We start from the raw sequence: 71655 nt of genomic DNA on the forward strand, positions 1-71655 counted from the left end.
TTACTAGACTCTTTCTCTTTCTTCAAATACACTAAAGACAAAGATTTCAGGTTCCAGTGAGAATTGAACTCTTGACCCCTGGTTTACTAGACCAGTGCTCTAACCACTGAGCTATGGAACCCTGTTTATCCTGTGTTTCTCTGGAATTGAACTCAGGACCTCTGGTTTCCTAGACTCTTTCTCTTTCTACAAAATCTCTTTATAATATTTCTGGTATTTCCTTTCTCTCTTTCTTCATAAACACTAAAGACAAAGATTTCAGGCCCCAGTGAGAATTGAACTCACGAACCCTGGTTTACAAGACCAGTGCTCTAACCACTGAGCTATGGAGCCCTGTACTTTGAAAGATCTCTGTCTCTCTTCCAGATGTCTCTTTTCTCTCTGCCTGGTATCTCCTTTCTCTCTTTCTGGTATCTCCTTTCTCTCTTTCTTCAAATACGCTAAAGGGTTCAGGTTCCAGTGAGAATTTTACTCAGAATTGAACTAAGGACCCCTTGTTTACTAGACTCTTTCTCTTTCTTCAAATACACTAAAGACAAAGATTTCAGGTTCCAGTGAGAATTGAACTCACGACCCCTGGTTTACTAGACCAGTGCTCTAACCACTGAGCTATGGAACCCTGTTCTTCTGAAAGTCTCCATCTCTCTTCCCAATGTCTCTTTTATCTCTGTCTGGTATCTCCTTTGTCTCTTTCTGGTATCTCCTTTCACTCTTTCTTCAAATATGCTAAAGAGTTCAGGTTCCAGTGAGAATTGAACTCACGACCCCTGGTTTACTAGACCAGTGCTCTAACCACTGAGCTATGGAACCCTGTTTTTCTACTGTCTCTCTCTGGAATTTAACTGAGCTATGGAACCCTGTTTATACTGTGTCTCTCTGGAATTGAACTAAGGACGCCTGGTTTACTAGACTCTTTCTTAAAAATCTCCTTAAAGTCGTTCTGGTATTTCCTTTCTCTCTTTCTTCAAATACACTAAATACAAAGATTTCAGGTTCCAGTGAGAATTGAACTCACAACCCCTGGTTTCTCCACTGAGCTATGGAACCCTGTTATTCCTGAAGTCTCTTTTCCTAATGTCTCTTTTCTCTCTGCCTGGTATCTCCTTTCTCTCTTTCTGGTACCTCCTTTCTCTCTTTCTTCAAATACGCTAAAGGGTTCAGGCTCCAGTGAGAATTGAACTCAGGACCCCTGGTTAACTAGACTCTTTCTGGTATCTATTTTCTGTCTTTGGTATCTACTGTCTCTCTTTCTGGTATCTCCTTTCTCTCCTTCTTCAAATACGCTAAAGACAAAGATTTCAGGTTCCAGTGAGAATTGAACTCACGACCCCTGGTTTACTAGACCAGTGCTCTAACCACTGAGCTATAGAACACTGTTCTTCTGAAAGTCTCCATCTCTCTTCCCAATGTCTCTTTTATCTCTGTCTGGTATCTCCTTTGTCTCTTTCTGGTATCTCCTTTCACTCTTTCTTCAAATATGCTAAAGAGTTCAGGCTCCAGTGAGAATTTAACTCAGGACCCTGGTTTAATAGACTCTTTCTGGTATCTATTTTCTCTCTTTCTGGTATCTATTTTCTCTCTTTGGTATCTACTGTCTCTCTTTCTGGTATCTCCTTTCTCTCCTTCTTCAAATACACTAAAGACAAAGGTTTCAGGTTTCAGGTTCCAGTGAGAATTGAACTCACGACCCCTGGTTTACTAGACCAGTGCTCTAACCACTGAGCTATGGAACCCTGTTTTTTCTACTGTCTCTCTCTGGAATTGAACTGAGCTATGGAACCCTGTTTATACTGTGTCTCTCTGGAATTGAACTAAGGACGCCTGGTTTACTAGACTCTTTCTTCAAAATCTCCTTAAAGTCGTTCTGGTATTTCCTTTCTCTCTTTCTTCAAATACACTAAAGACAAAGATTTCAGGTTCCAGTGAGAATTGAACTCACGACCCCTGGTTTACTAGACCAGTGCTCTAACCACTGAGCTACGAAACCCTGTTATTCCTGAAGTCTCTGTCTCTTTTCCCAATGTCTATTTTCTCTCTGCCTGGTATCTCCTTTCTCTCTTTCTGGTATCTCCTTTCTCTCTTTCTTCAAATACGCTAAAGGGTTCAGGCTCCAGTGAGAATCTAACTCAGGACCCCTGGTTTACTAGACTCTTTCTGGTATCTATTTTCAAAAATCTCTGTCTCTCAATGTCTCTTTTCTCTCTGTCTGGTATCTCCTTTCTCTCTTTCTGGTATCTCCTTTCTATTTGTCTTCAAATACGCTAAAGATTTCAGGCTCCAGTGAGAATTGAACTCAGGACCCCTGGTTTACTAGACTCTTTCTGGTATCTATTTTCTGTCTTTGGTATCTACTGTCTCTCTTTCTGGTATCTCCTTTCTCTCCTTCTTCAAATACGATAAAGACAAAGATTTCAGGTTCCAGTCAGAATTGAACTCACAACCCCTGGTTTACTAGACCAGTGCTCTAACCACTGAGCTATGGAACCCTGCTTTTCTACTGTCTCTCTCTGGAATTGAACTGTGCTATGGAACCCTGTTTATACCGTGTCTCTCTGGAATTGAACTCAGCTATGGAACCCTGTTCTTCCTGAAGTCTCTCTTCCCAATGTCTCTTTTCTCTCTGCCTGGTATCTCCTTTCTCTCTTTCTGGTATCTCCTTTCTCTCTTTCTTCAAATACGCTAAAGGGTTCAGGCTCCAGTGAGAATTTTACTCAGAATTGAACTAAGGACCCCTTGTTTACTAGACTCTTTCTCTTTCTTCAAATACACTAAAGACAAAGATTTCAGGTTCCAGTGAGAATTGAACTCTCGACCCCTGGATTACTAGACCAGTGCTCTAACCACTGAGCTATGGAACCCTGTTCTTCTGAAAGTCTCCGTATCTCTTCCCAATGTCTCTTTTATCTCTGTCTGGTATCTCCTTTGTCTCTTTCTGGTATCTCCTTTCACTCTTTCTTCAAATATGCTAAAGGGTTCAGGCTCCAGTGAGAATTGAACTCAGGACCCTGGTTTACTAGACTCTTTCTGGTATCTATTTTCTCTCTTTCTGGTATCTATTTTCTATCTTTGGTATCTACTGTCTCTCTTTCTGGTATCTCCTTTCTCTCCTTCTTCAAATACGCTAAAGACAAAGATTTCAGGTTCCAGTGAGAATTGAACTCACGACCCCTGGTTTACTAGACCAGTGCTCTAACCACTGAGCTATGGAACCCTGTTCTTCTGAAAGTCTCTGTCTCTCTTCCCAATGTCTCTTTTCTCTCTGCCTGGTATCTCCTTTCTCTCCTTCTGGTATCTCCTTTCTCTCTTTCTCCAAATACGCTAAAGGGTTCAGGCTCCAGTGAGAATTTAACTCAGAAACCCTGGTTTACAAGACCAGTGCTCTAACCACTGAGCTATGGAGCCCTGTAGTTTCAAAAATCTGTCTCTCAATGTCTCTTTTCTCTCTGTCTTGTATCTCCTTTCTCTCTTTCTGGTATCTCCTTTCTATTTTTCTTCAATTACGCTAAAGATTTCAGGCTCCAGTGAGAATTGAACTCAGGACCCTGGCTTACTAGACTCTTTCTGGTATCTATTTTATCTCTTTGGTATCTCCTTTCTCCCTTTCTGGTATTTCCTTTCTCTCTTTCTTCAAATACACTAAAGACAAAGATTTCAGGCCCCAGTGAGAATTGAACTCACGACCCCTGGTTTACAAGACCAGTGCTCTAACTACTGAGCTATGGAGCCCTGTACTTTCAAAAATCTCTGTCTCTCAATGTCTCTTTTCTCTCTGTCTTCAAATACACTAAAGGGTTCAGGCTCCAGTGAGAATTGAACTCAGGACCCTGGCTTACTAGACTCTTTCTGGTATCTATTTTATCTCTTTGGTATCTCCTTTCTCCCTTTCTGGTATTTCCTTTCTCTCTTTCTTCAAATACACTAAAGACAAAGATTTCAGGCCCCAGTGAGAATTGAACTCACGACCCCTGGTTTACAAGACCAGTGCTCTAACTACTGAGCTATGGAGCCTTGTACTTTCAAAAATCTCTGTATCTCAATGTCTCTTTTCTCTCTGTCTGGTATCTCCTTTCTCTCTTTCTGGTATCTCCTTTCTATTTATCTTCAAATACGCTAAAGATTTCAGGCTCCAGTTAGAATTGAACTCAGGACCCTGGTTTACTAGACTCTTTCTGGTATCTATTTTCTCTCTTTGGTATCTCCTTTCTATCTTTCTGGTATCTCCTTTCTCTCCTTCTTCAAATACGCTAAAGACAAAGATTTCAGGTTCCAGTGAGAATTGAACTCACGACCCTGGTTTACTAGACTCTTTCTGGTATCTATTTACTCTCTTTGGTATCTCCTTTCTATCTTTCTGGTATCTCCTTTCTCTCCTTCAAATACGCTAAAGACAAAGATTTCAGGTTCCAGTGAGAATTGAACTCACGACCCCTGGTTTACTAGACCAGTGCTCTAACCACTGAGCTATGGAACCCTGTTCTTCCAATGTCTCTTTTCTCTCTGCCTGGTATCTCCTTTCTCTCCTTCTGGTATCTCCTTTCTCTCTTTCTCCAAATACGCTAAAGGGTTCAGGCTCCAGTGAGAATTTAACTCAGAAACCCTGGTTTCCTAGACTCTTTATGGTATCTATTTTCTCTCTTTGGTATCTCCTTTCTCCCTTTCCGGTATTTCCTTTCTCTCTTTCTTCAAATACACTAAAGACAAATCTTTCAGGCCCCAGTGAGAATTGAACTCACGACCCCTGGTTTACAAGACCAGTGCACTGAGCTATGGAGCCCTGTAGTTTCAAAAATCTGTCTCTCAATGTCTCTTTTCTCTCTGTCTTGTATCTCCTTTCTCTCTTTCTGGTATCTTCTTTCTCTCCTTCTTCAAATACGCTAAAGACAAAGATTTCAGGTTCCAGTGAGATTTGAACTCACGACCCCTGGTTTACTAGACCAGTGCTCTAACCACTGAGCTATGGAACCCTGTTCTTCTGAAAGTATCTGTCTCTCTTCCCAATGTCTATTTTATCTCTGTCTGGTATCTCCGTTGTCTCTGTCTGGTATCTCATTTCACTCTTTCTTCAAATACACTAAAGGGTTCAGGCTCCAGTGAGAATTGAACTCAGGACCCTGGCTTACTAGACTCTTTCTCGTATCTATTTTATCTATTTGGTATCTCCTTTCTCCCTTTCTGGTATTTCCTTTCTCTCTTTCTTCAAATACACTAAAGACAAAGATTTCAGGCCCCAGTGAGAATTGAACTCACGACCCCTGGTTTACAAGACCAGTGCTCTAACCACTGAGGTATGGAGCCCTGTACTTTCAAAAATCTCTGTTTCTCAATGTCTCTTTTCTCTCTGTCTGGTATCTCCTTTCTCTCTTTCTGGTATCTGCTTTCTATTTATCTTCAAATACGCTAAAGATTTCAGGCTACAGTTAGAATTGAACTCAGGACCTTGGTTTAATAGACTCTTTCTGGTATCTATTTTATCTCTTTCTGGTATCTATTTTCTCTCTTTGGTATCTCCTTTCTATCTTTCTGGTATCTCCTTTCTCTCCTTCTTCAAATACGCTAAAGACAAAGATTTCAGGTTCCAGTGAGAATTGAACTCACGACCCTGGTTTACTAGACTCTTTCTGGTATCTATTTACTCTCTTTGGTATCTCCTTTCTATCTTTCTGGTATCTCCTCTCTCTCCTTCAAATACGCTAAAGACAAAGATTTCAGGTTCCAGTGAGAATTGAACTCACGACCCCTGGTTTACTAGACCAGTGCTCTAACCACTGAGCTATGGAACCATGTTCTTCTGAAAGTATCTGTCTCTCTTCCCAATGTCTATTTTATCTCTGTCTGGTATCTCCGTTGTCTCTGTCTGGTATCTCATTTCACTCTTTCTTCAAATACACTAAAGGGTTCAGGCTCCAGTGAGAATTGAACTCAGGACCCTGGCTTACTAGACTCTTTCTGGTATCTATTTTCTCTCTTTGGTATCTCCTTTCTATCTTTCTGGTATCTCCTTTCTCTCCTTCAAATACGCTAAAGACAAAGATTTCAGGTTCCAGTGAGAATTGAACTCACGACCCCTGGTTTACTAGACCAGTGCTCTAACCACTGAGCTATGGAACCCTGTTCTTCCAATGTCTCTTTTCTCTCTGCCTGGTATCTCCTTTCTCTCCTTCTGGTATCTCCTTTCTCTCTTTCTCCAAATACGCTAAAGGGTTCAGGCTCCAGTGAGAATTTAACTCAGAAACCCTGGTTTCCTAGACTCTTTATGGTATCTATTTTCTCTCTTTGGTATCTCCTTTCTCCCTTTCCGGTATTTCCTTTCTCTCTTTCTTCAAATACACTAAAGACAAATCTTTCAGGCCCCAGTGAGAATTGAACTCACGACCCCTGGTTTACAAGACCAGTGCACTGAGCTATGGAGCCCTGTAGTTTCAAAAATCTGTCTCTCAATGTCTCTTTTCTCTCTGTCTTGTATCTCCTTTCTCTCTTTCTGGTATCTTCTTTCTCTCCTTCTTCAAATACGCTAAAGACAAAGATTTCAGGTTCCAGTGAGAATTGAACTCACGACCCCTGGTTTACTAGACCAGTGCTCTAACCACTGAGCTATGGAACCCTGTTCTTCTGAAAGTATCTGTCTCTCTTCCCAATGTCTATTTTATCTCTGTCTGGTATCTCCGTTGTCTCTGTCTGGTATCTCATTTCACTCTTTCTTCAAATACACTAAAGGGTTCAGGCTCCAGTGAGAATTGAACTCAGGACCCTGGCTTACTAGACTCTTTCTGGTATCTATTTTCTCTCTTTGGTATCTCCTTTCTTTCTTTCTGGTATCTCCTTTCTCTCCTTCAAATACGCTAAAGACAAAGATTTCAGGTTCCAGTGAGAATTGAACTCACAACCCCTGGTTTACTAGACCAGTGGTCTAACCACTGAGCTATGGAACCCTGTTCTTCCTGAAGTCTCTGTATCTCTTCCCAATGTCTCTTTTCTCTCTGCCTGGTATCTCCTTTCTCTCCTTCTGGTATCTCCTTTCTATTTATCTTCAAATACACTAAAGATTTCAGGCTCCAGTTAGAATTGAACTCAGGACCCTGGTTTACTAGACTCTTTCTGGTATCTATTTACTCTCTTTGGTATCTCCTTTCTATCTTTCTGGTATCTCCTTTCTCTCCTTCTTCAAATACGCTAAAGACAAAGATTTCAGGTTCCAGTGAGAATTGAACTCACAACCCCTGGTTTACTAGACTCTAACCCTGTTCTTCTGAAAGTCTCTGTCTCTCTTCCCAATGTCTATTTTATCTCTGTCTGGTATCTCCGTTGTCTCTGTCTGGTATCTCATTTCACTCTTTCTTCAAATATACTAAAGGGTTCAGGCTCCAGTGAGAATTGAACTCAGGACCCTGGCTTACTAGACTCTTTCTGGTATCTATTTTCTCTCTTTGGTATCTCCTTTCTTTTTTTCTGGTATCTCCTTTCTCTCCTTCTTCAAATACGCTAAAGACAAAGATTTCAGGCTCCAGTGAGAATTTTACTCAGAAATCCTGGTTTCCTAGACTCTTTATGGTATATATTTACTCTATTTGGTATCTCCTTTCTATCTTTCTGGTATCTCCTTTCTCTCCTTCAAATACGCTAAAGACAAAGATTTCAGGTTCCAGTGAGAATTGAACTCACGACCCCTGGTTTACTAGACCAGTGCTCTAACCACTGAGCTATGGAACCCTGTTCTTCCTGATGTCTCTGTCTCTCTTCCCAATGTCTCTTTTCTCTCTGCCTGGTATCTCCTTTCTCTCCTTCTGGTATCTCCTTTCTCTCTTTCTCCAAATATGCTAAAGGGTTCAGGCTCCAGTGAGAATTGAACTCAGGACCCCTGGTTTACTAGACTGTTTCTGGTATCTATTTTCTGTCTTTGGTATCTACTGTCTCTCTTTCTGGTATCTCCTTTCTCTCCTTCTTCAAATACGCTAAAGACAAAGATTTCAGGTTCCAGTGAGAATTGAACTCACGACCCCTGGTTTACTAGACCAGTGCTCTAACCACTGAGCTATGGAACCCTGTTCTTCTGAAAGTATCTGTCTCTCTTCCCAATGTCTATTTTATCTCTGTCTGGTATCTCCGTTGTCTCTGTCTGGTATCTCATTTCACTCTTTCTTCAAATACACTAAAGGGTTCAGGCTCCAGTGAGAATTGAACTCAGGACCCTGGCTTACTAGACTCTTTCTCGTATCTATTTTATCTATTTGGTATCTCCTTTCTCCCTTTCTGGTATTTCCTTTCTCTCTTTCTTCAAATACACTAAAGACAAAGATTTCAGGCCCCAGTGAGAATTGAACTCACGACCCCTGGTTTACAAGACCAGTGCTCTAACCACTGAGGTATGGAGCCCTGTACTTTCAAAAATCTCTGTTTCTCAATGTCTCTTTTCTCTCTGTCTGGTATCTCCTTTCTCTCTTTCTGGTATCTGCTTAATATTTATCTTCAAATACGCTAAAGATTTCAGGCTACAGTTAGAATTGAACTCAGGACCTTGGTTTAATAGACTCTTTCTGGTATCTATTTTATCTCTTTCTGGTATCTATTTTCTCTCTTTGGTATCTCCTTTCTATCTTTCTGGTATCTCCTTTCTCTCCTTCTTCAAATACGCTAAAGACAAAGATTTCAGGTTCCAGTGAGAATTGAACTCACGACCCTGGTTTACTAGACTCTTTCTGGTATCTATTTACTCTCTTTGGTATCTCCTTTCTATCTTTCTGGTATCTCCTCTCTCTCCTTCAAATACGCTAAAGACAAAGATTTCAGGTTCCAGTGAGAATTGAACTCACGACCCCTGGTTTACTAGACCAGTGCTCTAACCACTGAGCTATGGAACCCTGTTCTTCTGAAAGTATCTGTCTCTCTTCCCAATGTCTATTTTATCTCTGTCTGGTATCTCCGTTGTCTCTGTCTGGTATCTCATTTCACTCTTTCTTCAAATACACTAAAGGGTTCAGGCTCCAGTGAGAATTGAACTCAGGACCCTGGCTTACTAGACTCTTTCTGGTATCTATTTTCTCTCTTTGGTATATCCTTTCTTTCTGGTATCTCCTTTCTCTCCTTCTTCAAATACGCTAAAGACAAAGATTTCAGGTTCCAGTGAGAATTGAACTCACGACCCCTGGTTTACTAGACCAGTGCTCTAACCACTGAGCTTTGGAACCCTGTTCTTCCAATGTCTCTTTTCTCTCTGCCTGGTATCTCCTTTCTCTCCTTCTGGTATCTCCTTTCTCTCTTTCTCCAAATACGCTAAAGGGTTCAGGCTCCAGTGAGAATTTAACTCAGAAACCCTGGTTTCCTAGACTCTTTATGGTATCTATTTTCTCTCTTTGGTATCTCCTTTCTCCCTTTCCGGTATTTCCTTTCTCTCTTTCTTCAAATACACTAAAGACAAATCTTTCAGGCCCCAGTGAGAATTGAACTCACGACCCCTGGTTTACAAGACCAGTGCACTGAGCTATGGAGCCCTGTAGTTTCAAAAATCTGTCTCTCAATGTCTCTTTTCTCTCTGTCTTGTATCTCCTTTCTCTCTTTCTGGTATCTTCTTTCTCTCCTTCTTCAAATACGCTAAAGACAAAGATTTCAGGTTCCAGTGAGAATTGAACTCACGACCCCTGGTTTACTAGACCAGTGCTCTAACCACTGAGCTATGGAACCCTGTTCTTCTGAAAGTATCTGTCTCTCTTCCCAATGTCTATTTTATCTCTGTCTGGTATCTCCGTTGTCTCTGTCTGGTATCTCATTTCACTCTTTCTTCAAATACACTAAAGGGTTCAGGCTCCAGTGAGAATTGAACTCAGGACCCTGGCTTACTAGACTCTTTCTGGTATCTATTTTCTCTCTTTGGTATCTCCTTTCTTTCTTTCTTTCTGGTATCTCCTTTCTCTCCTTCAAATACGCTAAAGACAAAGATTTCAGGTTCCAGTGAGAATTGAACTCACAACCCCTGGTTTACTAGACCAGTGGTCTAACCACTGAGCTATGGAACCCTGTTCTTCCTGAAGTCTCTGTATCTCTTCCCAATGTCTCTTTTCTCTCTGCCTGGTATCTCCTTTCTCTCCTTCTGGTATCTCCTTTCTATTTATCTTCAAATACACTAAAGATTTCAGGCTCCAGTTAGAATTGAACTCAGGACCCTGGTTTACTAGACTCTTTCTGGTATCTATTTACTCTCTTTGGTATCTCCTTTCTATCTTTCTGGTATCTCCTTTCTCTCCTTCTTCAAATACGCTAAAGACAAAGATTTCAGGTTCCAGTGAGAATTGAACTCACAACCCCTGGTTTACTAGACTCTAACCCTGTTCTTCTGAAAGTCTCTGTCTCTCTTCCCAATGTCTATTTTATCTCTGTCTGGTATCTCCGTTGTCTCTGTCTGGTATCTCATTTCACTCTTTCTTCAAATATACTAAAGGGTTCAGGCTCCAGTGAGAATTGAACTCAGGACCCTGGCTTACTAGACTCTTTCTGGTATCTATTTTCTCTCTTTGGTATCTCCTTTCTTTTTTTCTGGTATCTCCTTTCTCTCCTTCTTCAAATACGCTAAAGACAAAGATTTCAGGCTCCAGTGAGAATTTTACTCAGAAATCCTGGTTTCCTAGACTCTTTATGGTATCTATTTACTCTATTTGGTATCTCCTTTCTATCTTTCTGGTATCTCCTTTCTCTCCTTCAAATACGCTAAAGACAAAGATTTCAGGTTCCAGTGAGAATTGAACTCACGACCCCTGGTTTACTAGACCAGTGCTCTAACCACTGAGCTATGGAACCCTGTTCTTCCTGATGTCTCTGTCTCTCTTCCCAATGTCTCTTTTCTCTCTGCCTGGTATCTCCTTTCTCTCCTTCTGGTATCTCCTTTCTCTCTTTCTCCAAATATGCTAAAGGGTTCAGGCTCCAGTGAGAATTGAACTCAGGACCCCTGGTTTACTAGACTGTTTCTGGTATCTATTTTCTGTCTTTGGTATCTACTGTCTCTCTTTCTGGTATCTCCTTTCTCTCCTTCTTCAAATACGCTAAAGACAAAGATTTCAGGTTCCAGTGAGAATTGAACTCACGACCCCTGGTTTACTAGACCAGTGCTCTAACCACTGAGCTATGGAACCCTGTTCTTCTGAAAGTATCTGTCTCTCTTCCCAATGTCTATTTTATCTCTGTCTGGTATCTCCGTTGTCTCTGTCTGGTATCTCATTTCACTCTTTCTTCAAATACACTAAAGGGTTCAGGCTCCAGTGAGAATTGAACTCAGGACCCTGGCTTACTAGACTCTTTCTCGTATCTATTTTATCTATTTGGTATCTCCTTTCTCCCTTTCTGGTATTTCCTTTCTCTCTTTCTTCAAATACACTAAAGACAAAGATTTCAGGCCCCAGTGAGAATTGAACTCACGACCCCTGGTTTACAAGACCAGTGCTCTAACCACTGAGGTATGGAGCCCTGTACTTTCAAAAATCTCTGTTTCTCAATGTCTCTTTTCTCTCTGTCTGGTATCTCCTTTCTCTCTTTCTGGTATCTGCTTAATATTTATCTTCAAATACGCTAAAGATTTCAGGCTACAGTTAGAATTGAACTCAGGACCTTGGTTTAATAGACTCTTTCTGGTATCTATTTTATCTCTTTCTGGTATCTATTTTCTCTCTTTGGTATCTCCTTTCTATCTTTCTGGTATCTCCTTTCTCTCCTTCTTCAAATACGCTAAAGACAAAGATTTCAGGTTCCAGTGAGAATTGAACTCACGACCCTGGTTTACTAGACTCTTTCTGGTATCTATTTACTCTCTTTGGTATCTCCTTTCTATCTTTCTGGTATCTCCTCTCTCTCCTTCAAATACGCTAAAGACAAAGATTTCAGGTTCCAGTGAGAATTGAACTCACGACCCCTGGTTTACTAGACCAGTGCTCTAACCACTGAGCTATGGAACCCTGTTCTTCTGAAAGTATCTGTCTCTCTTCCCAATGTCTATTTTATCTCTGTCTGGTATCTCCGTTGTCTCTGTCTGGTATCTCATTTCACTCTTTCTTCAAATACACTAAAGGGTTCAGGCTCCAGTGAGAATTGAACTCAGGACCCTGGCTTACTAGACTCTTTCTGGTATCTATTTTCTCTCTTTGGTATATCCTTTCTTTCTGGTATCTCCTTTCTCTCCTTCTTCAAATACGCTAAAGACAAAGATTTCAGGTTCCAGTGAGAATTGAACTCACGACCCCTGGTTTACTAGACCAGTGCTCTAACCACTGAGCTTTGGAACCCTGTTCTTCCAATGTCTCTTTTCTCTCTGCCTGGTATCTCCTTTCTCTCCTTCTGGTATCTCCTTTCTCTCTTTCTCCAAATACGCTAAAGGGTTCAGGCTCCAGTGAGAATTTAACTCAGAAACCCTGGTTTCCTAGACTCTTTATGGTATCTATTTTCTCTCTTTGGTATCTCCTTTCTCCCTTTCCGGTATTTCCTTTCTCTCTTTCTTCAAATACACTAAAGACAAATCTTTCAGGCCCCAGTGAGAATTGAACTCACGACCCCTGGTTTACAAGACCAGTGCACTGAGCTATGGAGCCCTGTAGTTTCAAAAATCTGTCTCTCAATGTCTCTTTTCTCTCTGTCTTGTATCTCCTTTCTCTCTTTCTGGTATCTTCTTTCTCTCCTTCTTCAAATACGCTAAAGACAAAGATTTCAGGTTCCAGTGAGAATTGAACTCACGACCCCTGGTTTACTAGACCAGTGCTCTAACCACTGAGCTATGGAACCCTGTTCTTCTGAAAGTATCTGTCTCTCTTCCCAATGTCTATTTTATCTCTGTCTGGTATCTCCGTTGTCTCTGTCTGGTATCTCATTTCACTCTTTCTTCAAATACACTAAAGGGTTCAGGCTCCAGTGAGAATTGAACTCAGGACCCTGGCTTACTAGACTCTTTCTGGTATCTATTTTCTCTCTTTGGTATCTCCTTTCTTTCTTTCTTTCTGGTATCTCCTTTCTCTCCTTCAAATACGCTAAAGACAAAGATTTCAGGTTCCAGTGAGAATTGAACTCACAACCCCTGGTTTACTAGACCAGTGGTCTAACCACTGAGCTATGGAACCCTGTTCTTCCTGAAGTCTCTGTATCTCTTCCCAATGTCTCTTTTCTCTCTGCCTGGTATCTCCTTTCTCTCCTTCTGGTATCTCCTTTCTATTTATCTTCAAATACACTAAAGATTTCAGGCTCCAGTTAGAATTGAACTCAGGACCCTGGTTTACTAGACTCTTTCTGGTATCTATTTACTCTCTTTGGTATCTCCTTTCTATCTTTCTGGTATCTCCTTTCTCTCCTTCTTCAAATACGCTAAAGACAAAGATTTCAGGTTCCAGTGAGAATTGAACTCACAACCCCTGGTTTACTAGACTCTAACCCTGTTCTTCTGAAAGTCTCTGTCTCTCTTCCCAATGTCTATTTTATCTCTGTCTGGTATCTCCGTTGTCTCTGTCTGGTATCTCATTTCACTCTTTCTTCAAATATACTAAAGGGTTCAGGCTCCAGTGAGAATTGAACTCAGGACCCTGGCTTACTAGACTCTTTCTGGTATCTATTTTCTCTCTTTGGTATCTCCTTTCTTTTTTTCTGGTATCTCCTTTCTCTCCTTCTTCAAATACGCTAAAGACAAAGATTTCAGGCTCCAGTGAGAATTTTACTCAGAAATCCTGGTTTCCTAGACTCTTTATGGTATCTATTTACTCTATTTGGTATCTCCTTTCTATCTTTCTGGTATCTCCTTTCTCTCCTTCAAATACGCTAAAGACAAAGATTTCAGGTTCCAGTGAGAATTGAACTCACGACCCCTGGTTTACTAGACCAGTGCTCTAACCACTGAGCTATGGAACCCTGTTCTTCCTGATGTCTCTGTCTCTCTTCCCAATGTCTCTTTTCTCTCTGCCTGGTATCTCCTTTCTCTCCTTCTGGTATCTCCTTTCTCTCTTTCTCCAAATACGCTAAAGGGTTCAGGCTCCAGTGAGAATTGAACTCAGGACCCCTGGTTTACTAGACTGTTTCTGGTATCTATTTTCTGTCTTTGGTATCTACTGTCTCTCTTTCTGGTATCTCCTTTCTCTCCTTCTTCAAATACGCTAAAGACAAAGATTTCAGGTTCCAGTGAGAATTGAACTCACGACCCCTGGTTTACTAGACCAGTGCTCTAACCACTGAGCTATGGAACCCTGTTCTTCTGAAAGTATCTGTCTCTCTTCCCAATGTCTATTTTATCTCTGTCTGGTATCTCCGTTGTCTCTGTCTGGTATCTCATTTCACTCTTTCTTCAAATACACTAAAGGGTTCAGGCTCCAGTGAGAATTGAACTCAGGACCCTGGCTTACTAGACTCTTTCTGGTATCTATTTTATCTATTTGGTATCTCCTTTCTCCCTTTCTGGTATTTCCTTTCTCTCTTTCTTCAAATACACTAAAGACAAAGATTTCAGGCCCCAGTGAGAATTGAACTCACGAGCCCTGGTTTACAAGACCAGTGCTCTAACCACTGAGCTATGGAGCCCTGTACTTTCAAAAATCTCTGTTTCTCAATGTCTCTTTTCTCTCTGTCTGGTATCTCCTTTCTCTCTTTCTGGTATCTGCTTTCTATTTATCTTCAAATACGCTAAAGATTTCAGGCTACAGTTAGAATTGAACTCAGGACCTTGGTTTAATAGACTCTTTCTGGTATCTATTTTATCTCTTTCTGGTATCTATTTTCTCTCTTTGGTATCTCCTTTCTATCTTTCTGGTATCTCCTTTCTCTCCTTCTTCAAATACGCTAAAGACAATGATTTCAGGTTCCAGTGAGAATTGAACTCACGACCCCTGGTTTACTAGACCAGTGCTCTAACCACTGAGCTATGGAACCCTGTTCTTCCTGAAGTCTCTGTCTCTCTTCTCAATGTCTCTTTTCTCTCTGCCTGGTATCTCCTTTCTCTCCTTCTGGTATCTCCTTTCTCTCTTTCTTCAAATACACTAAAGGGTTCAGGCTCCAGTGAGAATTGAACTCAGGACCCTGGCTTACTAGACTCTTTCTGGTATCTATTTTATCTCTTTGGTATCTCCTTTCTCCCTTTCTGGTATTTCCTTTCTCTCTTTCTTCAAATACACTAAAGACAAAGATTTCAGGCCCCAGTGAGAATTGAACTCACGACCCCTGGTTTACAAGACCAGTGCTCTAACCACTGAGCTATGGAGCCCTGTAGTTTCAAAAATCTCTGTCTCTCAATGTCTCTTTTCTCTCTGTCTTGTATCTCCTTTCTCTCTTTCTGGTATCTGCTTTCTATTTATCTTCAAATACGCTAAAGATTTCAGGCTACAGTTAGAATTGAACTCAGGACCTTGGTTTAATAGACTCTTTCTGGTATCTATTTTATCTCTTTCTGGTATCTATTTTCTCTCTTTGGTATCTCCTTTCTATCTTTCTGGTATCTCCTTTCTCTCCTTCTTCAAATACGCTAAAGACAAAGATTTCAGGTTCCAGTGAGAATTGAACTCACGACCCCTGGTTTACTAGACCAGTGCTCTAACCACTGAGCTATGGAACCCTGTTCTTCCTGAAGTCTCTGTCTCTCTTCTCAATGTCTCTTTTCTCTCTGCCTGGTATCTCCTTTCTCTCCTTCTGGTATCTCCTTTCTCTCTTTCTCCAAATACGCTAAAGGGTTCAGGCTCCAGTGAGAATTTAACTCAGAAACCCTGGTTTCCTAGACTCTTTATGGTATCTATTTTCTCTCTTTGGTATCTCCTTTCTCTCTTTCTGGTATCTCCTTTATCTCCTTCTTTAAATACGCTAAAGACAAAGATTTCCGGTTCCAGTGAGAATTGAACTCACAACCTCTGGTTTACTAGACCAGTGCTCTAACCACTGAGCTATGGAACCCTGTTCTTCTGAAAGTCTCTGTCTCTCTTCCCAATGTCTATTTTATCTCTGTCTGGTATCTCCGTTGTCTCTTTCTGGTATCTCATTTCACTCTTTCTTCAAATACACTAAAGGGTTCAGGCTCCAGTGAGAATTGAACTCAGGACCCTGGCTTACTAGACTCTTTCTGGTATCTATTTTATCTCTTTGGTATCTCCTTTCTCTCTTTCCGGTATTTCCTTTCTCTCTTTCTTCAAATACACGAAAGACAAATATTTCAGGCCCCAGTGAGAATTGAACTAACGACCCCTGGTTTACAAGACCAGTGCTCTAACCACTGAGCTATGGAGCCCTGTAGTTTCAAAAATCTCTGTCTCTCAATGTCTCTTTTCTCTCTGTCTTGTATCTCCTTTCTCTCTTTGGTATCTCCTTTCTTTCTTTCTGGTATCTCCTTTCTCTCCTTCTTCAAATACGCTAAAGACAACGTTTTCAGGTTCCAGTGAGAATTGAACTCACGACCCCTGGTTTACTAGACCAGTGCTCTAACCACTGAGCTATGGAACCCTGTTCTTCCTGAAGTCTCCTGGTTTACTAGACCAGTGCTCTAACCGCGTGTGGCTTTATGACAGGTCATGAGTGCAAGAATGTGACAATTTGACCATGTGACCGCGGCAACGCGGGAGAGCGGCAGTGTGGAAATAGGCTGTCTCTAAGACAAACTCTAACCTTAACCAGCTCCTTAACAGCGCCTAAACTTAACCGTTCTAACCTTAACCAACTCCGAAACAATGCCTAACCTTAACCTTAACCTTAACCATGCCTAACCTTAACCATAGAAAGAATGTTGCCATTCTCTTTGACAAACTCTAACCTTAACCAGCTCCTTAACAGCGCCTAAACTTAACCGTTCTAACCTTAACCAACTCCGAAACAATGCCTAACCTTAACCTTAACCTTAACCATGCCTAACCTTAACCGGCGAAAGAATACACGTTAAAAAAAAAATCACGTTAAAAAAAAAAAATCATGGGATTCGAACTCGTCGTCAACAACAAACCGCAGGACCGCGGACCGCTGCTATGCCAGGTGAGCTGAAGCGCCGAATGAAAACCATGGCGGATTCCTGCGGCGGTTACCTAATTCCGCTCGCGCTCTGCCGCTCCGCCGCTCCGCCGCTCTGCTCTGCGGTTGCCGCGCCTGCCGCGGGGCATGGCGCAGCCAATCAGGGAAAACGCGGAAGCAAAAGCAGCACTCATGACCTGTCATTAAGGAATAGGCGATCTAACCACTGAGCTATGGAACCCTGTTCTTCCTGAAGTCTCTGTATCTCTTCCCAATGTCTCTTTTCTCTCTGCCTGGTATCTCCTTTCTCTCCTTCTGGTATCTCCTTTCTCTCTTTCTCCAAATACGCTAAAGGGTTCAGGCTCCAGTGAGAATTTAACTCAGAAACCCTGGTTTCCTAGACTCTTTATGGTATCTATTTTCTCTCTTTGGTATCTCCTTTCTCCCTTTCCGGTATTTCATTTCTTTCTTTCTTCAAATACACTAAAGACAAAGATTTCAGGTTGCAGCGAGAATTGAACTAACGACCCCTGGTTTACTAGACCAGTGCTCTAACCACTGAGCTATGGAACCCTGTTCTTCTGAAAGTATCTGTCTCTCTTCCCAATGTCTATTTTATCTCTGTCTGGTATCTCCATTGTCTCTTTCTGGTATCTCATTTCACTCTTTCTTCAAATACACTAAAGGGTTCAGGCTCCAGTGAGAATTGAACTCAGGACCCTGGCTTACTAGACTGTTTCTGGTATCTATTTTATCTATTTGGTATCTCCTTTCACCCTTTCCGGTATTTCCTTTCTCTCTTTCTTCAAATACACTAAAGACAAAGATTTCAGGCCCCAGTGAGAATTGAACTCACGACCCCTGGTTTACAAGACCAGTGCTCTAACCACTGAGCTATGGAGCCCTGTACTTTCAAAAATCTCTGTCTCTCAATGCCTCTTTTCTCTCTTTCTGGTATCTGCTTTCTATTTATCTTCAAATACGCTAAAGATTTCAGGCTACAGTTAGAATTGAACTCAGGACCTTGGTTTAATAGACTCTTTCTGGTATCTATTTTATCTCTTTCTGGTATCTATTTTCTCTATTTGGTATCTCCTTTCTATCTTTCTGGTATCTCCTTTCTCTCCTTCTTCAAATACGCTAAAGACAAAGATTTCAGGTTCCAGTGAGAATTGAACTCACGACCCCTGGTTTACTAGACCAGTGCTCTAACCACTGAGCTATGGAACCCTGTTCTTCCTGAAGTCTCTGTCTCTCTTCTCAATGTCTCTTTTCTCTCTGCCTGGTATCTCCTTTCTCTCCTTCTGGTATCTCCTTTCTCTCTTTCTCCAAATACGCTAAAGGGTTCAGGCTCCAGTGAGAATTTAACTCAGAAACCCTGGTTTCCTAGACTCTTTATGGTATCTATTTTCTCTCTTTGGTATCTCCTTTCTCTCTTTCTGGTATCTCCTTTATCTCCTTCTTTAAATACGCTAAAGACAAAGATTTCAGGTTCCAGTGAGAATTGAACTCACGACCCCTGGTTTACTAGACCAGTGCTCTAACCACTGAGCTATGGAACCCTGTTCTTCTGAAAGTCTCTGTCTCTCTTCCCAATGTCTATTTTATCTCTGTCTGGTATCTCCGTTGTCTCTTTCTGGTATCTCATTTCACTCTTTCTTCAAATACACTAAAGGGTTCAGGCTCCAGTGAGAATTGAACTCAGGACCCTGGCTTACTAGACTCTTTCTGGTATCTATTTTATCTCTTTGGTATCTCCTTTCTCCCTTTCTGGTATTTCCTTTCTCTCTTTCTTCAAATACACTAAAGACAAAGATTTCAGGCCCCAGTGAGAATTGAACTCACGACCCCTGGTTTACAAGACCAGTGCTCTAACCACTGAGCTATGGAGCCCTGTAGTTTCAAAAATCTCTGTCTCTCAATGTCTCTTTTCTCTCTGTCTTGTATCTCCTTTCTCTCTTTCCGGTATTTCCTTTCTCTCTTTCTTCAAATACACGAAAGACAAATATTTCAGGCCCCAGTGAGAATTGAACTAACGACCCCTGGTTTACAAGACCAGTGCTCTAACCACTGAGCTATGGAGCCCTGTAGTTTCAAAAATCTCTGTCTCTCAATGTCACTTTTCTCTCTGTCTTGTATCTCCTTTCTCTCTTTGGTATCTCCTTTGTTTCTTTCTGGTATCTCCTTTCTCTCCTTCTTCAAATACGCTAAAGACAAAGATTTCAGGTTCCAGTGAGAATTGAACTCACGACCCCTGGTTTACTAGACCAGTGCTCTAACCACTGAGCTATGGAACCCTGTTCTTCCTGAAGTCTCTGTCTCTCTTCCCAATGTCTCTATTCTCTCTGCCTGGTATCTCCTTTCTCTCCTTCTGGTATCTCCTTTCTCTCTTTCTCCAAATACGCTAAAGGGTTCAGGCTCCAGTGAGAATTTAACTCAGAAACCCTGGTTTCCTAGACTCTTTATGGTATCTATTTTCTCTCTTTGGTATCTCCTTTCTCCCTTTCCGGTATTTCCTTTCTCTCTTTCTTCAAATACACTAAAGACAAATATTTCAGGCCCCAGTGAGAATTGAACTCACGACCCCTGGTTTACAAGACCAGTGCTCTAACCACTGAGCTATGGAGCCCTGTAGTTTCAAAAATCTCTGTCTCTCAATGTCTCTTTTCTCTCTGTCTTGTATCTCCTTTCTCTCTTTCTGGTATCTCCTTTCTATTTATCTTCAAATACACTAAAGATTTCAGGCTCCAGTTAGAATTGAACTCAGGACCCTGGTTTACTAGACTATTTCTGGTATCTATTTACTCTATTTGGTATCTCCTTTCTATCTATCTGGTATCTCCTTTCTCTCCTTCTTCAAATACGCTAAAGACAAAGAATTCAGGTTCCAGTGAGAATTGAACTCACGACCCCTGGTTTACTAGACCAGTGCTCTAACCACTGAGCTATGGAACCCTGTTCTTCCTGAAGTCTCTGTCTCTCTTCCCAATGTCTCTTTTCTCTCTGCCTGGTATCTCCTTTCTCTCCTTCTCGTATCTCCTTTCTCTCTTTCTCCAAATACGCTAAAGGGTTCAGGCTCCAGTGAGAATTTAACTCAGAAACCCTGGTTTCCTAGACTCTTTATGGTATCTATTTTATCTCTTTGGTATCTCCTTTCTCCCTTTCTGGTATTTCCTTTCTCTCTTTTTTCAAATACACTAAAGACAAAGATTTAAGGCCCCAGTGAGAATTGAACTCACGACCCCTGGTTTACAAGACCAGTGCTCTAACCACTGAGCTATGGAGCCCTGTAGTTTCAAAAATCTCTGTCTCGCAATGTCTCTTTTCTCTCTGTCTTGTATCTCCTTTCTCTCTTTCTGGTATCTCCTTTCTATTTATCTTCAAATACGCTGAAGATTTCAGGCTCCAGTTAGAATTGAACTCAGGACCCTGGTTTACTAGACTCTTTCTGGTATCTATTTTATCTCTTTGGTATCTCCTTTCTCCCTTTCTGGTATTTCCTTTCTCTCTTTCTTCAAATACACTAAAGACAAAAATGTCAGGCCCCAGTGAGAATTGAACTCACGACCCCTGGTTTACAAGACCAGTGCTCTAACCACTGAGCTATGGAGCCCTGTAGTTTCAAAAATCTCTGTCTCTCAATGTCTCTTTTCTCTCTGTCTTGTATCTCCTTTCTCTCTTTGGTATCTCCTTTCTTTCTTTCTGGTATCTCCTTTCTCTCCTTCTTCAAATACGCTAAAGACAAACATTTCAGGTTCCAGTGAGAATTGAACTCACGACCCCTGGTTTACTAGACCAGTGCTCTAACCACTGAGCTATGGAGCCCTGTAGTTTCAAAAATCTCTGTCTCTCAATGTCTCTTTTCTCTCTGTCTTGTATCTCCTTTCTCTCTTTGGTATCTCCTTTCTTTCTTTCCTGAAGTCTCTGTCTCTCTTCCCAATGTCTCTTTTCTCTCTGCCTGGTATCTCCTTTCTCTCCTTCTGGTATCTCCTTTCTATTTATCTTCAAATACGCTAAAGATTTCAGGCTCCAGTTAGAATTGAACTCAGGACCCTGGTTTACTAGACTGTTTCTGGTATCTACTTACTCTCTTTGGTATCTCCTTTCTATCTTTCTGGTATCTCCTTTCTCTCCTTCTTCAAATACGCTAAAGACAAAGATTTCAGGTTCCAGTGAGAATTGAACTCACGACCCCTGGTTTACTAGACCAGTGCTCTAACCACTGAGCTATGGAACCCTGTTCTTCTTGAAGTCTCTGTCTCTCTTCCCAATGTCTCTTTTCTCTCTGCCTGGTATCTCCTTTCTCTCCTTCTGGTATCTCCTTTCTCTCTTTCTCCAAATACGCTAAAGGGTTCAGGCTCCAGTGAGAATTTAACTCAGAAACCCTGGTTTCCTAGACTCTTTATGGTATCTATTTTCTCTCTTTGGTATCTCCTTTCTCCCTTTCCGGTATTTCCTTTCTCTCTTTCTTCAAATACACTAAAGACAAATATTTCAGGCCCCAGTGAGAATTGAACTCACGACCCCTGGTTTACAAGACCAGTGCTCTAACCACTGAGCTATGGAGCCCTGTAGTTTCAAAAATCTCTGTCTCTCAATGTCTCTTTTCTCTCTGTCTTGTATCTCCTTTCTCTCTTTCTGGTATCTCCTTTCTATTTATCTTCAAATACACTAAAGATTTCAGGCTCCAGTTAGAATTGAACTCAGGACCCTGGTTTACTAGACTATTTCTGGTATCTATTTACTCTATTTGGTATCTCCTTTCTATCTATCTGGTATCTCCTTTCTCTCCTTCTTCAAATACGCTAAAGACAAAGAATTCAGGTTCCAGTGAGAATTGAACTCACGACCCCTGGTTTACTAGACCAGTGCTCTAACCACTGAGCTATGGAACCCTGTTCTTCCTGAAGTCTCTGTCTCTCTTCCCAATGTCTCTTTTCTCTCTGCCTGGTATCTCCTTTCTCTCCTTCTCGTATCTCCTTTCTCTCTTTCTCCAAATACGCTAAAGGGTTCAGGCTCCAGTGAGAATTTAACTCAGAAACCCTGGTTTCCTAGACTCTTTATGGTATCTATTTTATCTCTTTGGTATCTCCTTTCTCCCTTTCTGGTATTTCCTTTCTCTCTTTTTTCAAATACACTAAAGACAAAGATTTAAGGCCCCAGTGAGAATTGAACTCACGACCCCTGGTTTACAAGACCAGTGCTCTAACCACTGAGCTATGGAGCCCTGTAGTTTCAAAAATCTCTGTCTCGCAATGTCTCTTTTCTCTCTGTCTTGTATCTCCTTTCTCTCTTTCTGGTATCTCCTTTCTATTTATCTTCAAATACGCTGAAGATTTCAGGCTCCAGTTAGAATTGAACTCAGGACCCTGGTTTACTAGACTCTTTCTGGTATCTATTTTATCTCTTTGGTATCTCCTTTCTCCCTTTCTGGTATTTCCTTTCTCTCTTTCTTCAAATACACTAAAGACAAAAATGTCAGGCCCCAGTGAGAATTGAACTCACGACCCCTGGTTTACAAGACCAGTGCTCTAACCACTGAGCTATGGAGCCCTGTAGTTTCAAAAATCTCTGTCTCTCAATGTCTCTTTTCTCTCTGTCTTGTATCTCCTTTCTCTCTTTGGTATCTCCTTTCTTTCTTTCTGGTATCTCCTTTCTCTCCTTCTTCAAATACGCTAAAGACAAACATTTCAGGTTCCAGTGAGAATTGAACTCACGACCCCTGGTTTACTAGACCAGTGCTCTAACCACTGAGCTATGGAGCCCTGTAGTTTCAAAAATCTCTGTCTCTCAATGTCTCTTTTCTCTCTGTCTTGTATCTCCTTTCTCTCTTTGGTATCTCCTTTCTTTCTTTCCTGAAGTCTCTGTCTCTCTTCCCAATGTCTCTTTTCTCTCTGCCTGGTATCTCCTTTCTCTCCTTCTGGTATCTCCTTTCTATTTATCTTCAAATACGCTAAAGATTTCAGGCTCCAGTTAGAATTGAACTCAGGACCCTGGTTTACTAGACTGTTTCTGGTATCTACTTACTCTCTTTGGTATCTCCTTTCTATCTTTCTGGTATCTCCTTTCTCTCCTTCTTCAAATACGCTAAAGACAAAGATTTCAGGTTCCAGTGAGAATTGAACTCACGACCCCTGGTTTACTAGACCAGTGCTCTAACCACTGAGCTATGGAACCCTGTTCTTCTTGAAGTCTCTGTCTCTCTTCCCAATGTCTCTTTTCTCTCTGCCTGGTATCTCCTTTCTCTCCTTCTCGTATCTCCTTTCTCTCTTTCTCCAAATACGCTAAAGGGTTCAGGCTCCAGTGAGAATTTAACTCAGAAACCCTGGTTTCCTAGACTCTTTATGGTATCTATTTTATCTCTTTGGTATCTCCTTTCTCCCTTTCTGGTATTTCCTTTCTCTCTTTTTTCAAATACACTAAAGACAAAGATTTAAGGCCCCAGTGAGAATTGAACTCACGACCCCTGGTTTACAAGACCAGTGCTCTAACCACTGAGCTATGGAGCCCTGTAGTTTCAAAAATCTCTGTCTCGCAATGTCTCTTTTCTCTCTGTCTTGTATCTCCTTTCTCTCTTTCTGGTATCTCCTTTCTATTTATCTTCAAATACGCTGAAGATTTCAGGCTCCAGTTAGAATTGAACTCAGGACCCTGGTTTACTAGACTCTTTCTGGTATCTATTTTATCTCTTTGGTATCTCCTTTCTCCCTTTCTGGTATTTCCTTTCTCTCTTTCTTCAAATACACTAAAGACAAAAATGTCAGGCCCCAGTGAGAATTGAACTCACGACCCCTGGTTTACAAGACCAGTGCTCTAACCACTGAGCTATGGAGCCCTGTAGTTTCAAAAATCTCTGTCTCTCAATGTCTCTTTTCTCTCTGTCTTGTATCTCCTTTCTCTCTTTGGTATCTCCTTTCTTTCTTTCTGGTATCTCCTTTCTCTCCTTCTTCAAATACGCTAAAGACAAACATTTCAGGTTCCAGTGAGAATTGAACTCACGACCCCTGGTTTACTAGACCAGTGCTCTAACCACTGAGCTATGGAGCCCTGTAGTTTCAAAAATCTCTGTCTCTCAATGTCTCTTTTCTCTCTGTCTTGTATCTCCTTTCTCTCTTTGGTATCTCCTTTCTTTCTTTCCTGAAGTCTCTGTCTCTCTTCCCAATGTCTCTTTTCTCTCTGCCTGGTATCTCCTTTCTCTCCTTCTGGTATCTCCTTTCTATTTATCTTCAAATACGCTAAAGATTTCAGGCTCCAGTTAGAATTGAACTCAGGACCCTGGTTTACTAGACTGTTTCTGGTATCTACTTACTCTCTTTGGTATCTCCTTTCTATCTTTCTGGTATCTCCTTTCTCTCCTTCTTCAAATACGCTAAAGACAAAGATTTCAGGTTCCAGTGAGAATTGAACTCACGACCCCTGGTTTACTAGACCAGTGCTCTAACCACTGAGCTATGGAACCCTGTTCTTCTTGAAGTCTCTGTCTCTCTTCCCAATGTCTCTTTTCTCTCTGCCTGGTATCTCCTTTCTCTCCTTCTGGTATCTCCTTTCTCTCTTTCTCCAAATACGCTAAAGGGTTCAGGCTCCAGTGAGAATTTAACTCAGAAACCCTGGTTTCCTAGACTCTTTATGGTATCTATTTTCTCTCTTTGGTATCTCCTTTCTCCCTTTCCGGTATTTCCTTTCTCTCTTTCTTCAAATACACTAAAGACAAATATTTCAGGCCCCAGTGAGAATTGAACTCACGACCCCTGGTTTACAAGACCAGTGCTCTAACCACTGAGCTATGGAGCCCTGTAGTTTCAAAAATCTCTGTCTCTCAATGTCTCTTTTCTCTCTGTCTTGTATCTCCTTTCTCTCTTTCTGGTATCTCCTTTCTATTTATCTTCAAATACACTAAAGATTTCAGGCTCCAGTTAGAATTGAACTCAGGACCCTGGTTTACTAGACTATTTCTGGTATCTATTTACTCTATTTGGTATCTCCTTTCTATCTATCTGGTATCTCCTTTCTCTCCTTCTTCAAATACGCTAAAGACAAAGAATTCAGGTTCCAGTGAGAATTGAACTCACGACCCCTGGTTTACTAGACCAGTGCTCTAACCACTGAGCTATGGAACCCTGTTCTTCCTGAAGTCTCTGTCTCTCTTCCCAATGTCTCTTTTCTCTCTGCCTGGTATCTCCTTTCTCTCCTTCTCGTATCTCCTTTCTCTCTTTCTCCAAATACGCTAAAGGGTTCAGGCTCCAGTGAGAATTTAACTCAGAAACCCTGGTTTCCTAGACTCTTTATGGTATCTATTTTATCTCTTTGGTATCTCCTTTCTCCCTTTCTGGTATTTCCTTTCTCTCTTTTTTCAAATACACTAAAGACAAAGATTTAAGGCCCCAGTGAGAATTGAACTCACGACCCCTGGTTTACAAGACCAGTGCTCTAACCACTGAGCTATGGAGCCCTGTAGTTTCAAAAATCTCTGTCTCGCAATGTCTCTTTTCTCTCTGTCTTGTATCTCCTTTCTCTCTTTCTGGTATCTCCTTTCTATTTATCTTCAAATACACTGAAGATTTCAGGCTCCAGTTAGAATTGAACTCAGGACCCTGGTTTACTAGACTCTTTCTGGTATCTATTTTATCTCTTTGGTATCTCCTTTCTCCCTTTCTGGTATTTCCTTTCTCTCTTTCTTCAAATACACTAAAGACAAAAATTTCAGGCCCCAGTGAGAATTGAACTCACGACCCCTGGTTTACAAGACCAGTGCTCTAACCACTGAGCTATGGAGCCCTGTAGTTTCAAAAATCTCTGTCTCTCAATGTCTCTTTTCTCTCTGTCTTGTATCTCCTTTCTCTCTTTCTTCAAATACACTAAAGACAAATATTTCAGGCCCCAGTGAGAATTGAACTAACGACCCCTGGTTTACAAGACCAGTGCTCTAACCACTGAGCTATGGAGCCCTGTAGTTTCAAAAATCTCTGTCTCTCAATGTCTCTTTTCTCTCTGTCTTGTATCTCCTTTCTCTCTTTGGTATCTCCTTTCTTTCTTTCTGGTATCTCCTTTCTCTCCTTCTTCAAATACGCTAAAGACAAACATTTCAGGTTCCAGTGAGAATTGAACTCACGACCCCTGGTTTACTAGACCAGTGCTCTAACCACTGAGCTATGGAGCCCTGTAGTTTCAAAAATCTCTGTCTCTCAATGTCTCTTTTCTCTCTGTCTTGTATCTCCTTTCTCTCTTTGGTATCTCCTTTCTTTCTTTCCTGAAGTCTCTGTCTCTCTTCCCAATGTCTCTTTTCTCTCTGCCTGGTATCTCCTTTCTCTCCTTCTGGTATCTCCTTTCTATTTATCTTCAAATACGCTAAAGATTTCAGGCTCCAGTTAGAATTGAACTCAGGACCCTGGTTTACTAGACTGTTTCTGGTATCTACTTACTCTCTTTGGTATCTCCTTTCTATCTTTCTGGTATCTCCTTTCTCTCCTTCTTCAAATACGCTAAACACAAAGATTTCAGGTTCCAGTGAGAATTGAACTCACGACCCCTGGTTTACTAGACCAGTGCTCTAACCACTGAGCTATGGAACCCTGTTCTTCTTGAAGTCTCTGTCTCTCTTCCCAATGTCTCTTTTCTCTCTGCCTGGTATCTCCTTTCTCTCCTTCTGGTATCTCCTTTCTCTCTTTCTCCAAATACGCTAAAGGGTTCAGGCTCCAGTGAGAATTTAACTCAGAAACCCTGGTTTCCTAGACTCTTTATGGTATCTATTTTCTCTCTTTGGTATCTCCTTTCTCCCTTTCCGGTATTTCCTTTCTCTCTTTCTTCAAATACACTAAAGACAAATATTTCAGGCCCCAGTGAGAATTGAACTCACGACCCCTGGTTTACAAGACCAGTGCTCTAACCACTGAGCTATGGAGCCCTGTAGTTTCAAAAATCTCTGTCTCTCAATGTCTCTTTTCTCTCTGTCTTGTATCTCCTTTCTCTCTTTCTGGTATCTCCTTTCTATTTATCTTCAAATACACTAAAGATTTCAGGCTCCAGTTAGAATTGAACTCAGGACCCTGGTTTACTAGACTATTTCTGGTATCTATTTACTCTATTTGGTATCTCCTTTCTATCTATCTGGTATCTCCTTTCTCTCCTTCTTCAAATACGCTAAAGACAAAGAATTCAGGTTCCAGTGAGAATTGAACTCACGACCCCTGGTTTACTAGACCAGTGCTCTAACCACTGAGCTATGGAACCCTGTTCTTCCTGAAGTCTCTGTCTCTCTTCCCAATGTCTCTTTTCTCTCTGCCTGGTATCTCCTTTCTCTCCTTCTCGTATCTCCTTTCTCTCTTTCTCCAAATACGCTAAAGGGTTCAGGCTCCAGTGAGAATTTAACTCAGAAACCCTGGTTTCCTAGACTCTTTATGGTATCTATTTTCTCTCTTTGGTATCTCCTTTCTCCCTTTCCGGTATTTCCTTTCTCTCTTTCTTCAAATACACTAAAGACAAATATTTCAGGCCCCAGTGAGAATTGAACTCACGACCCCTGGTTTACAAGACCAGTGCTCTAACCACTGAGCTATGGAGCCCTGTAGTTTCAAAAATCTCTGTCTCTCAATGTCTCTTTTCTCTCTGTCTTGTATCTCCTTTCTCTCTTTCTGGTATCTCCTTTCTATTTATCTTCAAATACACTAAAGATTTCAGGCTCCAGTTAGAATTGAACTCAGGACCCTGGTTTACTAGACTATTTCTGGTATCTATTTACTCTATTTGGTATCTCCTTTCTATCTATCTGGTATCTCCTTTCTCTCCTTCTTCAAATACGCTAAAGACAAAGAATTCAGGTTCCAGTGAGAATTGAACTCACGACCCCTGGTTTACTAGACCAGTGCTCTAACCACTGAGCTATGGAACCCTGTTCTTCCTGAAGTCTCTGTCTCTCTTCCCAATGTCTCTTTTCTCTCTGCCTGGTATCTCCTTTCTCTCCTTCTCGTATCTCCTTTCTCTCTTTCTCCAAATACGCTAAAGGGTTCAGGCTCCAGTGAGAATTTAACTCAGAAACCCTGGTTTCCTAGACTCTTTATGGTATCTATTTTATCTCTTTGGTATCTCCTTTCTCCCTTTCTGGTATTTCCTTTCTCTCTTTTTTCAAATACACTAAAGACAAAGATTTAAGGCCCCAGTGAGAATTGAACTCACGACCCCTGGTTTACAAGACCAGTGCTCTAACCACTGAGCTATGGAGCCCTGTAGTTTCAAAAATCTCTGTCTCGCAATGTCTCTTTTCTCTCTGTCTTGTATCTCCTTTCTCTCTTTCTGGTATCTCCTTTCTATTTATCTTCAAATACGCTGAAGATTTCAGGCTCCAGTTAGAATTGAACTCAGGACCCTGGTTTACTAGACTCTTTCTGGTATCTATTTTATCTCTTTGGTATCTCCTTTCTCCCTTTCTGGTATTTCCTTTCTCTCTTTCTTCAAATACACTAAAGACAAAAATGTCAGGCCCCAGTGAGAATTGAACTCACGACCCCTGGTTTACAAGACCAGTGCTCTAACCACTGAGCTATGGAGCCCTGTAGTTTCAAAAATCTCTGTCTCTCAATGTCTCTTTTCTCTCTGTCTTGTATCTCCTTTCTCTCTTTCTTCAAATACACTAAAGACAAATATTTCAGGCCCCAGTGAGAATTGAACTAACGACCCCTGGTTTACAAGACCAGTGCTCTAACCACTGAGCTATGGAGCCCTGTAGTTTCAAAAATCTCTGTCTCTCAATGTCTCTTTTCTCTCTGTCTTGTATCTCCTTTCTCTCTTTGGTATCTCCTTTCTTTCTTTCTGGTATCTCCTTTCTCTCCTTCTTCAAATACGCTAAAGACAAACATTTCAGGTTCCAGTGAGAATTGAACTCACGACCCCTGGTTTACTAGACCAGTGCTCTAACCACTGAGCTATGGAGCCCTGTAGTTTCAAAAATCTCTGTCTCTCAATGTCTCTTTTCTCTCTGTCTTGTATCTCCTTTCTCTCTTTGGTATCTCCTTTCTTTCTTTCCTGAAGTCTCTGTCTCTCTTCCCAATGTCTCTTTTCTCTCTGCCTGGTATCTCCTTTCTCTCCTTCTGGTATCTCCTTTCTATTTATCTTCAAATACGCTAAAGATTTCAGGCTCCAGTTAGAATTGAACTCAGGACCCTGGTTTACTAGACTGTTTCTGGTATCTACTTACTCTCTTTGGTATCTCCTTTCTATCTTTCTGGTATCTCCTTTCTCTCCTTCTTCAAATACGCTAAACACAAAGATTTCAGGTTCCAGTGAGAATTGAACTCACGACCCCTGGTTTACTAGACCAGTGCTCTAACCACTGAGCTATGGAACCCTGTTCTTCTTGAAGTCTCTGTCTCTCTTCCCAATGTCTCTTTTCTCTCTGTCTTGTATCTCCTTTCTCTCTTTCTGGTATCTCCTTTCTATTTATCTTCAAATACGCTGAAGATTTCAGGCTCCAGTTAGAATTGAACTCAGGACCCTGGTTTACTAGACTCTTTCTGGTATCTATTTTATCTCTTTGGTATCTCCTTTCTCCCTTTCTGGTATTTCCTTTCTCTCTTTCTTCAAATACACTAAAGACAAAAATGTCAGGCCCCAGTGAGAATTGAACTCACGACCCCTGGTTTACAAGACCAGTGCTCTAACCACTGAGCTATGGAGCCCTGTAGTTTCAAAAATCTCTGTCTCTCAATGTCTCTTTTCTCTCTGTCTTGTATCTCCTTTCTCTCTTTCTTCAAATACACTAAAGACAAATATTTCAGGCCCCAGTGAGAATTGAACTAACGACCCCTGGTTTACAAGACCAGTGCTCTAACCACTGAGCTATGGAGCCCTGTAGTTTCAAAAATCTCTGTCTCTCAATGTCTCTTTTCTCTCTGTCTTGTATCTCCTTTCTCTCTTTGGTATCTCCTTTCTTTCTTTCTGGTATCTCCTTTCTCTCCTTCTTCAAATACGCTAAAGACAAAGATTTCAGGTTCCAGTGAGAATTGAACTCACGACCCCTGGTTTACTAGACCAGTGCTCTAACCACTGAGCTATGGAACCCTGTTCTTCCTGAAGTCTCTGTCTCTCTTCCCAATGTCTCTTTTCTCTCTGCCTGGTATCTCCTTTCTCTCCTTCTCGTATCTCCTTTCTCTCTTTCTCCAAATACGCTAAAGGGTTCAGGCTCCAGTGAGAATTTAACTCAGAAACCCTGGTTTCCTAGACTCTTTATGGTATCTATTTTCTCTCTTTGGTATCTCCTTTCTCCCTTTCCGGTATTTCCTTTCTCTCTTTCTTCAAATACACTAAAGACAAATATTTCAGGCCCCAGTGAGAATTGAACTCACGACCCCTGGTTTACAAGACCAGTGCTCTAACCACTGAGCTATGGAGCCCTGTAGTTTCAAAAATCTCTGTCTCTCAATGTCTCTTTTCTCTCTGTCTTGTATCTCCTTTCTCTCTTTCTGGTATCTCCTTTCTATTTATCTTCAAATACACTAAAGATTTCAGGCTCCAGTTAGAATTGAACTCAGGACCCTGGTTTACTAGACTATTTCTGGTATCTATTTACTCTATTTGGTATCTCCTTTCTATCTATCTGGTATCTCCTTTCTCTCCTTCTTCAAATACGCTAAAGACAAAGAATTCAGGTTCCAGTGAGAATTGAACTCACGACCCCTGGTTTACTAGACCAGTGCTCTAACCACTGAGCTATGGAACCCTGTTCTTCCTGAAGTCTCTGTCTCTCTTCCCAATGTCTCTTTTCTCTCTGCCTGGTATCTCCTTTCTCTCCTTCTCGTATCTCCTTTCTCTCTTTCTCCAAATACGCTAAAGGGTTCAGGCTCCAGTGAGAATTTAACTCAGAAACCCTGGTTTCCTAGACTCTTTATGGTATCTATTTTATCTCTTTGGTATCTCCTTTCTCCCTTTCTGGTATTTCCTTTCTCTCTTTTTTCAAATACACTAAAGACAAAGATTTAAGGCCCCAGTGAGAATTGAACTCACGACCCCTGGTTTACAAGACCAGTGCTCTAACCACTGAGCTATGGAGCCCTGTAGTTTCAAAAATCTCTGTCTCGCAATGTCTCTTTTCTCTCTGTCTTGTATCTCCTTTCTCTCTTTCTGGTATCTCCTTTCTATTTATCTTCAAATACGCTGAAGATTTCAGGCTCCAGTTAGAATTGAACTCAGGACCCTGGTTTACTAGACTCTTTCTGGTATCTATTTTATCTCTTTGGTATCTCCTTTCTCCCTTTCTGGTATTTCCTTTCTCTCTTTCTTCAAATACACTAAAGACAAAAATGTCAGGCCCCAGTGAGAATTGAACTCACGACCCCTGGTTTACAAGACCAGTGCTCTAACCACTGAGCTATGGAGCCCTGTAGTTTCAAAAATCTCTGTCTCTCAATGTCTCTTTTCTCTCTGTCTTGTATCTCCTTTCTCTCTTTCTTCAAATACACTAAAGACAAATATTTCAGGCCCCAGTGAGAATTGAACTAACGACCCCTGGTTTACAAGACCAGTGCTCTAACCACTGAGCTATGGAGCCCTGTAGTTTCAAAAATCTCTGTCTCTCAATGTCTCTTTTCTCTCTGTCTTGTATCTCCTTTCTCTCTTTGGTATCTCCTTTCTTTCTTTCTGGTATCTCCTTTCTCTCCTTCTTCAAATACGCTAAAGACAAACATTTCAGGTTCCAGTGAGAATTGAACTCACGACCCCTGGTTTACTAGACCAGTGCTCTAACCACTGAGCTATGGAGCCCTGTAGTTTCAAAAATCTCTGTCTCTCAATGTCTCTTTTCTCTCTGTCTTGTATCTCCTTTCTCTCTTTGGTATCTCCTTTCTTTCTTTCCTGAAGTCTCTGTCTCTCTTCCCAATGTCTCTTTTCTCTCTGCCTGGTATCTCCTTTCTCTCCTTCTGGTATCTCCTTTCTATTTATCTTCAAATACGCTAAAGATTTCAGGCTCCAGTTAGAATTGAACTCAGGACCCTGGTTTACTAGACTGTTTCTGGTATCTACTTACTCTCTTTGGTATCTCCTTTCTATCTTTCTGGTATCTCCTTTCTCTCCTTCTTCAAATACGCTAAACACAAAGATTTCAGGTTCCAGTGAGAATTGAACTCACGACCCCTGGTTTACTAGACCAGTGCTCTAACCACTGAGCTATGGAACCCTGTTCTTCTTGAAGTCTCTGTCTCTCTTCCCAATGTCTCTTTTCTCTCTGTCTTGTATCTCCTTTCTCTCTTTCTGGTATCTCCTTTCTATTTATCTTCAAATACGCTGAAGATTTCAGGCTCCAGTTAGAATTGAACTCAGGACCCTGGTTTACTAGACTCTTTCTGGTATCTATTTTATCTCTTTGGTATCTCCTTTCTCCCTTTCTGGTATTTCCTTTCTCTCTTTCTTCAAATACACTAAAGACAAAAATGTCAGGCCCCAGTGAGAATTGAACTCACGACCCCTGGTTTACAAGACCAGTGCTCTAACCACTGAGCTATGGAGCCCTGTAGTTTCAAAAATCTCTGTCTCTCAATGTCTCTTTTCTCTCTGTCTTGTATCTCCTTTCTCTCTTTCTTCAAATACACTAAAGACAAATATTTCAGGCCCCAGTGAGAATTGAACTAACGACCCCTGGTTTACAAGACCAGTGCTCTAACCACTGAGCTATGGAGCCCTGTAGTTTCAAAAATCTCTGTCTCTCAATGTCTCTTTTCTCTCTGTCTTGTATCTCCTTTCTCTCTTTGGTATCTCCTTTCTTTCTTTCTGGTATCTCCTTTCTCTCCTTCTTCAAATACGCTAAAGACAAAGATTTCAGGTTCCAGTGAGAATTGAACTCACGACCCCTGGTTTACTAGACCAGTGCTCTAACCACTGAGCTATGGAACCCTGTTCTTCCTGAAGTCTCTGTCTCTCTTCCCAATGTCTCTTTTCTCTCTGCCTGGTATCTCCTTTCTCTCCTTCTCGTATCTCCTTTCTCTCTTTCTCCAAATACGCTAAAGGGTTCAGGCTCCAGTGAGAATTTAACTCAGAAACCCTGGTTTCCTAGACTCTTTATGGTATCTATTTTCTCTCTTTGGTATCTCCTTTCTCCCTTTCCGGTATTTCCTTTCTCTCTTTCTTCAAATACACTAAAGACAAATATTTCAGGCCCCAGTGAGAATTGAACTCACGACCCCTGGTTTACAAGACCAGTGCTCTAACCACTGAGCTATGGAGCCCTGTAGTTTCAAAAATCTCTGTCTCTCAATGTCTCTTTTCTCTCTGTCTTGTATCTCCTTTCTCTCTTTCTGGTATCTCCTTTCTATTTATCTTCAAATACACTAAAGATTTCAGGCTCCAGTTAGAATTGAACTCAGGACCCTGGTTTACTAGACTATTTCTGGTATCTATTTACTCTATTTGGTATCTCCTTTCTATCTATCTGGTATCTCCTTTCTCTCCTTCTTCAAATACGCTAAAGACAAAGAATTCAGGTTCCAGTGAGAATTGAACTCACGACCCCTGGTTTACTAGACCAGTGCTCTAACCACTGAGCTATGGAACCCTGTTCTTCCTGAAGTCTCTGTCTCTCTTCCCAATGTCTCTTTTCTCTCTGCCTGGTATCTCCTTTCTCTCCTTCTCGTATCTCCTTTCTCTCTTTCTCCAAATACGCTAAAGGGTTCAGGCTCCAGTGAGAATTTAACTCAGAAACCCTGGTTTCCTAGACTCTTTATGGTATCTATTTTATCTCTTTGGTATCTCCTTTCTCCCTTTCTGGTATTTCCTTTCTCTCTTTTTTCAAATACACTAAAGACAAAGATTTAAGGCCCCAGTGAGAATTGAACTCACGACCCCTGGTTTACAAGACCAGTGCTCTAACCACTGAGCTATGGAGCCCTGTAGTTTCAAAAATCTCTGTCTCGCAATGTCTCTTTTCTCTCTGTCTTGTATCTCCTTTCTCTCTTTCTGGTATCTCCTTTCTATTTATCTTCAAATACGCTGAAGATTTCAGGCTCCAGTTAGAATTGAACTCAGGACCCTGGTTTACTAGACTCTTTCTGGTATCTATTTTATCTCTTTGGTATCTCCTTTCTCCCTTTCTGGTATTTCCTTTCTCTCTTTCTTCAAATACACTAAAGACAAAAATGTCAGGCCCCAGTGAGAATTGAACTCACGACCCCTGGTTTACAAGACCAGTGCTCTAACCACTGAGCTATGGAGCCCTGTAGTTTCAAAAATCTCTGTCTCTCAATGTCTCTTTTCTCTCTGTCTTGTATCTCCTTTCTCTCTTTCTTCAAATACACTAAAGACAAATATTTCAGGCCCCAGTGAGAATTGAACTAACGACCCCTGGTTTACAAGACCAGTGCTCTAACCACTGAGCTATGGAGCCCTGTAGTTTCAAAAATCTCTGTCTCTCAATGTCTCTTTTCTCTCTGTCTTGTATCTCCTTTCTCTCTTTGGTATCTCCTTTCTTTCTTTCTGGTATCTCCTTTCTCTCCTTCTTCAAATACGCTAAAGACAAACATTTCAGGTTCCAGTGAGAATTGAACTCACGACCCCTGGTTTACTAGACCAGTGCTCTAACCACTGAGCTATGGAGCCCTGTAGTTTCAAAAATCTCTGTCTCTCAATGTCTCTTTTCTCTCTGTCTTGTATCTCCTTTCTCTCTTTGGTATCTCCTTTCTTTCTTTCCTGAAGTCTCTGTCTCTCTTCCCAATGTCTCTTTTCTCTCTGCCTGGTATCTCCTTTCTCTCCTTCTGGTATCTCCTTTCTATTTATCTTCAAATACGCTAAAGATTTCAGGCTCCAGTTAGAATTGAACTCAGGACCCTGGTTTACTAGACTGTTTCTGGTATCTACTTACTCTCTTTGGTATCTCCTTTCTATCTTTCTGGTATCTCCTTTCTCTCCTTCTTCAAATACGCTAAACACAAAGATTTCAGGTTCCAGTGAGAATTGAACTCACGACCCCTGGTTTACTAGACCAGTGCTCTAACCACTGAGCTATGGAACCCTGTTCTTCTTGAAGTCTCTGTCTCTCTTCCCAATGTCTCTTTTCTCTCTGTCTTGTATCTCCTTTCTCTCTTTCTGGTATCTCCTTTCTATTTATCTTCAAATACGCTGAAGATTTCAGGCTCCAGTTAGAATTGAACTCAGGACCCTGGTTTACTAGACTCTTTCTGGTATCTATTTTATCTCTTTGGTATCTCCTTTCTCCCTTTCTGGTATTTCCTTTCTCTCTTTCTTCAAATACACTAAAGACAAAAATGTCAGGCCCCAGTGAGAATTGAACTCACGACCCCTGGTTTACAAGACCAGTGCTCTAACCACTGAGCTATGGAGCCCTGTAGTTTCAAAAATCTCTGTCTCTCAATGTCTCTTTTCTCTCTGTCTTGTATCTCCTTTCTCTCTTTCTTCAAATACACTAAAGACAAATATTTCAGGCCCCAGTGAGAATTGAACTAACGACCCCTGGTTTACAAGACCAGTGCTCTAACCACTGAGCTATGGAGCCCTGTAGTTTCAAAAATCTCTGTCTCTCAATGTCTCTTTTCTCTCTGTCTTGTATCTCCTTTCTCTCTTTGGTATCTCCTTTCTTTCTTTCTGGTATCTCCTTTCTCTCCTTCTTCAAATACGCTAAAGACAAAGATTTCAGGTTCCAGTGAGAATTGAACTCACGACCCCTGGTTTACTAGACCAGTGCTCTAACCACTGAGCTATGGAACCCTGTTCTTCCTGAAGTCTCTGTCTCTCTTCCCAATGTCTCTTTTCTCTCTGCCTGGTATCTCCTTTCTCTCCTTCTGGTATCTCCTTTCTATTTATCTTCAAATATGCTAAAGATTTCAGGCTCCAGTTAGAATTGAACTCAGGACCCTGGTTTACTAGACTGTTTCTGGTATCTACTTACTCTCTTTGGTATCTCCTTTCTATCTTTCTGGTATCTCCTTTCTCTCCTTCTTCAAATACGCTAAAGACAAAGATTTCAAGTTCCAGTGAGAATTGAACTCACGACCCCTGGTTTACTAGACCAGTGCTCTAACCACTGAGCTATGGAACCCTGTTCTTCTGAAAGTCTCTGTCTCTCTTCCCAATGTCTATTTTATCTCTGCCTGGTATCTCCTTTCTCTCTTTCTCCAAATACGCTAAAGGGTTCAGGCTCCAGTGAGAATTTAACTCAGAAACCCTGGTTTCCTAGACTCTTTATGGTATCTATTTTCTCTCTTTGGTATCTCCTTTCTCTCTTTCTGGTATCTCCTTTATCTCCTTCTTTAAATACGCTAAAGACAAAGATTTCAGGTTCCAGTGAGAATTGAACTCACGACCCCTGGTTTACTAGACCAGTGCTCTAACCACTGAGCTATGGAACCCTGTTCTTCTGAAAGTCTCTGTCTCTCTTCCCAATGTCTATTTTATCTCTGTCTGGTATCTCCGTTGTCTCTTTCTGGTATCTCATTTCTCTCTTTCTTCAAATACACTAAAGACAAAGATTTCAGGTTCCAGTGAGAATTGAACTCACGACCCCTGGTTTACAAGACCAGTGCTCTAACCACTGAGCTATGGAGCCCTGTAGTTTCAAAAATCTCTGTCTCTCAATGTCTCTTTTCTCTCTGTCTTGTATCTCCTTTCTCTCTTTCCGGTATTTCCTTTCTCTCTTTCTTCAAATACACGAAAGACAAATATTTCAGGCCCCAGTGAGAATTGAACTAACGACCCCTGGTTTACAAGACCAGTGCTCTAACCACTGAGCTATGGAGCCCTGTAGTTTCAAAAATCTCTGTCTCTCAATGTCACTTTTCTCTCTGTCTTGTATCTCCTTTCTCTCTTTGGTATCTCCTTTCTTTCTTTCTGGTATCTCCTTTCTCTCCTTCTTCAAATACGCTAAAGACAAAGATTTCAGGTTCCAGTGAGAATTGAACTCACGACCCCTGGTTTACTAGACCAGTGCTCTAACCACTGAGCTATGGAACCCTGTTGTTCCTGAAGTCTCTGTCTCTCTTCCCAATGTCTCTTTTCTCTCTGCCTGGTATCTCCTTTCTCTCCTTCTGGTATCTCCTTTCTCTCTTTCTCCAAATACGCTAAAGGGTTCAGGCTCCAGTGAGAATTTAACTCAGAAACCCTGGTTTCCTAGACTCTTTATGGTATCTATTTTCTCTCTTTGGTATCTCCTTTCTCCCTTTCCGGTATTTCCTTTCTCTCTTTCTTCAAATACACTAAAGACAAATATTTCAGGCCCCAGTGAGAATTGAACTCACGACCCCTGGTTTACAAGACCAGTGCTCTAACCACTGAGCTATGGAGCCCTGTAGTTAAAAAAATCTCTGTCTCTCAATGTCTCTTTTCTCTCTGTCTTGTATCTCCTTTCTCTCTTTCTGGTATCTCCTTTCTATTTATCTTCAAATACACTAAAGATTTCAGGCTCCAGTTAGAATTGAACTCAGGACCCTGGTTTACTAGACTATTTCTGGTATCTATTTACTCTATTTGGTATCTCCTTTCTATCTATCTGGTATCTCCTTTCTCTCCTTCTTCAAATGCGCTAAAGACAAAGAATTCAGGTTCCAGTGAGAATTGAACTCACGACCCCTGGTTTACTAGACCAGTGCTCTAACCACTGAGCTATGGAACCCTGTTCTTCCTGAAGTCTCTGTCTCTCTTCCCAATGTCTCTTTTCTCTCTGCCTGGTATCTCCTTTCTCTCCTTCTCGTATCTCCTTTCTCTCTTTCTCCAAATACGCTAAAGGGTTCAGGCTCCAGTGAGAATTTATCTCAGAAACCCTGGTTTCCTAGACTCTTTATGGTATCTATTTTATCTCTTTGGTATCTCCTTTCTCCCTTTCTGGTATTTCCTTTCTCTCTTTTTTCAAATACACTAAAGACAAAGATTTCAGGCCCCAGTGAGAATTGAACTCACGACCCCTGGTTTACAAGACCAGTGCTCTAACCACTGAGCTATGGAGCCCTGTAGTTTCAAAAATCTCTGTCTCGCAATGTCTCTTTTCTCTCTGTCTTGTATCTCCTTTCTCTCTTTCTGGTATCTCCTTTCTATTTATCTTCAAATACGCTGAAGATTTCAGGCTCCAGTTAGAATTGAACTCAGGACCCTGGTTTACTAGACTCTTTCTGGTATCTATTTTATCTCTTTGGTATCTCCTTTCTCCCTTTCTGGTATTTCCTTTCTCTCTTTCTTCAAATACACTAAAGACAAAGATTTCAGGCCCCAGTGAGAATTGAACTCACGACCCCTGGTTTACAAGACCAGTGCTCTAACCACTGAGCTATGGAGCCCTGTAGTTTCAAAAATCTCTGTCTCTCAATGTCTCTTTTCTCTCTGTCTTGTATCTCCTTTCTCTCTTTCTTCAAATACACTAAAGACAAATATTTCAGGCCCCAGTGAGAATTGAACTAACGACCCCTGGTTTACAAGACCAGTGCTCTAACCACTGAGCTATGGAGCCCTGTAGTTTCAAAAATCTCTGTCTCTCAATGTCTCTTTTCTCTCTGTCTTGTATCTCCTTTCTCTCTTTGGTATCTCCTTTCTTTCTTTCTGGTATCTCCTTTCTCTCCTTCTTCAAATACGCTAAAGACAAAGATTTCAGGTTCCAGTGAAAATTGAACTCACGACCCCTGGTTTACTAGACCAGTGCTCTAACCACTGAGCTATGGAACCCTGTTCTTCCTGAAGTCTCTGTCTCTCTTCCCAATGTCTCTTTTCTCTCTGCCTGGTATCTCCTTTCTCTCCTTCTGGTATCTCCTTTCTATTTATCTTCAAATACGCTAAAGATTTCAGGCTCCAGTTAGAATTGAATTCAGGACCCTGGTTTACTAGACTGTTTCTGGTATCTACTTACTCTCTTTGGTATCTCCTTTCTATCTTTCTGGTATCTCCTTTCTCTCCTTCTTCAAATACGCTAAAGACAAAGATTTCAGGTTCCAGTGAGAATTGAACTCACGACCCCTGGTTTACTAGACCAGTGCTCTAACCACTGAGCTATGGAACCCTGTTCTTCTGAAAGTCTCTGTCTCTCTTCCCAATGTCCATTTTATCTCTGCCTGGTATCTCCTTTCTCTCTTTCTCCAAATACGCTAAAGGGTTCAGGCTCCAGTGAGAATTTAACTCAGAAACCCTGGTTTCCTAGACTCTTTATGGTATCTATTTTCTCTCTTTGGTATCTCCTTTCTCCCTTTCCGGTATTTCCTTTCTCTCTTTCTTCAAATACACTAAAGACAAATATTTCAGGCCCCAGTGAGAATTGAACTCACGACCCCTGGTTTACAAGACCAGTGCTCTAACCACTGAGCTATGGAGCCCTGTAGTTTCAAAAATCTCTGTCTCTCAATGTCTCTTTTCTCTCTGTCTTGTATCTCCTTTCTCTCTTTCTGGTATCTCCTTTCTATTTATCTTCAAATACACTAAAGATTTCAGGCTCCAGTTAGAATTGAACTCAGGACCCTGGTTTACTAGACTGTTTCTGGTATCTACTTACTCTCTTTGGTATCTCCTTTCTCCCTTTCTGGTATTTCCTTTCTCTCTTTTTTCAAATACACTAAAGACAAAGATTTCAGGCCCCAGTGAGAATTGAACTCACGACCCCTGGTTTACAAGACCAGTGCTCTAACCACTGAGCTATGGAGCCCTGTAGTTTCAAAAATCTCTGTCTCGCAATGTCTCTTTTCTCTCTGTCTTGTATCTCCTTTCTCTCTTTCTGGTATCTCCTTTCTATTTATCTTCAAATACGCTGAAGATTTCAGGCTCCAGTTAGAATTGAACTCAGGACCCTGGTTTACTAGACTCTTTCTGGTATCTATTTTATCTCTTTGGTATCTCCTTTCTCCCTTTCTGGTATTTCCTTTCTCTCTTTCTTCAAATACACTAAAGACAAAGATTTCAGGCCCCAGTGAGAATTGAACTCACGACCCCTGGTTTACAAGACCAGTGCTCTAACCACTGAGCTATGGAGCCCTGTAGTTTCAAAAATCTCTGTCTCTCAATGTCTCTTTTCTCTCTGTCTTGTATCTCCTTTCTCTCTTTCTTCAAATACACTAAAGACAAATATTTCAGGCCCCAGTGAGAATTGAACTAACGACCCCTGGTTTACAAGACCAGTGCTCTAACCACTGAGCTATGGAGCCCTGTAGTTTCAAAAATCTCTGTCTCTCAATGTCTCTTTTCTCTCTGTCTTGTATCTCCTTTCTCTCTTTGGTATCTCCTTTCTTTCTTTCTGGTATCTCCTTTCTCTCCTTCTTCAAATACGCTAAAGACAAAGATTTCAGGTTCCAGTGAAAATTGAACTCACGACCCCTGGTTTACTAGACCAGTGCTCTAACCACTGAGCTATGGAACCCTGTTCTTCCTGAAGTCTCTGTCTCTCTTCCCAATGTCTCTTTTCTCTCTGCCTGGTATCTCCTTTCTCTCCTTCTGGTATCTCCTTTCTATTTATCTTCAAATACGCTAAAGATTTCAGGCTCCAGTTAGAATTGAATTCAGGACCCTGGTTTACTAGACTGTTTCTGGTATCTACTTACTCTCTTTGGTATCTCCTTTCTATCTTTCTGGTATCTCCTTTCTCTCCTTCTTCAAATACGCTAAAGACAAAGATTTCAGGCTCCAGTTAGAATTGAACTCAGGACCCTGGTTTACTAGACTGTTTCTGGTATCTACTTACTCTCTTTGGTATCTCCTTTCTATCTTTCTGGTATCTCCTTTCTCTCCTTCTTCAAATACGCTAAAGACAAAGATTTCAGGTTCCAGTGAGAATTGAACTCACGACCCCTGGTTTACTAGACCAGTGCTCTAACCACTGAGCTATGGAACCCTGTTCTTCTTGAAGTCTCTGTCTCTCTTCCCAATGTCTCTTTTCTCTCTGCCTGGTATCTCCTTTCTCTCCTTCTGGTATCTCCTTTCTCTCTTTCTCCAAATACGCTAAAGGGTTCAGGCTCCAGTGAGAATTTAACTCAGAAACCCTGGTTTCCTAGACTCTTTATGGTATCTATTTTCTCTCTTTGGTATCTCCTTTCTCCCTTTCCGGTATTTCCTTTCTCTCTTTCTTCAAATACACTAAAGACAAATATTTCAGGCCCCAGTGAGAATTGAACTCACGACCCCTGGTTTACAAGACCAGTGCTCTAACCACTGAGCTATGGAGCCCTGTAGTTTCAAAAATCTCTGTCTCTCAATGTCTCTTTTCTCTCTGTCTTGTATCTCCTTTCTCTCTTTCTGGTATCTCCTTTCTATTTATCTTCAAATACACTAAAGATTTCAGGCTCCAGTTAGAATTGAACTCAGGACCCTGGTTTACTAGACTATTTCTGGTATCTATTTACTCTATTTGGTATCTCCTTTCTATCTATCTGGTATCTCCTTTCTCTCCTTCTTCAAATACGCTAAAGACAAAGAATTCAGGTTCCAGTGAGAATTGAACTCACGACCCCTGGTTTACTAGACCAGTGCTCTAACCACTGAGCTATGGAACCCTGTTCTTCCTGAAGTCTCTGTCTCTCTTCCCAATGTCTCTTTTCTCTCTGCCTGGTATCTCCTTTCTCTCCTTCTCGTATCTCCTTTCTCTCTTTCTCCAAATACGCTAAAGGGTTCAGGCTCCAGTGAGAATTTAACTCAGAAACCCTGGTTTCCTAGACTCTTTATGGTATCTATTTTATCTCTTTGGTATCTCCTTTCTCCCTTTCTGGTATTTCCTTTCTCTCTTTTTTCAAATACACTAAAGACAAAGATTTCAGGCCCCAGTGAGAATTGAACTCACGACCCCTGGTTTACAAGACCAGTGCTCTAACCACTGAGCTATGGAGCCCTGTAGTTTCAAAAATCTCTGTCTCGCAATGTCTCTTTTCTCTCTGTCTTGTATCTCCTTTCTCTCTTTCTGGTATCTCCTTTCTATTTATCTTCAAATACGCTGAAGATTTCAGGCTCCAGTTAGAATTGAACTCAGGACCCTGGTTTACTAGACTCTTTCTGGTATCTATTTTATCTCTTTGGTATCTCCTTTCTCCCTTTCTGGTATTTCCTTTCTCTCTTTCTTCAAATACACTAAAGACAAAAATGTCAGGCCCCAGTGAGAATTGAACTCACGACCCCTGGTTTACAAGACCAGTGCTCTAACCACTGAGCTATGGAGCCCTGTAGTTTCAAAAATCTCTGTCTCTCAATGTCTCTTTTCTCTCTGTCTTGTATCTCCTTTCTCTCTTTCTTCAAATACACTAAAGACAAATATTTCAGGCCCCAGTGAGAATTGAACTAACGACCCCTGGTTTACAAGACCAGTGCTCTAACCACTGAGCTATGGAGCCCTGTAGTTTCAAAAATCTCTGTCTCTCAATGTCTCTTTTCTCTCTGTCTTGTATCTCCTTTCTCTCTTTGGTATCTCCTTTCTTTCTTTCTGGTATCTCCTTTCTCTCCTTCTTCAAATACGCTAAAGACAAAGATTTCAGGTTCCAGTGAGAATTGAACTCACGACCCCTGGTTTACTAGACCAGTGCTCTAACCACTGAGCTATGGAACCCTGTTCTTCCTGAAGTCTCTGTCTCTCTTCCCAATGTCTCTTTTCTCTCTGCCTGGTATCTCCTTTCTCTCCTTCTGGTATCTCCTTTCTATTTATCTTCAAATATGCTAAAGATTTCAGGCTCCAGTTAGAATTGAACTCAGGACCCTGGTTTACTAGACTGTTTCTGGTATCTACTTACTCTCTTTGGTATCTCCTTTCTATCTTTCTGGTATCTCCTTTCTCTCCTTCTTCAAATACGCTAAAGACAAAGATTTCAAGTTCCAGTGAGAATTGAACTCACGACCCCTGGTTTACTAGACCAGTGCTCTAACCACTGAGCTATGGAACCCTGTTCTTCTGAAAGTCTCTGTCTCTCTTCCCAATGTCTATTTTATCTCTGCCTGGTATCTCCTTTCTCTCTTTCTCCAAATACGCTAAAGGGTTCAGGCTCCAGTGAGAATTTAACTCAGAAACCCTGGTTTCCTAGACTCTTTATGGTATCTATTTTCTCTCTTTGGTATCTCCTTTCTCTCTTTCTGGTATCTCCTTTATCTCCTTCTTTAAATACGCTAAAGACAAAGATTTCAGGTTCCAGTGAGAATTGAACTCACGACCCCTGGTTTACTAGACCAGTGCTCTAACCACTGAGCTATGGAACCCTGTTCTTCTGAAAGTCTCTGTCTCTCTTCCCAATGTCTATTTTATCTCTGTCTGGTATCTCCGTTGTCTCTTTCTGGTATCTCATTTCACTCTTTCTTCAAATACACTAAAGGGTTCAGGCTCCAGTGAGAATTGAACTCAGGACCCTGGCTTACTAGACTCTTTCTGGTATCTATTTTATCTCTTTGGTATCTCCTTTCTCCCTTTCTGGTATTTCCTTTCTCTCTTTCTTCAAATACACTAAAGACAAAGATTTCAGGCCCCAGTGAGAATTGAACTCACGACCCCTGGTTTACAAGACCAGTGCTCTAACCACTGAGCTATGGAGCCCTGTAGTTTCAAAAATCTCTGTCTCTCAATGTCTCTTTTCTCTCTGTCTTGTATCTCCTTTCTCTCTTTCCGGTATTTCCTTTCTCTCTTTCTTCAAATACACGAAAGACAAATATTTCAGGCCCCAGTGAGAATTGAACTAACGACCCCTGGTTTACAAGACCAGTGCTCTAACCACTGAGCTATGGAGCCCTGTAGTTTCAAAAATCTCTGTCTCTCAATGTCACTTTTCTCTCTGTCTTGTATCTCCTTTCTCTCTTTGGTATCTCCTTTCTTTCTTTCTGGTATCTCCTTTCTCTCCTTCTTCAAATACGCTAAAGACAAAGATTTCAGGTTCCAGTGAGAATTGAACTCACGACCCCTGGTTTACTAGACCAGTGCTCTAACCACTGAGCTATGGAACCCTGTTGTTCCTGAAGTCTCTGTCTCTCTTCCCAATGTCTCTTTTCTCTCTGCCTGGTATCTCCTTTCTCTCCTTCTGGTATCTCCTTTCTCTCTTTCTCCAAATACGCTAAAGGGTTCAGGCTCCAGTGAGAATTTAACTCAGAAACCCTGGTTTCCTAGACTCTTTATGGTATCTATTTTCTCTCTTTGGTATCTCCTTTCTCCCTTTCCGGTATTTCCTTTCTCTCTTTCTTCAAATACACTAAAGACAAATATTTCAGGCCCCAGTGAGAATTGAACTCACGACCCCTGGTTTACAAGACCAGTGCTCTAACCACTGAGCTATGGAGCCCTGTAGTTAAAAAAATCTCTGTCTCTCAATGTCTCTTTTCTCTCTGTCTTGTATCTCCTTTCTCTCTTTCTGGTATCTCCTTTCTATTTATCTTCAAATACACTAAAGATTTCAGGCTCCAGTTAGAATTGAACTCAGGACCCTGGTTTACTAGACTATTTCTGGTATCTATTTACTCTATTTGGTATCTCCTTTCTATCTATCTGGTATCTCCTTTCTCTCCTTCTTCAAATGCGCTAAAGACAAAGAATTCAGGTTCCAGTGAGAATTGAACTCACGACCCCTGGTTTACTAGACCAGTGCTCTAACCACTGAGCTATGGAACCCTGTTCTTCCTGAAGTCTCTGTCTCTCTTCCCAATGTCTCTTTTCTCTCTGCCTGGTATCTCCTTTCTCTCCTTCTCGTATCTCCTTTCTCTCTTTCTCCAAATACGCTAAAGGGTTCAGGCTCCAGTGAGAATTTATCTCAGAAACCCTGGTTTCCTAGACTCTTTATGGTATCTATTTTATCTCTTTGGTATCTCCTTTCTCCCTTTCTGGTATTTCCTTTCTCTCTTTTTTCAAATACACTAAAGACAAAGATTTCAGGCCCCAGTGAGAATTGAACTCACGACCCCTGGTTTACAAGACCAGTGCTCTAACCACTGAGCTATGGAGCCCTGTAGTTTCAAAAATCTCTGTCTCGCAATGTCTCTTTTCTCTCTGTCTTGTATCTCCTTTCTCTCTTTCTGGTATCTCCTTTCTATTTATCTTCAAATACGCTGAAGATTTCAGGCTCCAGTTAGAATTGAACTCAGGACCCTGGTTTACTAGACTCTTTCTGGTATCTATTTTATCTCTTTGGTATCTCCTTTCTCCCTTTCTGGTATTTCCTTTCTCTCTTTCTTCAAATACACTAAAGACAAAGATTTCAGGCCCCAGTGAGAATTGAACTCACGACCCCTGGTTTACAAGACCAGTGCTCTAACCACTGAGCTATGGAGCCCTGTAGTTTCAAAAATCTCTGTCTCTCAATGTCTCTTTTCTCTCTGTCTTGTATCTCCTTTCTCTCTTTCTTCAAATACACTAAAGACAAATATTTCAGGCCCCAGTGAGAATTGAACTAACGACCCCTGGTTTACAAGACCAGTGCTCTAACCACTGAGCTATGGAGCCCTGTAGTTTCAAAAATCTCTGTCTCTCAATGTCTCTTTTCTCTCTGTCTTGTATCTCCTTTCTCTCTTTGGTATCTCCTTTCTTTCTTTCTGGTATCTCCTTTCTCTCCTTCTTCAAATACGCTAAAGACAAAGATTTCAGGTTCCAGTGAAAATTGAACTCACGACCCCTGGTTTACTAGACCAGTGCTCTAACCACTGAGCTATGGAACCCTGTTCTTCCTGAAGTCTCTGTCTCTCTTCCCAATGTCTCTTTTCTCTCTGCCTGGTATCTCCTTTCTCTCCTTCTGGTATCTCCTTTCTATTTATCTTCAAATACGCTAAAGATTTCAGGCTCCAGTTAGAATTGAATTCAGGACCCTGGTTTACTAGACTGTTTCTGGTATCTACTTACTCTCTTTGGTATCTCCTTTCTATCTTTCTGGTATCTCCTTTCTCTCCTTCTTCAAATACGCTAAAGACAAAGATTTCAGGTTCCAGTGAGAATTGAACTCACGACCCCTGGTTTACTAGACCAGTGCTCTAACCACTGAGCTATGGAACCCTGTTCTTCTGAAAGTCTCTGTCTCTCTTCCCAATGTCCATTTTATCTCTGCCTGGTATCTCCTTTCTCTCTTTCTCCAAATACGCTAAAGGGTTCAGGCTCCAGTGAGAATTTAACTCAGAAACCCTGGTTTCCTAGACTCTTTATGGTATCTATTTTCTCTCTTTGGTATCTCCTTTCTCCCTTTCCGGTATTTCCTTTCTCTCTTTCTTCAAATACACGAAAGACAAATATTTCAGGCCCCAGTGAGAATTGAACTCACGACCCCTGGTTTACAAGACCAGTGCTCTAACCACTGAGCTATGGAGCCCTGTAGTTTCAAAAATCTCTGTCTCTCAATGTCTCTTTTCTCTCTGTCTTGTATCTCCTTTCTCTCTTTCTGGTATCTCCTTTCTATTTATCTTCAAATACACTAAAGATTTCAGGCTCCAGTTAGAATTGAACTCAGGACCCTGGTTTACTAGACTGTTTCTGGTATCTACTTACTCTCTTTGGTATCTCCTTTCTCCCTTTCTGGTATTTCCTTTCTCTCTTTTTTCAAATACACTAAAGACAAAGATTTCAGGCCCCAGTGAGAATTGAACTCACGACCCCTGGTTTACAAGACCAGTGCTCTAACCACTGAGCTATGGAGCCCTGTAGTTTCAAAAATCTCTGTCTCGCAATGTCTCTTTTCTCTCTGTCTTGTATCTCCTTTCTCTCTTTCTGGTATCTCCTTTCTATTTATCTTCAAATACGCTGAAGATTTCAGGCTCCAGTTAGAATTGAACTCAGGACCCTGGTTTACTAGACTCTTTCTGGTATCTATTTTATCTCTTTGGTATCTCCTTTCTCCCTTTCTGGTATTTCCTTTCTCTCTTTCTTCAAATACACTAAAGACAAAGATTTCAGGCCCCAGTGAGAATTGAACTCACGACCCCTGGTTTACAAGACCAGTGCTCTAACCACTGAGCTATGGAGCCCTGTAGTTTCAAAAATCTCTGTCTCTCAATGTCTCTTTTCTCTCTGTCTTGTATCTCCTTTCTCTCTTTCTTCAAATACACTAAAGACAAATATTTCAGGCCCCAGTGAGAATTGAACTAACGACCCCTGGTTTACAAGACCAGTGCTCTAACCACTGAGCTATGGAGCCCTGTAGTTTCAAAAATCTCTGTCTCTCAATGTCTCTTTTCTCTCTGTCTTGTATCTCCTTTCTCTCTTTGGTATCTCCTTTCTTTCTTTCTGGTATCTCCTTTCTCTCCTTCTTCAAATACGCTAAAGACAAAGATTTCAGGTTCCAGTGAAAATTGAACTCACGACCCCTGGTTTACTAGACCAGTGCTCTAACCACTGAGCTATGGAACCCTGTTCTTCCTGAAGTCTCTGTCTCTCTTCCCAATGTCTCTTTTCTCTCTGCCTGGTATCTCCTTTCTCTCCTTCTGGTATCTCCTTTCTATTTATCTTCAAATACGCTAAAGATTTCAGGCTCCAGTTAGAATTGAATTCAGGACCCTGGTTTACTAGACTGTTTCTGGTATCTACTTACTCTCTTTGGTATCTCCTTTCTATCTTTCTGGTATCTCCTTTCTCTCCTTCTTCAAATACGCTAAAGACAAAGATTTCAGGCTCCAGTTAGAATTGAACTCAGGACCCTGGTTTACTAGACTATTTCTGGTATCTATTTACTCGATTTGGTATCTCCTTTCTATCTATCTGGTATCTCCTTTCTCTCCTTCTTCAAATGCGCTAAAGACAAAGAATTCAGGTTCCAGTGAGAATTGAACTCACGACCCCTGGTTTACTAGACCAGTGCTCTAACCACTGAGCTATGGAACCCTGTTCTTCCTGAAGTCTCTGTCTCTCTTCCCAATGTCTCTTTTCTCTCTGCCTGGTATCTCCTTTCTCTCCTTCTCGTATCTCCTTTCTCTCTTTCTCCAAATACGCTAAAGGGTTCAGGCTCCAGTGAGAATTTATCTTAGAAACCCTGGTTTCCTAGACTCTTTATGGTATCTATTTTATCTCTTTGGTATCTCCTTTCTCCCTTTCTGGTATTTCCTTTCTCTCTTTTTTCAAATACACTAAAGACAAAGATTTCAGGCCCCAGTGAGAATTGAACTCACGACCCCTGGTTTACAAGACCAGTGCTCTAACCACTGAGCTATGGAGCCCTGTAGTTTCAAAAATCTCTGTCTCTCAATGTCTCTTTTCTCTCTGTCTTGTATCTCCTTTCTCTCTTTCTGGTATCTCCTTTCTTTCTTTCTGGTATCTCCTTTCTCTCCTTCTTCAAATACGCTAAAGACAAAGATTTCAGGTTCCAGTGAAAATTGAACTCACGACCCCTGGTTTACTAGACCAGTGCTCTAACCACTGAGCTATGGAACCCTGTTCTTCCTGAAGTCTCTGTCTCTCTTCCCAATGTCTCTTTTCTCTCTGCCTGGTATCTCCTTTCTCTCCTTCTGGTATCTCCTTTCTATTTATCTTCAAATACGCTAAAGATTTCAGGCTCCAGTTAGAATTGAATTCAGGACCCTGGTTTACTAGACTGTTTCTGGTATCTACTTACTCTCTTTGGTATCTCCTTTCTATCTTTCTGGTATCTCCTTTCTCTCCTTCTTCAAATACGCTAAAGACAAAGATTTCAGGTTCCAGTGAGAATTGAACTCACGACCCCTGGTTTACTAGACCAGTGCTCTAACCACTGAGCTATGGAACCCTGTTCTTCTGAAAGTCTCTGTCTCTCTTCCCAATGTCCATTTTATCTCTGCCTGGTATCTCCTTTCTCTCTTTCTCCAAATACGCTAAAGGGTTCAGGCTCCAGTGAGAATTTAACTCAGAAACCCTGGTTTCCTAGACTCTTTATGGTATCTATTTTCTCTCTTTGGTATCTCCTTTCTCCCTTTCCGGTATTTCCTTTCTCTCTTTCTTCAAATACACTAAAGACAAATATTTCAGGCCCCAGTGAGAATTGAACTCACGACCCCTGGTTTACAAGACCAGTGCTCTAACCACTGAGCTATGGAGCCCTGTAGTTTCAAAAATCTCTGTCTCTCAATGTCTCTTTTCTCTCTGTCTTGTATCTCCTTTCTCTCTTTCTGGTATCTCCTTTCTATTTATCTTCAAATACACTAAAGATTTCAGGCTCCAGTTAGAATTGAACTCAGGACCCTGGTTTACTAGACTGTTTCTGGTATCTACTTACTCTCTTTGGTATCTCCTTTCTCCCTTTCTGGTATTTCCTTTCTCTCTTTTTTCAAATACACTAAAGACAAAGATTTCAGGCCCCAGTGAGAATTGAACTCACGACCCCTGGTTTACAAGACCAGTGCTCTAACCACTGAGCTATGGAGCCCTGTAGTTTCAAAAATCTCTGTCTCGCAATGTCTCTTTTCTCTCTGTCTTGTATCTCCTTTCTCTCTTTCTGGTATCTCCTTTCTATTTATCTTCAAATACGCTGAAGATTTCAGGCTCCAGTTAGAATTGAACTCAGGACCCTGGTTTACTAGACTCTTTCTGGTATCTATTTTATCTCTTTGGTATCTCCTTTCTCCCTTTCTGGTATTTCCTTTCTCTCTTTCTTCAAATACACTAAAGACAAAGATTTCAGGCCCCAGTGAGAATTGAACTCACGACCCCTGGTTTACAAGACCAGTGCTCTAACCACTGAGCTATGGAGCCCTGTAGTTTCAAAAATCTCTGTCTCTCAATGTCTCTTTTCTCTCTGTCTTGTATCTCCTTTCTCTCTTTCTTCAAATACACTAAAGACAAATATTTCAGGCCCCAGTGAGAATTGAACTAACGACCCCTGGTTTACAAGACCAGTGCTCTAACCACTGAGCTATGGAGCCCTGTAGTTTCAAAAATCTCTGTCTCTCAATGTCTCTTTTCTCTCTGTCTTGTATCTCCTTTCTCTCTTTGGTATCTCCTTTCTTTCTTTCTGGTATCTCCTTTCTCTCCTTCTTCAAATACGCTAAAGACAAAGATTTCAGGTTCCAGTGAAAATTGAACTCACGACCCCTGGTTTACTAGACCAGTGCTCTAACCACTGAGCTATGGAACCCTGTTCTTCCTGAAGTCTCTGTCTCTCTTCCCAATGTCTCTTTTCTCTCCTTCTGGTATCTCCTTTCTCTCCTTCTGGTATCTCCTTTCTATTTATCTTCAAATACGCTAAAGATTTCAGGCTCCAGTTAGAATTGAATTCAGGACCCTGGTTTACTAGACTGTTTCTGGTATCTACTTACTCTCTTTGGTATCTCCTTTCTATCTTTCTGGTATCTCCTTTCTCTCCTTCTTCAAATACGCTAAAGACAAAGATTTCAGGTTCCAGTGAGAATTGAACTCACAACCCCTGGTTTACTAGACCAGTGCTCTAACCACTGAGCTATGGAACCCTGTTCTTCTGAAAGTCTCTGTCTCTCTTCCCAATGTCTATTTTATCTCTGCCTGGTATCTCCTTTCTCTCTTTCTCCAAATACGCTAAAGGGTTCAGGCTCCAGTGAGAATTTAACTCAGAAACCCTGGTTTCCTAGACTCTTTATGGTATCTATTTTCTCTCTTTGGTATCTCCTTTCTCCCTTTCCGGTATTTCCTTTCTCTCTTTCTTCAAATACACTAAAGACAAATATTTCAGGCCCCAGTGAGAATTGAACTCACGACCCCTGGTTTACAAGACCAGTGCTCTAACCACTGAGCTATGGAGCCCTGTAGTTTCAAAAATCTCTGTCTCTCAATGTCTCTTTTCTCTCTGTCTTGTATCTCCTTTCTCTCTTTCTGGTATCTCCTTTCTATTTATCTTCAAATACACTAAAGATTTCAGGCTCCAGTTAGAATTGAACTCAGGACCCTGGTTTACTAGACTGTTTCTGGTATCTACTTACTCTCTTTGGTATCTCCTTTCTCCCTTTCTGGTATTTCCTTTCTCTCTTTTTTCAAATACACTAAAGACAAAGATTTCAGGCCCCAGTGAGAATTGAACTCACGACCCCTGGTTTACAAGACCAGTGCTCTAACCACTGAGCTATGGAGCCCTGTAGTTTCAAAAATCTCTGTCTCGCAATGTCTCTTTTCTCTCTGTCTTGTATCTCCTTTCTCTCTTTCTGGTATCTCCTTTCTATTTATCTTCAAATACGCTGAAGATTTCAGGCTCCAGTTAGAATTGAACTCAGGACCCTGGTTTACTAGACTCTTTCTGGTATCTATTTTATCTCTTTGGTATCTCCTTTCTCCCTTTCTGGTATTTCCTTTCTCTCTTTCTTCAAATACACTAAAGACAAAGATTTCAGGCCCCAGTGAGAATTGAACTCACGACCCCTGGTTTACAAGACCAGTGCTCTAACCACTGAGCTATGGAGCCCTGTAGTTTCAAAAATCTCTGTCTCTCTTCCCAATGTCTATTTTATCTCTGTCTGGTATCTCCGTTGTCTCTTTCTGGTATCTCATTTCACTCTTTCTTCAAATACACTAAAGGGTTCAGGCTCCAGTGAGAATTGAACTCAGGACCCTGGCTTACTAGACTCTTTCTGGTATCTATTTTATCTCTTTGGTATCTCCTTTCTCCCTTTCTGGTATTTCCTTTCTCTCTTTCTTCAAATACACTAAAGACAAAGATTTCAGGCCCCAGTGAGAATTGAACTCACGACCCCTGGTTTACAAGACCAGTGCTCTAACCACTGAGCTATGGAGCCCTGTAGTTTCAAAAATCTCTGTCTCTCAATGTCTCTTTTCTCTCTGTCTTGTATCTCCTTTCTCTCTTTGGTATCTCCTTTCTTTCTTTCTGGTATCTCCTTTCTCTCCTTCTTCAAATACGCTAAAGACAAAGATTTCAGGTTCCAGTGAAAATTGAACTCACGACCCCTGGTTTACTAGACCAGTGCTCTAACCACTGAGCTATGGAACCCTGTTCTTCCTGAAGTCTCTGTCTCTCTTCCCAATGTCTCTTTTCTCTCCTTCTGGTATCTCCTTTCTCTCCTTCTGGTATCTCCTTTCTATTTATCTTCAAATACGCTAAAGATTTCAGGCTCCAGTTAGAATTGAATTCAGGACCCTGGTTTACTAGACTGTTTCTGGTATCTACTTACTCTCTTTGGTATCTCCTTTCTATCTTTCTGGTATCTCCTTTCTCTCCTTCTTCAAATACGCTAAAGACAAAGATTTCAGGTTCCAGTGAGAATTGAACTCACGACCCCTGGTTTACTAGACCAGTGCTCTAACCACTGAGCTATGGAACCCTGTTCTTCTGAAAGTCTCTGTCTCTCTTCCCAATGTCTATTTTATCTCTGCCTGGTATCTCCTTTCTCTCTTTCTCCAAATACGCTAAAGGGTTCAGGCTCCAGTGAGAATTTAACTCAGAAACCCTGGTTTCCTAGACTCTTTATGGTATCTATTTTCTCTCTTTGGTATCTCCTTTCTCCCTTTCCGGTATTTCCTTTCTCTCTTTCTTCAAATACACTAAAGACAAATATTTCAGGCCCCAGTGAGAATTGAACTCACGACCCCTGGTTTACAAGACCAGTGCTCTAACCACTGAGCTATGGAGCCCTGTAGTTTCAAAAATCTCTGTCTCTCAATGTCTCTTTTCTCTCTGTCTTGTATCTCCTTTCTCTCTTTCTGGTATCTCCTTTCTATTTATCTTCAAATACACTAAAGATTTCAGGCTCCAGTTAGAATTGAACTCAGGACCCTGGTTTACTAGACTGTTTCTGGTATCTACTTACTCTCTTTGGTATCTCCTTTCTCCCTTTCTGGTATTTCCTTTCTCTCTTTTTTCAAATACACTAAAGACAAAGATTTCAGGCCCCAGTGAGAATTGAACTCACGATCCCTGGTTTACAAGACCAGTGCTCTAACCACTGAGCTATGGAGCCCTGTAGTTTCAAAAATCTCTGTCTCGCAATGTCTCTTTTCTCTCTGTCTTGTATCTCCTTTCTCTCTTTCTGGTATCTCCTTTCTATTTATCTTCAAATACGCTGAAGATTTCAGGCTCCAGTTAGAATTGAACTCAGGACCCTGGTTTACTAGACTCTTTCTGGTATCTATTTTATCTCTTTGGTATCTCCTTTCTCCCTTTCTGGTATTTCCTTTCGCTCTTTCTTCAAATACACTAAAGACAAAGATTTCAGGCCCCAGTGAGAATTGAACTCACGACCCCTGGTTTACAAGACCAGTGCTCTAACCACTGAGCTATGGAGCCCTGTAGTTTCAAAAATCTCTGTCTCTCTTCCCAATGTCTATTTTATCTCTGTCTGGTATCTCCGTTGTCTCTTTCTGGTATCTCATTTCACTCTTTCTTCAAATACACTAAAGGGTTCAGGCTCCAGTGAGAATTGAACTCAGGACCCTGGCTTACTAGACTCTTTCTGGTATCTATTTTATCTCTTTGGTATCTCCTTTCTCCCTTTCTGGTATTTCCTTTCTCTCTTTCTTCAAATACACTAAAGACAAAGATTTCAGGCCCCAGTGAGAATTGAACTCACGACCCCTGGTTTACAAGACCAGTGCTCTAACCACTGAGCTATGGAGCCCTGTAGTTTCAAAAATCTCTGTCTCTCAATGTCTCTTTTCTCTCTGTCTTGTATCTCCTTTCTCTCTTTCCGGTATTTCCTTTCTCTCTTTCTTCAAATACACGAAAGACAAATATTTCAGGCCCCAGTGAGAATTGAACTAACGACCCCTGGTTTACAAGACCAGTGCTCTAACCACTGAGCTATGGAGCCCTGTAGTTTCAAAAATCTCTGTCTCTCAATGTCACTTTTCTCTCTGTCTTGTATCTCCTTTCTCTCTTTGGTATCTCCTTTCTTTCTTTCTGGTATCTCCTTTCTCTCCTTCTTCAAATACGCTAAAGACAAAGATTTCAGGTTCCAGTGAAAATTGAACTCACGACCCCTGGTTTACTAGACCAGTGCTCTAACCACTGAGCTATGGAACCCTGTTCTTCCTGAAGTCTCTGTCTCTCTTCCCAATGTCTCTTTTCTCTCCTTCTGGTATCTCCTTTCTCTCCTTCTGGTATCTCCTTTCTATTTATCTTCAAATACGCTAAAGATTTCAGGCTCCAGTTAGAATTGAATTCAGGACCCTGGTTTACTAGACTGTTTCTGGTATCTACTTACTCTCTTTGGTATCTCCTTTCTATCTTTCTGGTATCTCCTTTCTCTCCTTCTTCAAATACGCTAAAGACAAAGATTTCAGGTTCCAGTGAGAATTGAACTCACGACCCCTGGTTTACTAGACCAGTGCTCTAACCACTGAGCTATGGAACCCTGTTCTTCTGAAAGTCTCTGTCTCTCTTCCCAATGTCTATTTTATCTCTGCCTGGTATCTCCTTTCTCTCTTTCTCCAAATACGCTAAAGGGTTCAGGCTCCAGTGAGAATTTAACTCAGAAACCCTGGTTTCCTAGACTCTTTATGGTATCTATTTTCTCTCTTTGGTATCTCCTTTCTCCCTTTCCGGTATTTCCTTTCTCTCTTTCTTCAAATACACTAAAGACAAATATTTCAGGCCCCAGTGAGAATTGAACTCACGACCCCTGGTTTACAAGACCAGTGCTCTAACCACTGAGCTATGGAGCCCTGTAGTTTCAAAAATCTCTGTCTCTCAATGTCTCTTTTCTCTCTGTCTTGTATCTCCTTTCTCTCTTTCTGGTATCTCCTTTCTATTTATCTTCAAATACACTAAAGATTTCAGGCTCCAGTTAGAATTGAACTCAGGACCCTGGTTTACTAGACTGTTTCTGGTATCTACTTACTCTCTTTGGTATCTCCTTTCTCCCTTTCTGGTATTTCCTTTCTCTCTTTTTTCAAATACACTAAAGACAAAGATTTCAGGCCCCAGTGAGAATTGAACTCACGATCCCTGGTTTACAAGACCAGTGCTCTAACCACTGAGCTATGGAGCCCTGTAGTTTCAAAAATCTCTGTCTCGCAATGTCTCTTTTCTCTCTGTCTTGTATCTCCTTTCTCTCTTTCTGGTATCTCCTTTCTATTTATCTTCAAATACGCTGAAGATTTCAGGCTCCAGTTAGAATTGAACTCAGGACCCTGGTTTACTAGACTCTTTCTGGTATCTATTTTATCTCTTTGGTATCTCCTTTCTCCCTTTCTGGTATTTCCTTTCGCTCTTTCTTCAAATACACTAAAGACAAAGATTTCAGGCCCCAGTGAGAATTGAACTCACGACCCCTGGTTTACAAGACCAGTGCTCTAACCACTGAGCTATGGAGCCCTGTAGTTTCAAAAATCTCTGTCTCTCTTCCCAATGTCTATTTTATCTCTGTCTGGTATCTCCGTTGTCTCTTTCTGGTATCTCATTTCACTCTTTCTTCAAATACACTAAAGGGTTCAGGCTCCAGTGAGAATTGAACTCAGGACCCTGGCTTACTAGACTCTTTCTGGTATCTATTTTATCTCTTTGGTATCTCCTTTCTCCCTTTCTGGTATTTCCTTTCTCTCTTTCTTCAAATACACTAAAGACAAAGATTTCAGGCCCCAGTGAGAATTGAACTCACGACCCCTGGTTTACAAGACCAGTGCTCTAACCACTGAGCTATGGAGCCCTGTAGTTTCAAAAATCTCTGTCTCTCAATGTCTCTTTTCTCTCTGTCTTGTATCTCCTTTCTCTCTTTCCGGTATTTCCTTTCTCTCTTTCTTCAAATACACGAAAGACAAATATTTCAGGCCCCAGTGAGAATTGAACTAACGACCCCTGGTTTACAAGACCAGTGCTCTAACCACTGAGCTATGGAGCCCTGTAGTTTCAAAAATCTCTGTCTCTCAATGTCACTTTTCTCTCTGTCTTGTATCTCCTTTCTCTCTTTGGTATCTCCTTTCTTTCTTTCTGGTATCTCCTTTCTCTCCTTCTTCAAATACGCTAAAGACAAAGATTTCAGGTTCCAGTGAGAATTGAACTCACGACCCCTGGTTTACTAGACCAGTGCTCTAACCACTGAGCTATGGAACCCTGTTCTTCTGAAAGTCTCTGTCTCTCTTCCCAATGTCTATTTAATCTCTGCCTGGTATCTCCTTTCTCTCTTTCTCCAAATACGCTAAAGGGTTCAGGCTCCAGTGAGAATTTAACTCAGAAACCCTGGTTTCCTAGACTCTTTATGGTATCTATTTTCTCTCTTTGGTATCTCCTTTCTCCCTTTCCGGTATTTCCTTTCTCTCTTTCTTCAAATACACTAAAGACAAATATTTCAGGCCCCAGTGAGAATTGAACTCACGACCCCTGGTTTACAAGACCAGTGCTCTAACCACTGAGCTATGGAGCCCTGTAGTTTCAAAAATCTCTGTCTCTCAATGTCTCTTTTCTCTCTGTCTTGTATCTCCTTTCTCTCTTTCTGGTATCTCCTTTCTATTTATCTTCAAATACACTAAAGATTTCAGGTTCCAGTGAGAATTGAACTCACGACCCCTGGTTTACTAGACCAGTGCTCTAACCACTGAGCTATGGAACCCTGTTCTTCCTGAAGTCTCTGTCTCTCTTCTCAATGTCTCTTTTCTCTCTGCCTGGTATCTCCTTTCTCTCCTTCTGGTATCTCCTTTCTCTCTTTCTCCAAATACGCTAAAGGGTTCAGGCTCCAGTGAGAATTTAACTCAGAAACCCTGGTTTCCTAGACTCTTTATGGTATCTATTTTCTCTCTTTGGTATCTCTTTTCTCTCTTTCTGGTATCTCCTTTATCTCCTTCTTTAAATACGCTAAAGACAAAGATTTCAGGTTCCAGTGAGAATTGAACTCACAACCCCTGGTTTACTAGACCAGTGCTCTAACCACTGAGCTATGGAACCCTGTTCTTCCTGAAGTCTCTGTCTCTCTTCTCAATGTCTCTTTTCTCTCTGCCTGGTATCTCCTTTCTCTCCTTCTGGTATCTCCTTTCTCTCTTTCTCCAAATACGCTAAAGGGTTCAGGCTCCAGTGAGAATTTAACTCAGAAACCCTGGTTTCCTAGACTCTTTATGGTATCTATTTTCTCTCTTTGGTATCTCTTTTCTCTCTTTCTGGTATCTCCTTTATCTCCTTCTTTAAATACGCTAAAGACAAAGATTTCAGGTTCCAGTGAGAATTGAACTCACGACCCCTGGTTTACTAGACCAGTGCTCTAACCACTGAGCTATGGAACCCTGTTCTTCTGAAAGTCTCTGTCTCTCTTCCCAATGTCTATTTTATCTCTGTCTGGTATCTCCGTTGTCTCTTTCTGGTATCTCATTTCACTCTTTCTTCAAATACACTAAAGGGTTCAGGCTCCAGTGAGAATTGAACTCAGGACCCTGGCTTACTAGACTCTTTCTGGTATCTATTTTATCTCTTTGGTATCTCCTTTCTCCCTTTCTGGTATTTCCTTTCTCTCTTTCTTCAAATACACTAAAGACAAATATTTCAGGCCCCAGTGAGAATTGAACTCACGACCCCTGGTTTACAAGACCAGTGCTCTAACCACTGAGCTATGGAGCCCTGTAGTTTCAAAAATCTCTGTCTCTCAATGTCTCTTTTCTCTCTGTCTTGTATCTCCTTTCTCTCTTTCCGGTATTTCCTTTCTCTCTTTCTTCAAATACACGAAAGACAAATATTTCAGGCCCCAGTGAGAATTGAACTAACGACCCCTGGTTTACAAGACCAGTGCTCTAACCACTGAGCTATGGAGCCCTGTAGTTTCAAAAATCTCTGTCTCTCAATGTCACTTTTCTCTCTGTCTTGTATCTCCTTTCTCTCTTTGGTATCTCCTTTCTTTCTTTCTGGTATCTCCTTTCTCTCCTTCTTCAAATACGCTAAAGACAAAGATTTCAGGTTCCAGTGAGAATTGAACTCACGACCCCTGGTTTACTAGACCAGTGCTCTAACCACTGAGCTATGGAACCCTGTTCTTCCTGAAGTCTCTGTCTCTCTTCCCAATGTCTCTTTTCTCTCTGCCTGGTATCACCTTTCTCTCCTTCTGGTATCTCCTTTCTCTCTTTCTCCAAATACGCTAAAGGGTTCAGGCTCCAGTGAGAATTTAACTCAGAAACCCTGGTTTCCTAGACTCTTTATGGTATCTATTTTCTCTCTTTGGTATCTCCTTTCTCCCTTTCCGGTATTTCCTTTCTCTCTTTCTTCAAATACACTAAAGACAAATATTTCAGGCCCCAGTGAGAATTGAACTCACGACCCCTGGTTTACAAGACCAGTGCTCTAACCACTGAGCTATGGAGCCCTGTAGTTTCAAAAATCTCTGTCTCTCTTCCCAATGTCTATTTTATCTCTGTCTGGTATCTCCGTTGTCTCTTTCTGGTATCTCATTTCACTCTTTCTTCAAATACACTAAAGGGTTCAGGCTCCAGTGAGAATTGAACTCAGGACCCTGGCTTACTAGACTCTTTCTGGTATCTATTTTATCTCTTTGGTATCTCCTTTCTCCCTTTCTGGTATTTCCTTTCTCTCTTTCTTCAAATACACTAAAGACAAAGATTTCAGGCCCCAGTGAGAATTGAACTCACGACCCCTGGTTTACAAGACCAGTGCTCTAACCACTGAGCTATGGAGCCCTGTAGTTTCAAAAATCTCTGTCTCTCAATGTCTCTTTTCTCTCTGTCTTGTATCTCCTTTCTCTCTTTGGTATCTCCTTTCTTTCTTTCTGGTATCTCCTTTCTCTCCTTCTTCAAATACGCTAAAGACAAAGATTTCAGGTTCCAGTGAAAATTGAACTCACGACCCCTGGTTTACTAGACCAGTGCTCTAACCACTGAGCTATGGAACCCTGTTCTTCCTGAAGTCTCTGTCTCTCTTCCCAATGTCTCTTTTCTCTCCTTCTGGTATCTCCTTTCTCTCCTTCTGGTATCTCCTTTCTATTTATCTTCAAATACGCTAAAGATTTCAGGCTCCAGTTAGAATTGAATTCAGGACCCTGGTTTACTAGACTGTTTCTGGTATCTACTTACTCTCTTTGGTATCTCCTTTCTATCTTTCTGGTATCTCCTTTCTCTCCTTCTTCAAATACGCTAAAGACAAAGATTTCAGGTTCCAGTGAGAATTGAACTCACGACCCCTGGTTTACTAGACCAGTGCTCTAACCACTGAGCTATGGAACCCTGTTCTTCTGAAAGTCTCTGTCTCTCTTCCCAATGTCTATTTTATCTCTGCCTGGTATCTCCTTTCTCTCTTTCTCCAAATACGCTAAAGGGTTCAGGCTCCAGTGAGAATTTAACTCAGAAACCCTGGTTTCCTAGACTCTTTATGGTATCTATTTTCTCTCTTTGGTATCTCCTTTCTCCCTTTCCGGTATTTCCTTTCTCTCTTTCTTCAAATACACTAAAGACAAATATTTCAGGCCCCAGTGAGAATTGAACTCACGACCCCTGGTTTACAAGACCAGTGCTCTAACCACTGAGCTATGGAGCCCTGTAGTTTCAAAAATCTCTGTCTCTCAATGTCTCTTTTCTCTCTGTCTTGTATCTCCTTTCTCTCTTTCTGGTATCTCCTTTCTATTTATCTTCAAATACACTAAAGATTTCAGGCTCCAGTTAGAATTGAACTCAGGACCCTGGTTTACTAGACTGTTTCTGGTATCTACTTACTCTCTTTGGTATCTCCTTTCTCCCTTTCTGGTATTTCCTTTCTCTCTTTTTTCAAATACACTAAAGACAAAGATTTCAGGTTCCAGTGAGAATTGAACTCACGACCCCTGGTTTACTAGACCAGTGCTCTAACCACTGAGCTATGGAACCCTGTTCTTCCTGAAGTCTCTGTCTCTCTTCTCAATGTCTCTTTTCTCTCTGCCTGGTATCTCCTTTCTCTCCTTCTGGTATCTCCTTTCTCTCTTTCTCCAAATACGCTAAAGGGTTCAGGCTCCAGTGAGAATTTAACTCAGAAACCCTGGTTTCCTAGACTCTTTATGGTATCTATTTTCTCTCTTTGGTATCTCTTTTCTCTCTTTCTGGTATCTCCTTTATCTCCTTCTTTAAATACGCTAAAGACAGATTTCAGGTTCCAGTGAGAATTGAACTCACGACCCCTGGTTTACTAGACCAGTGCTCTAACCACTGAGCTATGGAACCCTGTTCTTCTGAAAGTCTCTGTCTCTCTTCCCAATGTCTATTTTATCTCTGTCTGGTATCTCCGTTGTCTCTTTCTGGTATCTCATTTCACTCTTTCTTCAAATACACTAAAGGGTTCAGGCTCCAGTGAGAATTGAACTCAGGACCCTGGCTTACTAGACTCTTTCTGGTATCTATTTTATCTCTTTGGTATCTCCTTTCTCCCTTTCTGGTATTTCCTTTCTCTCTTTCTTCAAATACACTAAAGACAAAGATTTCAGGCCCCAGTGAGAATTGAACTCACGACCCCTGGTTTACAAGACCAGTGCTCTAACCACTGAGCTATGGAGCCCTGTAGTTTCAAAAATCTCTGTCTCTCAATGTCTCTTTTCTCTCTGTCTTGTATCTCCTTTCTCTCTTTCCGGTATTTCCTTTCTCTCTTTCTTCAAATACACGAAAGACAAATATTTCAGGCCCCAGTGAGAATTGAACTAACGACCCCTGGTTTACAAGACCAGTGCTCTAACCACTGAGCTATGGAGCCCTGTAGTTTCAAAAATCTCTGTCTCTCAATGTCACTTTTCTCTCTGTCTTGTATCTCCTTTCTCTCTTTGGTATCTCCTTTCTTTCTTTCTGGTATCTCCTTTCTCTCCTTCTTCAAATACGCTAAAGACAAAGATTTCAGGTTCCAGTGAGAATTGAACTCACGACCCCTGGTTTACTAGACCAGTGCTCTAACCACTGAGCTATGGAACCCTGTTCTTCTGAAAGTCTCTGTCTCTCTTCCCAATGTCTATTTAATCTCTGCCTGGTATCTCCTTTCTCTCTTTCTCCAAATACGCTAAAGGGTTCAGGCTCCAGTGAGAATTTAACTCAGAAACCCTGGTTTCCTAGACTCTTTATGGTATCTATTTTCTCTCTTTGGTATCTCCTTTCTCCCTTTCCGGTATTTCCTTTCTCTCTTTCTTCAAATACACTAAAGACAAATATTTCAGGCCCCAGTGAGAATTGAACTCACGACCCCTGGTTTACAAGACCAGTGCTCTAACCACTGAGCTATGGAGCCCTGTAGTTTCAAAAATCTCTGTCTCTCAATGTCTCTTTTCTCTCTGTCTTGTATCTCCTTTCTCTCCTTCTGGTATCTCCTTTCTCTCTTTCTCCAAATACGCTAAAGGGTTCAGGCTCCAGTGAGAATTTAACTCAGAAACCCTGGTTTCCTAGACTCTTTATGGTATCTATTTTCTCTCTTTGGTATCTCTTTTCTCTCTTTCTGGTATCTCCTTTATCTCCTTCTTTAAATACGCTAAAGACAAAGATTTCAGGTTCCAGTGAGAATTGAACTCACGACCCCTGGTTTACTAGACCAGTGCTCTAACCACTGAGCTATGGAACCCTGTTCTTCTGAAAGTCTCTGTCTCTCTTCCCAATGTCTATTTTATCTCTGTCTGGTATCTCCGTTGTCTCTTTCTGGTATCTCATTTCACTCTTTCTTCAAATACACTAAAGGGTTCAGGCTCCAGTGAGAATTGAACTCAGGACCCTGGCTTACTAGACTCTTTCTGGTATCTATTTTATCTCTTTGGTATCTCCTTTCTCCCTTTCTGGTATTTCCTTTCTCTCTTTCTTCAAATACACTAAAGACAAATATTTCAGGCCCCAGTGAGAATTGAACTCACGACCCCTGGTTTACAAGACCAGTGCTCTAACCACTGAGCTATGGAGCCCTGTAGTTTCAAAAATCTCTGTCTCTCAATGTCTCTTTTCTCTCTGTCTTGTATCTCCTTTCTCTCTTTCCGGTATTTCCTTTCTCTCTTTCTTCAAATACACGAAAGACAAATATTTCAGGCCCCAGTGAGAATTGAACTAACGACCCCTGGTTTACAAGACCAGTGCTCTAACCACTGAGCTATGGAGCCCTGTAGTTTCAAAAATCTCTGTCTCTCAATGTCACTTTTCTCTCTGTCTTGTATCTCCTTTCTCTCTTTGGTATCTCCTTTCTTTCTTTCTGGTATCTCCTTTCTCTCCTTCTTCAAATACGCTAAAGACAAAGATTTCAGGTTCCAGTGAGAATTGAACTCACGACCCCTGGTTTACTAGACCAGTGCTCTAACCACTGAGCTATGGAACCCTGTTCTTCCTGAAGTCTCTGTCTCTCTTCCCAATGTCTCTTTTCTCTCTGCCTGGTATCACCTTTCTCTCCTTCTGGTATCTCCTTTCTCTCTTTCTCCAAATACGCTAAAGGGTTCAGGCTCCAGTGAGAATTTAACTCAGAAACCCTGGTTTCCTAGACTCTTTATGGTATCTATTTTCTCTCTTTGGTATCTCCTTTCTCCCTTTCCGGTATTTCCTTTCTCTCTTTCTTCAAATACACTAAAGACAAATATTTCAGGCCCCAGTGAGAATTGAACTCACGACCCCTGGTTTACAAGACCAGTGCTCTAACCACTGAGCTATGGAGCCCTGTAGTTTCAAAAATCTCTGTCTCTCAATGTCTCTTTTCTCTCTGTCTTGTATCTCCTTTCTCTCTTTCTGGTATCTCCTTTCTATTTATCTTCAAATACACTAAAGATTTCAGGCTCCAGTTAGAATTGAACTCAGGACCCTGGTTTACTAGACTCTTTCTGGTATCTATTTACTCTATTTGGTATCTCCTTTCTATCTATCTGGTATCTCCTTTCTCTCCTTCTTCAAATACGCTAAAGACAAAGATTTCAGGTTCCAGTGAGAATTGAACTCACGACCCCTGGTTTACTAGACCAGTGCTCTAACCACTGAGCTATGGAACCCTGTTCTTCTGAAAGTCTCTGTCTCTCTTCCCAATGTCTATTTAATCTCTGCCTGGTATCTCCTTTCTCTCTTTCTCCAAATACGCTAAAGGGTTCAGGCTCCAGTGAGAATTTAACTCAGAAACCCTGGTTTCCTAGACTCTTTATGGTATCTATTTTCTCTCTTTGGTATTTCCTTTCTCTCTTTCTTCAAATACACTAACGACAAACATTTCAGGCCCCAGTGAGAATTGAACTCACGACCCCTGGTTTACAAGACCAGTGCTCTAACCACTGAGCTATGGAGCCCTGTAGTTTCAAAAATCTCTGTCTCTCAATGTCTCTTTTCTCTCTGTCTTGTATCTCCTTTCTCTCTTTCTGGTATCTCCTTTCTATTTATCTTCAAATACACTAAAGATTTCAGGCTCCAGTTAGAATTGAACCAGGACCCTGGTTTACTAGACTCTTTCTGGTATCTATTTTCTCTCTTTGGTATCTCCTTTCTCCCTTTCTGGTATTTCCTTTCTCTCTTTCTTCAAATACACTAAAGACAAAGATTTCAGGCCCCAGTGAGAATTGAACTCACGACCCCTGGTTTACAAGACCAGTGCTCTAACCACTGAGCTATGGAGCCCTGTAGTTTCAAAAATCTCTGTCTCTCAATGTCTCTTTTCTCTCTGTCTTGTATCTCCTTTCTCTCTTTCCGGTATTCCCTTTCTCTCTTTCTTCAAATACACTAAAGACAAATATTTCAGGCCCCAGTGAGAATTGAACTAACGACCCCTGGTTTACAAGACCAGTGCTCTAACCACTGAGCTATGGAGCCCTGTAGTTTCAAAAATCTCTGTCTCTCAATGTCTCTTTTCTCTCTGTCTTGTATCTCCTTTCTCTCTTTGGTATCTCCTTTCTTTCTTTCTGGTATCTCCTTTCTCTCCTTCTTCAAATACGCTAAAGACAAAGATTTCAGGTTCCAGTGAGAATTGAACTCACGACCCCTGGTTTACTAGACCAGTGCTCTAACCACTGAGCTATGGAACCCTGTTCTTCCTGAAGTCTCTGTCTCTCTTCCCAATGTCTCTTTTCTCTCTGCCTGGTATCTCCTTTCTCTCCTTCTGGTATCTCCTTTCTCTCTTTCTCCAAATACGCTAAAGATTTCAGGCTCCAGTTAGAATTGAACTCAGGACCCTGGTTTACTAGACTCTTTCCGGTATCTATTTTCTCTCTTTGGTATCTCCTTTCTTTCTTTCTGGTATCTCCTTTCTCTCCTTCTTCAAATACGCTAAAGACAAAGATTTCAGGTTCCAGTTAGAATTGAACTCACGACCCCTGGTTTACTAGACCAGTGCTCTAACCACTGAGCTATGGAACCCTGTTCTTCCTGAAGTCTCTGTCTCTCTTCCCAATGTCTCTTTTCTCTCTGCCTGGTATCTCCTTTCTCTCCTTCTGGTATCTCCTTTCTCTCTTTCTCCAAATACGCTAAAGGGTTCAGGCTCCAGTGAGAATTTAACTCAGAAACCCTGGTTTCCTAGACTCTTTATGGTATCTATTTTATCTCTTTGGTATCTCCTTTCTCCCTTTCTGGTATTTCCTTTCTCTCTTTCTTCAAATACACTAAAGACAAAGATTTCAGGTTCCAGTGAGAATTGAACTCACGACCCCTGGTTTACAAGACCAGTGCTCTAACCACTGAGCTATGGAGCCCTGTAGTTTCAAAAATCTCTGTCTCTCAATGTCTCTTTTAACTCTGTCTGGTATCTCCGTTGTCTCTGTCTGGTATCTCATTTCACTCTTTCTTCAAATACACTAAAGATTTCAGGCTCCAGTTAGAATTGAACTCAGGACCCTGGTTTACTAGACTCTTTCTGGTATCTATTTACTCTCTTTGGTATCTCCTTTCTATCTTTCTGGTATCTCCTTTCTCTCCTTCTTCAAATACGCTAAAGACAAAGATTTCAGGTTCCAGTGAGAATTGAACTCACGACCCCTGGTTTACTAGACCAGTGCTCTAACCACTGAGCTATGGAACCCTGTTCTTCTGAAAGTCTCTGTCTCTCTTCCCAATGTCTATTTTATCTCTGTCTGGTATCTCCGTTGTCTCTTTCTGGTATCTCATTTCACTCTTTCTTCAAATACACTAAAGGGTTCAGGCACCAGTGAGAATTGAACTCAGGACCCTGGCTTACTAGACTCTTTCTGGTATCTATTTTATCTCTTTGGTATCTCCTTTCTCCCTTTCTGGTATTTCCTTTCTCTCTTTCTTCAAATACACTAAAGACAAAGATTTCAGGCCCCAGTGAGAATTGAACTCACGACCCCTGGTTTACAAGACCAGTGCTCTAACCACTGAGCTATGGAGCCCTGTAATTTCAAAAATCTCTGTCTCTCAATGTCTCTTTTCTCTCTGTCTTGTATCTCCTTTCTCTCTTTCCGGTATTTCCTTTCTCTCTTTCTTCAAATACACGAAAGACAAATATTTCAGGCCCCAGTGAGAATTGAACTAACGACCCCTGGTTTACAAGACCAGTGCTCTAACCACTGAGCTATGGAGCCCTGTAGTTTCAAAAATCTCTGTCTCTCAATGTCACTTTTCTCTCTGTCTTGTATCTCCTTTCTCTCTTTGGTATCTCCTTTCTTTCTTTCTGGTATCTCCTTTCTCTCCTTCTTCAAATACGCTAAAGACAAAGATTTCAGGTTCCAGTGAGAATTGAACTCACGACCCCTGGTTTACTAGACCAGTGCTCTAACCACTGAGCTATGGAACCCTGTTGTTCCTGAAGTCTCTGTCTCTCTTCCCAATGTCTCTTTTCTCTCTGCCTGGTATCTCCTTTCTCTCCTTCTGGTATCTCCTTTCTCTCTTTCTCCAAATACGCTAAAGGGTTCAGGCTCCAGTGAGAATTTAACTCAGAAACCCTGGTTTCCTAGACTCTTTATGGTATCTATTTTCTCTCTTTGGTATCTCCTTTCTCCCTTTCCGGTATTTCCTTTCTCTCTTTCTTCAAATACACTAAAGACAAATATTTCAGGCCCCAGTGAGAATTGAACTCACGACCCCTGGTTTACAAGACCAGTGCTCTAACCACTGAGCTATGGTGCCCTGTAGTTTCAAAAATCTCTGTCTCTCAATGTCTCTTTTCTCTCTGTCTTGTATCTCCTTTCTCTCTTTCTGGTATCTCCTTTCTATTTATCTTCAAATACACTAAGGATAGACCAGTGCTCTAACCACTGAGCTATGGAACCCTGTTCTTCCTGAAGTCTCTGTCTCTCTTCTCAATGTCTCTTTTCTCTCTGCCTGGTATCTCCTTTCTCTCCTTCTGGTATCTCCTTTCTCTCTTTCTCCAAATACGCTAAAGGGTTCAGGCTCCAGTGAGAATTTAACTCAGAAACCCTGGTTTCCTAGACTCTTTATGGTATCTATTTTCTCTCTTTGGTATCTCCTTTCTCCCTTTCCGGTATTTCCTTTCTCTCTTTCTTCAAATACACTAAAGACAAATATTTCAGGCCCCAGTGAGAATTGAACTCACGACCCCTGGTTTACAAGACCAGTGCTCTAACCACTGAGCTATGGAGCCCTGTAGTTTCAAAAATCTCTGTCTCTCAATGTCTCTTTTCTCTCTGTCTTGTATCTCCTTTCTCTCTTTCTGGTATCTCCTTTCTATTTATCTTCAAATACACTAAAGATTTCAGGCTCCAGTTAGAATTGAACTCAGGACCCTGGTTTACTAGACTCTTTCTGGTATCTATTTACTCTATTTGGTATCTCCTTTCTATCTATCTGGTATCTCCTTTCTCTCCTTCTTCAAATACGCTAAAGACAAAGATTTCAGGTTCCAGTGAGAATTGAACTCACGACCCCTGGTTTACTAGACCAGTGCTCTAACCACTGAGCTATGGAACCCTGTTCTTCTGAAAGTCTCTGTCTCTCTTCCCAATGTCTATTTAATCTCTGCCTGGTATCTCCTTTCTCTCCTTCTGGTATCTCCTTTCTCTCTTTCTCCAAATACGCTAAAGGGTTCAGGCTCCAGTGAGAATTTTACTCAGAAACCCTGGTTTACTAGACTCTTTCTGGTATCTATTTTCTCTCTTTGGTATCTCCTTTCTCCCTTTCTGGTATTTCCTTTCTCTCTTTCTTCAAATACACTAAAGACAAAGATTTCAGGCCCCAGTGAGAATTGAACTCACGACCCCTGGTTTACAAGACCAGTGCTCTAACCACTGAGCTATGGAGCCCTGTAGTTTCAAAAATCTCTGTCTCTCAATGTCTCTTTTATCTCTGTCTGGTATCTCCGTTGTCTCTGTCTGGTATCTCATTTCACTCTTTCTTCAAATACACTAAAGATTTCAGGCTCCAGTTAGAATTGAACTCAGGACCCTGGTATCTATTTACTCTATTTGGTATCTCCTTTCTATCTTTCTGGTATCTCCTTTCTCTCCTTCTTCAAATACGCTAAAGACAAAGATTTCAGGTTCCAGTGAGAATTGAACTCATGACCCCTGGTTTACTAGACCAGTGCTCTAACCACTGAGCTATGGAACCCTGTTCTTCCTGAAGTCTCTGTCTCTCTTCCCAATGTCTCTTTTCTCTCTGCCTGGTATCTCCTTTCTCTCCTTCTGGTATCTCCTTTCTCTCTTTCTCCAAATACGCTAAAGGGTTCAGGCTCCAGTGAGAATTGAACTCAGGACCCCTGGTTTACTAGACTGTTTCTGGTATCTATTTTCTGTCTTTGGTATCTACTGTCTCTCTTTCTGGTATCTCCTTTCTCTCCTTCTTCAAATACGCTAAAGACAAAGATTTCAGGTTCCAGTGAGAATTGAACTCACGACCCCTGGTTTACTAGACCAGTGCTCTAACCACTGAGCTATGGAACCCTGCTCTTCCTGAAGTCTCTGTCTCTCTTCCCAATGTCTCTTTTCTCTCTGCCTGGTATCTCCTTTCTCTCCTTCTGGTATCTCCTTTCTCTCTTTCTCCAAATACGCTAAAGGGTTCAGGCTCCAGTGAGAATTGAACTCAGGACCCCTGGTTTCGTAGACTCTTTATGGTATCTATTTTCTCTCTTTGGTATCTACTGTCTCTCTTTCTGGTATCTCCTTTCTCTCCTTCTTCAAATACGCTAAATACAAAGATTTCAGGTTCCAGTGAGAATTGAACTCATGACCCCTGGTTTACTAGACCAGTGCTCTAACCACTGAGCTATGGAACCCTGTTCTTCCTGAAGTCTCTGTCTCTCTTCCCAATGTCTCTTTTCTCTCTGCCTGGTATCTCCTTTCTCTCCTTCTGGTATCTCCTTTCTCTCTTTCTCCAAATACGCTAAAGGGTTCAGGCTCCAGTGAGAATTTAACTCAGAAACCCTGGTTTCCTAGACTCTTTATGGTATCTATTTTCTCTCTTTGGTATCTCCTTTCTCCCTTTCCGGTATTTCCTTTTTCTCTTTCTTCAAATACACTAAAGACAAATATTTCAGGCCCCAGTGAGAATTGAACTCACGACCCCTGGTTTACAAGACCAGTGCTCTAACCACTGAGCCCTGTAGTTTCAAAAATCTCTGTCTCTCAATGTCTCTTTTCTCTCGGTCTTGTATCTCCTTTCTCTCTTTCTGGTATCTCCTTTCTATTTATCTTCAAATACACTAACGATTTCAGGCTCCAGTTAGAATTGAACTCAGGACCCTGGTTTACTAGACTCTTTCTGGTATCTATTTACTCTATTTGGTATCTCCTTTCTATCTATCTGGTATCTCCTTTCTCTCCTTCTTCAAATACGCTAAAGACAAAGATTTCAGGTTCCAGTGAGAATTGAACTCACGACCCCTGGTTTACTAGACCAGTGCTCTAACCACTGAGCTATGGAACCCTGTTCTTCCTGAAGTCTCTGTCTCTCTTCCCAATGTCTCTTTTCTCTCTGCCTGGTATCTCCTTTCTCTCCTTCTGGTATCTCCTTTCTCTCTTTCTCCAAATACGCTAAAGGGTTCAGGCTCCAGTGAGAATTTAACTCAGAAACCCTGGTTTTCTAAACTCTTTATGGTATCTATTTTCTCTCTTTGGTATCTCCTTTCTCCCTTTCCGGTATTTCCTTTCTCTCTTTCTTCAAATACACTAAAGACAAATATTTCAGGTTCCAGTGAGAATTGAACTCACGACCCCTGGTTTACTAGACCAGTGCTCTAACCACTGAGCTATGGAACCCTGTTCTTCCTGAAGTCTCTGTCTCTCTTCCCAATGTCTCTTTTCTCTCTGCCTGGTATCTCCTTTCTCTCCTTCTGGTATCTCCTTTCTCTCTTTCTCCAAATACGCTAAAGGGTTCAGGCTCCAGTGAGAATTTAACTCAGGACCCCTGGTTTACTAGACTGTTTCTGGTATCTATTTTCTGTCTTTGGTATCTACTGTCTCTCTTTCTGGTATCTCCTTTCTATTTATCTTCAAATACACTAACGATTTCAGGCTCCAGTTAGAATTGAACTCAGGACCCTGGTTTACTAGACTCTTTCTGGTATCTATTTACTCTATTTGGTATCTCCTTTCTATCTATCTGGTATCTCCTTTCTCTCCTTCTTCAAATACGCTAAAGACAAAGATTTCAGGTTCCAGTGAGAATTGAACTCACGACCCCTGGTTTACTAGACCAGTGCTCTAACCACTGAGCTATGGAACCCTGTTCTTCCTGAAGTCTCTGTCTCTCTTCCCAATGTCTCTTTTCTCTCTGCCTGGTATCTCCTTTCTCTCCTTCTGGTATCTCCTTTCTCTCTTTCTCCAAATACGCTAAAGGGTTCAGGCTCCAGTGAGAATTTAACTCAGAAACCCTGGTTTTCTAAACTCTTTATGGTATCTATTTTCTCTCTTTGGTATCTCCTTTCTCCCTTTCCGGTATTTCCTTTCTCTCTTTCTTCAAATACACTAAAGACAAATATTTCAGGTTCCAGTGAGAATTGAACTCACGACCCCTGGTTTACTAGACCAGTGCTCTAACCACTGAGCTATGGAACCATGTTCTTCCTGAAGTCTCTGTCTCTCTTCCCAATGTCTCTTTTCTCTCTGCCTGGTATCTCCTTTCTCTCCTTCTGGTATCTCCTTTCTCTCTTTCTCCAAATACGCTAAAGGGTTCAGGCTCCAGTGAGAATTTAACTCAGAAACCCTGGTTTCCTAGACTCTTTATGGTATCTATTTTCTCTCTTTGGTATCTCCTTTCTCCCTTTCCGGTATTTCCTTTTTCTCTTTCTTCAAATACACTAAAGACAAATATTTCAGGCCCCAGTGAGAATTGAACTCACAACGTCTGGTTTACAAGACCAGTGCTCTAACCACTGAGCCCTGTAGTTTCAAAAATCTCTGTCTCTCAATGTCTCTTTTCTCTCTGTCTTGTATCTCCTTTCTCTCTTTCTGGTATCTCCTTTCTATTTATCTTCAAATACACTAACGATTTCAGGCTCCAGTTAGAATTGAACTCAGGACCCTGGTTTACTAGACTCTTTCTGGTATCTATTTACTCTATTTGGTATCTCCTTTCTATCTATCTGGTATCTCCTTTCTCTCCTTCTTCAAATACGCTAAAGACAAAGATTTCAGGTTCCAGTGAGAATTGAACTCACGACCCCTGGTTTACTAGACCAGTGCTCTAACCACTGAGCTATGGAACCCTGTTCTTCCTGAAGTCTCTGTCTCTCTTCCCAATGTCTATTTTATCTCTGTCTGGTATCTCCGTTGTCTCTTTCTGGTATCTCATTTCACTCTTTCTTCAAATACACTAAAGGGTTCAGGCTCCAGTGAGAATTGAACTCAGAAACCCTGGTTTCCTAGACTCTTTATGGTATCTATTTTCTCTCTTTGGTATCTCCTTTCTCCCTTTCCGGTATTTCCTTTTTCTCTTTCTTCAAATACACTAAAGACAAATATTTCAGGTTCCAGTGAGAATTGAACTCACGACGTCTGGTTTACAAGACCAGTGCTCTAACCACTGAGCCCTGTAGTTTCAAAAATCTCTGTCTCTCAATGTCTCTTTTCTCTCTGTCTTGTATCTCCTTTCTCTCTTTCTGGTATCTCCTTTCTATTTATCTTCAAATACACTAACGATTTCAGGCTCCAGTTAGAATTGAACTCAGGACACTGGTTTACTAGACTCTTTCTGGTATCTATTTACTCTCTTTGGTATCTCCTTTCTATCTTTCTGGTATCTCCTTTCTCTCCTTCTTCAAATACGCTAAAGACAAAGATTTCAGGTTCCAGTGAGAATTGAACTCACGACCCCTGGTTTACTAGACCAGTGCTCTAACCACTGAGCTATGGAACCCTGTTCTTCCTGAAGTCTCTGTCTCTCTTCTCAATGTCTCTTTTCTCTCTGCCTGGTATCTCCTTTCTCTCCTTCTGGTATCTCCTTTCTCTCTTTCTCCAAATACGCTAAAGGGTTCAGGCTCCAGTGAGAATTTAACTCAGAAACCCTGGTTTCCTAGACTCTTTATGGTATCTATTTTCTCTCTTTGGTATCTCTTTTCTCTCTTTCTGGTATCTCCTTTATCTCCTTCTTTAAATACGCTAAAGACAAAGATTTCAGGTTCCAGTGAGAATTGAACTCACGACCCCTGGTTTACTAGACCAGTGCTCTAACCACTGAGCTATGGAGCCCTGTAGTTTCAAAAATCTCTGTCTCTCAATGTCTCTTTTCTCTCTGTCTTGTATCTCCTTTCTCTCTTTCCGGTATTTCCTTTCTCTCTTTCTTCAAATACACGAAAGACAAATATTTCAGGCCCCAGTGAGAATTGAACTAACGACCCCTGGTTTACAAGACCAGTGCTCTAACCACTGAGCTATGGAGCCCTGTAGTTTCAAAAATCTCTGTCTCTCAATGTCACTTTTCTCTCTGTCTTGTATCTCCTTTCTCTCTTTGGTATCTCCTTTCTTTCTTTCTGGTATCTCCTTTCTCTCCTTCTTCAAATACGCTAAAGACAAAGATTTCAGGTTCCAGTGAGAATTGAACTCACGACCCCTGGTTTACTAGACCAGTGCTCTAACCACTGAGCTATGGAACCCTGTTGTTCCTGAAGTCTCTGTCTCTCTTCCCAATGTCTCTTTTCTCTCTGCCTGGTATCTCCTTTCTCTCCTTCTGGTATCTCCTTTCTC

Source organism: Notolepis coatsorum, assembly GCF_963971535.1.
Source record: "Notolepis coatsorum genome assembly, chromosome: 19".
Lineage (NCBI taxonomy): Eukaryota > Metazoa > Chordata > Actinopteri > Aulopiformes > Paralepididae > Notolepis > Notolepis coatsorum.